At 43.0% G+C, this 54,783-nt stretch overlaps 1 protein-coding gene across 1 annotated transcript; it reads left to right on the forward strand.

Moving 5' to 3' along the window:
* The first annotated feature begins 5,161 nt into the window (after positions 1–5,161).
* SRD5A1 (steroid 5 alpha-reductase 1) lies at positions 5,162–50,828 on the forward strand. Its single transcript, XM_084850675.1, has 5 exons — positions 5,162–6,309; positions 28,604–28,770; positions 33,070–33,171; positions 34,684–34,834; positions 39,675–50,828. Exons 1-5 carry the CDS (start codon positions 5,960–5,962, stop codon positions 39,739–39,741), a joined length of 837 nt encoding a protein of 278 aa, XP_084706801.1. The 5' UTR covers positions 5,162–5,959; the 3' UTR covers positions 39,742–50,828.
* Positions 50,829–54,783: the final 3,955 nt, after the last annotated feature.

The raw sequence follows: 54,783 nt of genomic DNA on the forward strand, positions 1-54,783 counted from the left end.
TTAAAACCACAAAAATACAACAGAAGATACAATATAAAATATAATAGATTAAAACTACAGAATAAAAATACAACCAGAGTAAAACCTAGCAGCAGTGCAGATATGTAAAATGCAACAGCAGATTTAAGATAGCAGAGCTAAAACACTGGAATGCTAAAAATGCCTGGGAAAATGAAAAGATCCTCACCTGTCACGTCAGGTGAACCTCTCTAGGGAGTTTGTTCCACAACTGGGGTGCCACCGCAGAAAATGTGTTTTTCCTGGTAGCCACCTGCCTTACCTCTTTGGGCAGGGGCTCCTGGAGAAGGACCCCTGAAGATGATTTTAGGGTCCGGGCAGGTACATATGGGAGGAGGTGATCCTTCAGATAACTTGGCCCCAAGCCGTTTAGGGTTTTGTATGTTAATACCAGCACTTTGAATCAGGGCTGGAAAGGGACTGGCAGCCAGTGCAGCTGAGACAGTACTGGCATAATATGATCAGGTTGGCCAGTCCCTGTTAACAATCTTGTTGCCCTGTTTTGGACCAGCTGAAGTTTCCGGACTGTTTTTAAAGGCAGCCCCACATATAATGCATTGCAGTAATCCAGATGAGAGGTCTGCAGTATTACACCTCCAGCAATTAGCTGTTTTAGACAACCCTTATTAAAGAGACTTTGTGGGGTACAGTAGTCACAGAACAAGAGTTTTTGCTGAATAAGACGTAAGTTGAGATCCATAGACACTTCAGATACAGATGCTAAAGTGGCGATTAGGCAAAATGGGACAATCCAGTTCCCTATTCCATTCCTGCTTAAGACCCTGTGTATCATATTTATGAACAATAAATACTTATAAATATAGATTGTGGGTTGATATATCTTATCATCAATAAGTGTTTCCAATAGCAAAGGAGACCCTGAAGTGCTAAAAGCAGCAGGCCCAAACCTAGATTCTAACAAATGTTGTAATTGCAAGTACTGTCATTCAGCCTTAGCAGGCAAATCATATTTGGAATGCAAAGCCAAAAATGACACAAAAAAAAAACCTCATCAGCACCTACTAATTGATCCAAGGTAAAAATCAACTTATCTGTCCAAGTCCACCACAAAAACTTTTTCTTACTTATTTTTAAAATTAGATTTCCCCATAGAGTCAATTTAGCATGAGAAAATGGATCAAGACGGAGTTGATGTGACATTATACGCCACATGTCTCTAACAGCCATAACTGTGGGAAGAACCCTATCCATTTTAATAGGCTGAGAACCTATTGCCATCCATCTGGGGAGAGGATCCAAACAGGAAGGTTCCAAAACTGACCAAGGCAGAAAACTATCTAAGTGGAAAAGACCAAAACTTAGTACAGGTCAATAAATAGGCCCAATAATATAAAACAAGATCCAGAAAGCCAAACCCATCTTCTTTAATTGGAAGTTGCATCCTTTTCAAGGATATTCATGGTGGGGAGGACCCCTCCCCATTTATGAAACAAAGCATTTGGTTTTTGGAAACATTTGCCAGGTATAAATAAAGGAGTCCCACATAAAACATAAAGAATCTGAGGCATAATATTCATCTTAAGTGTATTTATCTTACCCCACAAACTCAACTATAAAGATGCCCATCTATCCATATCCCATGATATCTCATTCATCAACCTGTTCAAATTTAGCTTGATCATTTGAGAGATGTCTCTGGGAATAAGTATTCCCAAATAAGTAATAAGATCAGTGCACCATCGAAATTGCCAGTTAGCTAATGCACTATGATATATATTATCTCTACCTGTCATCAGTTCAGACTTTGACCAGTTGACTGAATAGCCAGAAAAATCACCAAAAGTATTGATCAACTGCATCAAAGCTGGAAACAATGACTTGAGTTTTGAAATAAATAGTAAAAGATCATCAGCATAAAGAATAATTTCAAATTCTAAACCACCATGCACAAAACTGTGAATGTACTATTCTGTCTAATAGCACATGCCAGGAGTTCCAAATATAAAACCCCTGGCTGGTACCTCTCTGTCTGGTACCTCTCCTGAGTAAAAAGAAAGCTGAGAAAAGACCATTGGTCATAACTCTAGCTCTTGGGGTGGAACATAAAATTTTTACCCATTTCAAACATCATATTGGAAAGCCAAAATTACTAAATGTAGCAAAAATAAATGTCCAATGAATTTTGTCAAAGGCCTTTTCAGTGTCCAAAGAAATAGCAGCCTGGTCTGTTCTATCAGTATTTAAAGCTATCAAATAGACAACTAATCTATGATTCTCAGCCCCCTGTCAGTGTTTAATAAATCTCACCTGGTCTGGTCGAACCAATGTTGTAATAACTTGTTGCAATCTATAGGCCAGAATTGCAGTTAATATTTTAATAACTACATAAATTAACAAAACAGGTCGATAGTTGGCATAATTGGTGTGATTCTTGCCAGGCATAGGAATCACTGTAATATAAGCATCAATTAACGATGGGGAAAGTGAACCCGATTCAAAAATATAATTATAAAGGCGATGAAGTTTTGGAGCTAAGAGGCTGGAAAGTGTTTTATACACTCAACTGGAAACCCATCCAGACCAGGTGATTTCCTAGTATTCATAACTGCATTCATAATTTCTTCCATATGCAAGGGAGCCAGGAGAAACTGTTGTTGTGAAGAATCTAGGGATGTAGTGGGAGCTTGAGGGGTGTGTGGAATCAGGTGGACTCCCCCCTGCTCAACCTTCTGGACTCCAGTCCACGGACTGCGCCATTTACCCACCCCCGCTTGGTTCCCTGGACGAGCCACCACAAGGTCCGTGGGTGCCTGGCAAGTGGCCACCCGACCCCTCAGTGAGACACCATTTTGAATTAAAATGGCAGCTCTATCTTTTTTTTTTTTTTTTGTAAACACCTTTTATGTAAATGGTGGCCATAAAGCAGCCATTTACGTAAGATTACAGGTGTGAATGGTCCATTCATGCCTGTAATGTTGTGTAAATGGCTCCTTTACAGCTGGCATGTACGTAAAAGGCCTTATACGAAAAAAAAACCCAAGCTGCCATTTTTATGCAAAATGGGAGCTCACTGAGGGGTCAGGTGGCTACTCGCACGCACACTGCCTGCGGACCACACGGTGACTCATCCTGGGAGCAAACAGTGGCAGCCAGCAGGCAGGGGTTCGGCAAGGAGCGCACAGCACGGATGGAGGTGAGTCCGTCCATCCCTAAAAGAATCTAAACATGGATGATTAACATGAGGGAAAAAAGCATCCATATCCTGTTCCTATGTTTCACTGCCTGTTCTATACAAATCAGAATAAAACTTTTAAAAATGTGAGTTTGTATCTGTGGGAGACGCATATATTGTATGACTCTCATCTTTAATAACTGAAATAACATTTCAATGTTCCTGCTGTTTCAAACAGTGTGCCAGGATCTTACTGGGATGTTCACCATTTTCCCAATATGCCTGTCATAAACAAGGTAAATTCTGACTGCTGTGAAAGAATGTAATTCAACTCATGTTTCACATCCTGCAGTTCTTGATAAAGTTGTGCAGTTGGGGAAATGGTAAACTGGGTTATAAAAGACCTTAACTCTTTACTTAGAGACATTTGTTGCATTAAAAAAAATTATAGGAAGCATAGGTGAAGATTCGGTCCTGTATAAAAGCTTTACTGGCTTCCCACTCAATGGCGCAAGAATCAACAATACCCTCATTAATTTTAAAATGTTTGAGTAACTTGGCAGAGATCTGATTTTTAAACATCTCATTGTTAAGAACAGGAACATTAAACCACCAGAGACCAGGGTGTCTTCGCAAATCTGAAAACTGCAACTCCAGGCATACTGGGGCATGGTCTGAGACTACCAGTGTATCAGTCTTACAAACAGTTATTTGATGCAGCAAAGATATAGAAACCAAAAAATAATCTAACTGAAAGCAATTATGATGGACAGGTGAAATAAAGCTAGTAGTCTCTCTCACCAAGATGCAAAATTCTCCAAGCATCAATCAAACCAAGTTCAGCCATGTAAGCCTGAAGTGCTAATCTTACCAGTTCGCGTCTTAGGAGCAGGCGTACTCCTATTCGGAAAAGGATCTAAAATCTCATTAAAATTCCTGCCAACAATCAAATAGTCATAAGCAATATTAACCAATGTGCTAAAATATAACCAGAGAATCACTGTAAGACCCACACCCTGGGAGGATGTTCAGTGTTCACTAGGACTCACAGAATGTGAAGTGTCAGTTGAAAAAGGATGGTGGAGGGAAGGCAGAAGCAGTATTGGCTTGCTCGAACTCCTAACGGCTTATAGCAGGGGTCCCCAACCCGGGCACATTTGGGAATTTGAGAAACTGCTTTGGGCACCACCACAAAACATCTAATCAGTGGATGGCAGCTTGGGCATCTGCCTGTTGCATCTGTGGACCTTAGGCCACGTCTTATTCACCAAAAACTTTTGTTTTGTGTCTATTGGACACCACAACATCTCCTTAATAAGGGATTGTCTAATTCAGGTAATTGCTGGTGGTGCAGTGCAGCTAAAGTTTCTTTTAAAATATGTTTTGGCAGTGTCCAGTAGTTGCTTCTTTTAGGGGGGAGGTTATTACACAGATAAATTTCATGCTGGAACAGTCTTTAATATTCACTGATGTACACGCCCTTTTAAATTATTTACTTGCTTCATAGAAATTAAGAAACAGTCAGCATAAATGGATTCTCTGCACCCTTTTGACAGCTAAAAGACTGATGTTATTACACTGGAAGGATAAACCATAGATTGAGGACCTTACAATGCTGTCAGTATTTGGATGCAGGGAAGGTTGGTGGCTCCAATTTCAGTAGGGCGTAGATTCTATTCTGAGTTTTACCAACCAGAAGTCTAAAGGAGCTTTTGGTGGAACCACCCCATGGATATTTGTTTAAACACAGTGTTAAGGGTTTATTGCTTCACCATACCTTGGAGGTTGCCTGGTGGGTGGGTGAGAATGTGTGGAATGGTGTGAGTGGCTGCGTGCCTGGGGCCATGAGATTGGTTAATGAGAATGCTGGAGTGAGTTACAGTGGGTAAAAAAAGGCAGTTTGAGGACAGATGAGAAAGGGAGGGGTTTGCTCTCAGATAAAACGTCTCCAGGGGACAGGGAGTGGGGGTTAGTGCTTTTAGGTCAGGTTAAGAGGTTAACATATAAAGTAACTAAGAAAAAGAACATCACATTCAAGAAATCTTTTGTAGTTCAATCTTTATAGTAATCTAAATCAATTATTTCGATTCTTTTACACTGAGTGTCCTTAAGTCCGCATCACGCTATTTTTACTTAACCTAGGTAGAAGCTTAAAAAGGCACAACTCTCAGACACAATTATACTCGGGGGAGGGGGGAGCATAACAAAGGCGGTAAAAGCGAAGCCTGAGGTGGGTGGGAACACCCTGCCTAGGCTGAAGCGAAGGCGAACCGTCCCTGCCCGAGGGGCCCTCGGCTGGCTGAAGAGAGGAGGAGGAGTTTCGTTACAGAGCTATCCAAGGTGCTGAGCCCGATCGCCAAAACAGGGTATTTTCACTGCCACGGAAGAAGGAAGACGCAGGCGGGAAGAAGGAAGATGCCTCAAGAACTGGGCTGGCCTAGGCCACGTGACTTGAGCTGAAGGCGCCATTTGCACAGGGTCATGCCCGCCGGGCCGCCCCCCGGCGCCGGAAGTGTGCCTTCGCTCGCTCTTCTTTCGTCTCCATTGCATAATATTCGATCCCGCGCGGGCGCCGGTTTCCACAAGGCCCCGCTGCCTTCGTGGCGCCGTGCGCCCGAGGCGCGCCGTAGCTAGGTGACCAGGACACGCCCGGCACAGCTCATAATCTCCTTCGCGGACTGTTGGCGCCTAACCGGGCTGCGTGGAGCGACGGGAGGGCCGGCCCTTCCTTTATATGTCCCCGCCTAGCTCGAGTCGGGGAGACGCAGCGGCAGCGAGCGAGCCGCGAGGGGCGGGCAGGGCGCAGGGATGGAGTTGGCGGCGGCGGCGGCGGCGCTGAACGGCTCGTTCTTCTCTGGAAGTTTCTGGCGGCGGGTTTCGGGCCCGCAGGAGGAGCGGCTGATGGAGCGGATGAGCTACTGGCTGGTGGGCTCCATGGTCGTGGCAGTGGTGCCCTCCTGTTACTTCAGGATACCTTACGGGCGCTACTCCTCCCCTTCTTTCGGCTGCTCTGTTCCCGTCACCCTGGCCTGGACAGTGCAAGAAGCGCCTGCCGTCCTCGTCCCTTTGCTGCTCGTCCTCTGCAGCGACGGAGCCCGCCTCAGTTTCTGGCCCAACCGGATCCTTCTGGGCATGTTCCTCGCTCACTACTTATACAGGTTCGCGGGGATGGGGGGGGGGGAGACACCCAGGACGCCTTTCTCGGAGCCTGACGGCCTTTGAGAGGCTGCCTAGGCGCCAAGCAGTCCGTGCGTCTTTTACGCGTACTGCCCTCAGGCCGTTTTCCCTGGGAAAGAATGAGCTCCACTGAACTGAAAGTCGCCAAGCTTTGGAGTGTCACAGAATTTTCCCTAAGGTTGGATGTTAACCAAGCCAAAAGGGACAGGGAGGAAAGAAGAGCAAAGGTTATTTCTGGTAAAATGTCATCCCCTTTGCCCATCACTTGCAGTCGCCCACTAAACAAATACTACTTGATTATTATCATGAGTTTTAGTCAGTCATTAAGGACACAGTCCTATGAATGTTTAAACAGAAGTCCTACAACTCCAAGGGTTCCCCAGCCAATGCTGGGAGCTGTTGGACATGTTTTGTCTAAATGTGCATAGACTTGCGACTTAATTCACAAAGCAATAAAAAATAGTCTGGTGGCAAGAAGTGTATTTGGTTTTTAGAGGATGTAGGTGTGTCATAGTGGCATCATATTAGAAGAGACGCTCCATTCTCTTTGAGAGAGAAGGAATTTGTGAGAGCAGTTGCTATTTGCAGTTTGTATGTTTAAATAATCTCCCATCTGACTACTTGGAGGTACTATTGTAAGTCAGTTTAACAATTTTAATTGATCCATCTATCACTGAATAAATGTTTCAGCCATACCTAATACCAGTAACACGTTTTTCTCTTCTTTCCCCCTTGTTTAACATCAAACCTGACGAAGAGTTCTGTGAAACTCAAAAGCTTGCTCACTACTTAGTAACTTTCAGTTGGTCCTAACAAAAGGAATCACGCTATTGCTGCTGTTTGGATATCTTCTAATGGATCACCAATGGCTGCTTGTATTTTTTTTTGGCCTACACTGAACACAGTAGGGCTTATCTCTCAGTAAGTTTAATCAGGGACAGGATTGGGCAGTAAAAGTACCAGTGGAGCTTACTCACACATAAAATCAGTAGGGATCAGGTGTATGGCTACAGCCTTAAGCACCCTGACTAGTAAGTCTCATTGAATTCAATAGGACTCACTTCTGAGTAGATATACATAGAGCTCAAGCTTTATGTAGAAGATGGAATCTCAGTACGGGCAGTTTTTCTTACCCTAGCATGGCAAGCTGCACCAACTGATACCTACCAGGAGAGGCACTGGATTTGGACGCTGCTAAGGTAGGCAGATGGGCAGATCTGACCTATGAGCATTGGTGCTGTTAGGGAGCAGCCCACCTGGACACGGGCCCCGGATCTTTAGAGCTGCCCTGGATCTTCACATCCATCCAAATTGCCATCATCTGCCTTAATACAAATCTGCTTTTTACCTCCGAGATCAGTAGCCTTGCAGTTACTAAGAGACCTTAGGACTTACTCCCTTAGCAGACCAACAGGGAGTGTAGCATGTGTGCACTAGCCTTTTAAACTAGAGGGGAGACTGCCACCTTTCCTTCCACGGTCTGCTCATTGTCTTTTCTTTCTCCCCCTACCTTTCTGCTCTGACATGCCAACTGCTGGGAGCTTGCTTGCAATGACATTTTGGAGAGGGAGAGGGAAGGGCAGGAAGAGCTGCATGTGAAAGTGTCGTATTTCTGATGTTACTGTCCCAGACTGGAACCTTTGGCTTCTAAAGAGGTTCAGTACCTTCAGCATAGCAAATGATTCAATCAACCTTGGTTGATTGGTCATGGGGTACCCAGGAAACAGGCCACACCTGGCCATGCAGCTGCTTGTCAGCCATTCGTTCCATTACTTATGTGCCACCAACGATGGGTGTGTGTGTATGCCACTGGCTGTACTTCCTGAATGGTTAGTGCCCCACTTTTGTCACACCCCTTGAATTACAGCTGAAAGTCCTGACTTCGCTCCCATCTGGGTGTATTTCCTTTCAACTTCAGTGTGGTGGTGTACAGAGGCCAACTGCCAAACCAGTTTTCCTTGTTCCAATATTTCTGGCCCTGACTGTATATGGGGCTGTTCTGTTTGTCAGTTGCCATTATCCAGCAATAGGAAGGGCTGTAGCTCAGTGGTTGAATACATGCTTGGCATGCAGAAGGTCCTAGGTTCAATCCCCACCCTCTCCAGGTAGGGCTAGAAAGGAATCCTGTCTGAATCCTGGAGAGCCATTGCTGCCAGTCAGTGTCGACAATACTGGGCTAGATGGAACCACGGTCAGTATAAGGCAGCTTCCTATGTTCCTATGAACAGAAAGCTTTAATAAAAATAGGAGTTTATTATTTTTGAAGTGGAGGGGAGATAAATACTGCTCACTTTTACAATCCTATGTATGCCTACTTAGAAGTAAGTCCCAGGAACTTACTCCCAGGGAAGTGTACATAGGATTCCAGCACAAGTTACTTTTGCAGGGAGGTTTGCAGCCTGGTCATCTGCATATTTACTCAGAAGAAGTCCTGAGTTGTGAGCATGGTACTGCAGGCTTAATACACTGCCCACCGGATTGCAATCCAGTGAATTGAGTACTCTTTCAGCCCAGTCCTATGCATGTTTTGTAATTTGTGTTTCTTCATTTTGCATGGTCTCTAGCTTCAATGGTGAGGGAAAGGCACTTAGTACAAGCTCAGAATTTCTCCATAACTTAGTCCTAGTCTTGAAAACAGATTCCTTGGCTGAATCCGGTGAAGTCTTGGCACAAATGAAGTTATGGGGAGGAAGATACAATGAGAGCTTGTGCGTAACAGGCGGTAGAGGAGAGTTGCACAAAACAAAACATCTGTTTTTCTGAAAAGTTGCTGGAGGATGGAAGAATGAGGAGGGATTATTGCATGAACAGAATGGGTAGGGGGAGACTGTAATGCTCAGTGATGAAAGAAAAGCATTCTGCATATGCTCAGAGGCACTCTGTATTTAAGAACATAAGAAGAGCTGTGCTGCATCAGACCAAGGTCCATCTAGTCCAGCATTCTGTTCACACAGTGGCAACCAGCTGCCCATGGGAAACCCACAAGCAGGACTTGAGTGCAAAAGTACCCTCCCACCCATGTTCCCCTGCTGCTAACATTGGTGTAATGTAAATAAATTCCATTAATTCTAAATTTGCATGCATGTACATTGAATTCAGACCAAGTCTGAAGCCCAAGCAGAATCGGGCAGTCATTATGTCTCAAAATAACATATTTGGATTTAGTTTCACTAAATGCTGCAGGAAGAGGGAGGAAGTGTGGTTCGATGACTTACAGGTTCACCTAATCCTAGGGCACATTTTTACCATGGTCTCCCATCACAGTGCTTTGTGGGAGGGCAAGGATGGTTCCAAAAGATGGCCATTCTTCCAGTGCCAACACACTTCATTATGAAAAAGCCTTAAACTGGATTTCATAATAATTCCCTTGCCTCTCCTCTTATCCTTCTGAAACTTTGCAGTTTCCTTGCCTGGGGACACCTCTATGATCTGTGCATTTTCACACAAGTTTACCCCAAAACCATGGGTGGGGGGGTGAAGCAATTCCCTCCCTCCCCCAAATTGGAGAGTTCTTTTTCTACATGAACTGTTGCACTGATCCTTCTGAAACTTTGCTGGTTTCTTACTCAGGGACACCTCTAGGCTGTCTGTAATTTTCAGAACAGTCATCCACAAGGATCATAGGGATACAAGTTTATCCTCTTTTGAAGACCCTCAAAATGTCAAGGCTTCCTGTGCACAAAAACTCCTGTGGCTATCATTCTGCAATTTGGTAGACATGATGCCCTCGGATGAGGCAACGAATTGTGAAATTTTCATCCAGTTCTTCCGAGGAATACAAAACTGATTGGCAGTTCCCTTTAAAAAAAATAATAAAATCAAAATATACAGGCACATCCTGCAGAAAACCCTGCACCTATTTTTCTGACATTGGGCAGGTGTAATCCCCTCTTAAGGGGCAAAACTATGCCTGCAATTGTCATCCAATTCTGACCAAGAGAAAAAGGTTACAGCGTTTCTTTAATTTCCCATGATAGCCAACATGAAGCACAAAGCCTTGGTTTTCTGAACCTGGACTCAAGTTTGGTACTGAGTTGAAGTGGACCAGCTCCAAATTTGCCCAAGCAGAAGCAGGATGTTTTCCAAACCACTGAATCAGGGTCTGAGTTGAAGGGGGGGGGGGGGTTTCTGTGCACGTCTCTAATGTAGATACATACATGCATGTATCTGTGTATGTACACATACATACATACATACACACACACACACATTTGCATATATTAGAGGTGTGCGCTGACCCCCGCTTCAACTTAGACATACACACACACACATATATCTATATCTCCACATCCTATTTGTGTTATGGGCCTGTGCCCCAGATCTTTTAAGCAATGCCCCTACCTATGAGACACAATCCACTAGAACCTTGTTTTGTTAATTAACGAAATCAACAGGAGTGTGTGCAGAAGAACTTCTCAATGATGAATTGTTCTCCATATTTATTTAGGGGAACGAAGTTGCTTTTCTGTTTTCTGCCTCAGGTATCAAATGTCCTAGTTGGAAAGTATCTATGCAACTGTTCCCTTTTGAACCTGGTCACCCTACTATCCATGAAGTATGTCATGCCTTATTTTAAGAAAAGCCTTTTTATCACCACCATCACAATGAGCTATATTTGAACCAATACTTCCTTCCTCCTTTTTCACAAAGTTGTTATGTCGTTCCCTGCTCTTTTATTATACTGAACAACATAATTCTGGGGTGAGGAAGTTTCAAGCTTACAGGATCTACTTTGTTTTTTCCTAGAACCCTGAGATCCATCAACTGGAGCCACGTGAAAAATAGTGGCTCAAAAAGAGGGGTGGACAGAGACTTGGAATTAAGGAACAGGGCACCTCTGAGTGCATCTTAGCCCAGGAATTTGTTTAATACCAGAAACGAGTACACAGTTTTTTCACACAAAGAATTATTCCTGCGCCCCCCGCCAGGCTCTTTTCATTTCAGCAGGGGTGTGTGTGTGTGTGGGGGGGGGGGGAGTTCTTGCTGTTGTTAAGCAATTGGGAGTCAGGAATCCTGGTGATGTGCTGCAAATCATCTGCCAATAGATCCTGATCTACTTTCTGCCCATCCTTGAGTCATAATTGATGAAATTCATCTTGTGAGGGCAGAAAGTTACAATAAGAAATTGCAATGCAATTTCCTCTCTTACTCAACTGGGTGTTATTCTCACCTGGAGAGTGCTGCTTACAAAATAAGTTACAATGAGAAGTTGCAATGCATTTTCCTCTCTAACTCAACTGGGTGTTATTGTCGCCTAGAAATTGCTGCTTACAACATAACTAATGCAAGTATAAATCTGGTCTTACCTAATATTTGGTTTGCCTGCTTGTCTGCCTGTCTTGTTCAAAGTTATTCAAGGCCAGCAGACCGCAATCCTAAGAATACTTACTTAGAAATACATTATGGAAAATAAAAGGAATTTACTTCTGAATATATATAGTATTGGGCTGAGGATTGTATGACCTTCCCTACTCCCAATGAGAATGGATAAAGGATATGAAAAAATGTAGTCCCCCCCTCGGCCCCCCTGCCTGCCGCATTCTTTCAATGCAAACTTGAGAGTAAAGTGTGCATTCTAATCTGTGTTGGCAATTGTGAGTATAGAACAAAGCATAGTATTTATTCTGGATGAATTAATGTCCAAGAAGAGAGCATGTTTTGAGTAGCACTGTCTGACTGGGTCTGGATGACGCCAACGCACAACCACACTCATCAGGTTCACATGACAGGACAACCCCCGAGTGGGGTTTGCATATGAAATGTGGTGTCTGCAGGCACCGCAGCTCATCATTAAACAACCTTTGCATAACCTTAAAACAGATCATGCGTTATGCAAGGGTTATTTAACCCTTGCATAACCCACGTTCGCCAGGTTCATATAACAACTCCCAAGCAGGGTTGCATATTCAAAATGGTGGACTCAGACACCACACGCACAACAGTGGGCTGTCCTGTCATGCGAACAGCTTCTCTGTCTATCTCTCCTGCTTGCTAGCTCTTTCTGACATGCTACTATAGCCCTTTTGTTCCTTTCATAACATTTTAAAGGGGTCCACTTTCAGGAAGCAGGCTGGCAAACCTTATTTAGGGCAGGTCCACAGACATCTTAAGTTTGGAGATCAGATCTTACATTTCAGTGCTTCTAGACCTTGAATCCTAGAATTCTGGGGTGCTTCAGTCTGTGCTGGTTCCCCTGAGCCTGTCTCACCTACATGCTGAAGCTGGTTTCTAGTTCTCAGTTCCTTATTCAGCACAGAGCATTCTTATACAGGTCCATTACTGGGAGACTGCCCCCTTCAAGATGCTGCAGCATTGTCTCTGACTCAACACATTGTTTTTGTACAATGTGCTTTATCACGTGATGTCTATGGAGGAAGGATAATTAACAACGCAGTTTTGTGTCACAAAATAAGCTGTTATCCCACCACCGCTACCAAGACACTGGGATGAAGAGGTGTTTAAACTTCATTTCCTCGTACAGGTTGCTCATGCAACTCTGTGTTGAATAAGGAACTGGGAAATAATAGGAAGTAACTTCATCCTACAGTCTATATGGTTGATTGGACCAGTTGAAGCTGTATGATCTAGCAGGCTTCCTGTAGTTAACTGTGAGGGGTCCTAGAAAAACGGGCTACCTATCTCTTGGGAAGCTGCTGCATACCACTGTAAATCAACATGTTGCATTGCCTGCAGTTACCTCCAAGAAACCACTTCTTTCAGGAGCACAGTTACTAACAAAATGTATTGCATTAGACAGTCGTTAACATGCACTTCTACTTAATGTGGTTTATTTAGTTGAATGTAAAAAAAAAGGATGTCATATCCAGTATGTAGGGAAAACTACAATGACCCTAAGAACAACATTCCTTAACCACAAATCTGTGATTCTTACCAAAAACCTGGAGCAGGCTGTTGCAAGACATTTCCACTCAGCTTCACATAGTCTCTGAGATTTACAGTTGTGGCACAGAGTGGTAGGTGGCAGTATTGCAACTGAAACTCTCCCCACGACCTGAGTTCGATCTCAGCGGAAGCCGGGTCTCGGGTAGCCAGCTCAGGTCGACTCAGCCTTCCATCCTTCCGAGGTCGGTAAAATGAGTACCCAGCTTGCTGGGGGAAAGGTAGCCACGACTGGGGAAGGCAATGGCAAACCACCCCGCTATAGTCTGCCATGAAAACACCAGCGTAAGCGGCATCCCTCTAGGGGTCAGTAGTGACCCAGTGCTTGCACAAGAGGAACCTTTCCTTTTCCAATAGAACAAACAAAAGACACTGACGTGTTTGACAAAAGGGAAAATGTCTGGATCTATAGACTGAGAACCCTTCTTCCAAATGTTCTTAATCTGGAGACAATTCATAAGCATTATACCACTCACACCTCTGTTTTTTCTCCTAAGGATCTTTCCTCTACAAGCATTCCTAACTGCCACTCCTTAGATCCGTTTAATAGCACAGCTACTGACAAGGGCGGAAGCTGAAATTTTTAGCTTAAAATATATATTTTTGAATACTCTGTTGTTAGCCTTTCTATCTTTCTTATCATTTTACCTTAAGACTGACTGCCTCCACAGTAGATCCAGAGCCTCCTTGTTGCTTTGCTGTTGTGTCGCTTTACAACAACTTCACTGTCTGTATATAAAATACAGTATAAAACCAATATAAAAACAGTGAAAGAACAATACAAGCAAGAAATACTAAACAAAAATTACACTGACACAGTTATAAAGAAGCAGTGTCATAATCCACCACAAGTCAGGAAAAGCCTGTGTAAAAAAATATGGCTTCAAGAAGCATTTAAAGATCACTGTACTTTTTGCCTCTCGAACAACGCATGGGAGGGTGTTCCAGAAGGTGGATGCCACTACCAAGAAGGCCAGCTTACAGTAGACTGGGTGTATAAAGGGGAAGGGTATCCACTAGTATCCTGGTCCTGAGTTATTTAGGACTTTGTAGACACACAACAGTAGCTTGAACATGGCTTGAAAGCTAATAGGCAGCCAGTGCAGTTATTTCAATATGATAGATAGATAGATAGATAGATAGATAGATAGATAGATAAATAGATAGCTTGGTGCTCCATTAAGCATTCTAACTGCTGTATTCTGCACTAGTTGCAACTTCCAAACAAGAAAGGCAGCCCCACATAGAATGCATTATAGTAGTCTAATTGTGAGGTTACTAGTGCACTGATCACAGTGGCTAAACTATCCCTATCCAGGAATGGGCATAGTTGGCACACTAATGGAAATTTAGCTGGAATCCTGTGCACACTTAGGATAGTATCCAGTAGAGCTGGTGTGGGGGGTGGGGGCAGCCCTGCCTGGCCTGATCTGCACACACCCAGCCCCACCAGCCCAGGTCTGCACACAGCCACAGTATAGCACTTCTGGGGGCAAGCCCTGACGTGTGTGAAGACGTTGGTTTCTGGAAGGGGTGCAACCTGCCTCTTCCAGAAACCAGTGTTTTCGCACCCATTGGGGCTTCCCATGGAAGTGCTATATCATGGATCTGGACTGACGAGGCTAGGTGCACACAGACTAGGGTTTGACAGGGTGCCCCGATTGGATACTACCCTTACCTATGAGCAAGTCCCACTGAATTTCTGAGCTAGCTGAAAGTACATTAAGGGCAATTGATCATGAGTCTGCTTCACCCATTGATAAAGTGTAACACCTTGCCTGCTAGGATTAGCACAGGATGGGAAAAACTACTTTCCAAGAGATATGTAATGTTCCATGCACGAATGCTTTGTAAAATAATGCATTTGAAATATAGACGGTGAATGCATAATATAATATGTGCATCCTTTGCATATGCATGTATATTAAATCTGTATTTAATGACTGGTGGTTGTAATCATTAAATTTAAGTTGTAAAATAATTGTTGATTACTGTCAGTTTCAGGAATCAACACCTATTTCTCCATTGTGAAATTGATGATTTTGTCTTTCAGCATAAGCATTTTTCTTTATCTGTCTGAAGAAAATTGATATCCATTTATATAGTGAGCAAGTCATGGTACTCGAGTTCTGATTTCTTAGCATCATTCTGGGTGTGTTGCTGGAAGGTCCATTGGATTCCACCGCCTCTCTGTGCCACATGTACATTGAAATGCGTTGGTCATGGAGAACGGAATGAACCTGGAGAACCAGTCAAGTGTTACAATGACCTAGTTCATATGACCAGTTTCGTCCATGGTGGCTTAAATAAGTCACCATGGTTTGCAGCATGCGCCGGGCACCCATTGGCACCCATTCATAACCCAACGCCCGGTCGTAGGTGGTTGTGTTGTCTGTAGCCATTGAGGGTGGGTTGTTGGCGTAGTTAACAAATCACCCACAACCCTAAACAGCCCATGGGTTCTGGGTGATTTGTTAACCATGCCAACAACCCACCCTTGCTGGTGTCAGGGTGGACACTGAGCCCATAGAATCCCAGAGTAGTTCTGATTCTGAGGAAGAGCGGTCGCTCCTGGGAGAGGAGCACGCTCCTTTTTCCCAGGGGCAACAGCTGATGGAGATTCCTCCCACCAGCATTCCTAGCTTAGATAGCAGTCCTGGGAGTGACAGAGCGCGGGAAGCAGACTTGATGGATGCGCGACGCTGACGCAGAGAGCGACGCCAAATGGAGGGTGCAGAAAGGAGGCGTAGTGCCCAGTTGGCGCGCAAACAACGGCTGCGCCCAGAGGATCCAAGGGAAAAGGGGAGGGACTCTCCCTAGTCCTTAAGTTCAGGGGTCTGCCAGTAATTCCCTTTCAAACGGGGACCAACTGTTCCAACTTAGGGCATAGGTACTCTGCTGCTCATATCTAGTTGCTAACGGTAGAGTTGTTAAGTTGTAAAAGAGGAATAAAGCTTTGAAAAGAATCCCTTTGTCTGTGTCTGGACTTGGCTACTGGATTAGACTGAGAGAGGCCTCCAAGGAGCCCTTGACAGCTGGGTTCAGATGACACAACAACCTGTGAGCGGGGCTTAGGTTACAGAACAGGCACCCGCAGGCACCTGGCATGTGCCACAAACCACAGTGGCTTATTTAAGCCCCCATGGCGGAAAATGATCATGCATACCCAATCCAAGTGTGAATGGCCTTCTTCTAAGACTTTCCCAAATTGCGGGATTGGTTCAATTGGTGTGGCATGAAGGATTGCCAACTTGGTCATTAGTGGTTGAACAGTTACAGTTTTCCTTAACTGAATGATGGGGGGGAAATACCACCCTTTCCAGCTGGGTTGTATCAGAGAGAGGACAAAATGCCACTACTATGCTGACAGCTTTCTCTTTCTGCTACCTCCTCCACTCTGTGGGTTCTTTTCCTCTGCTCCCTAGTGCTAACATACCTTGTGAGTAGCAACACATTGGGGACCCATTTGGAGACAGCAACTTTCCAGAGCAGCTTCTGTGGGGCCTGAGGGGTTGCAGAGTGAAAAGAGGTCCTTGGGAGCCTCAATGCGTTTGGGGAGCCTCAGCACATGTGAGGAGCTCTGTGTGCATCCCTTTGAATCCCGTGCTAAATTGGGGGCCAAGAAAGTAGCAGAGCCCAAGTTCAAAAGATCTGAAAATGATTCAGAAATGATGTTCTTCAGTTCATTGCTTATTAACCAATCAGGCCATGCACATACAAAAACATAATAAAATGCCCCTCCTAGACAGAAAGTGACATCAAAATAAGAAATATTAAGGAGGACGATTATGAAAAAGCTAATTAAAACATTTCCTAGGAGGCTATTAAAACATTTCACAAAGTCTAGACAATATTTATTGACTTATTATAATATGTTAGCAGACTTAATCTTCAGTGCCAGGCAATAATTTTCGTTTCTCCCAAGCCCATTGGACAAACTTGGCAGTCCTGTAGGACGTATAGTAATAAGGTAATATTTAGAGAAGATTTGTTACTGGACCCAGCTATTAAGGGCTCAAGATATTGCCTCCTTGGCTCTGCATACAGAGGACATTCTGTTAAAAAAGTGTACCATGTCCTCTATCTTGGGACAGCCAACTGGGCAGTATCCTTTCACACCATGGTGAACCCTATAGCGTGCCTTCACCTCCATCACCTGCAGAGAGTTAATCTGCATTTAGTCAGAAGCCATCTCAACTCATATGAGCCAATAGAGGACAAATAAGGGAGCACCTTACCTGAGGAAATAATACTTTTATAGAGCATATTGGAACGGCTCCCAGCAGCAGTGGCCATTACAGTCTGATTATCGATGTCATGTAATCTTCTAGAGACTTCCTCCTGGGCACCATCATACCCCCTTGCAAGCAAATAAGTTTGTGAGAAGCCCAGCTTGGAAATAAGTACACTTATCTGCCCTAGAGTCTCTCCCCATATCTTCGTAAGCTAACAATACCAAGGGTGGAGCCAACTGAAAAACTATCTTTAACCAAAAGGAGATGGCCGCTGTTCAGAGAGGCATTCCCACTGAGTGGCAGGCTGCCTCTAATCGGACAAGAACATTAGAGGTGGATCTGGGTACTTCAAGTACTCTAGATAGAAATTTATGCTGTGTTGATTCCAATAGATTGATGCCTGCATGAGCCCACACGGGTGCTCCATATAGAATCTGGGGGAGTAATTTGCCCTTATATAACTCTGTTAAAGGAACTATCATCTTTCCACCTGGTCCAGCTGCAAAATGAAGGATAGCGTTACGAGTTACATTTGCTGTCAAAACTGATGCTTTCAAGTGTTCGGACCAAGATTCTGAGCTTTTGAATGTCATTCTCAGGTATTTATACTTATTAACTTGATCAAGCAGCTGGTTATCCAGCTGCCATCAATATTTCTTCCTCCTTTCGCCAAAAACTAGGATTTTGGTTTTATCATAATTGACTTGTAGGGCTTCCCTAGTACAGTATGAACTTAAAGCCCTTAGGAACCTATGTATGTGACTAGGGATGTACGAAAGGCACTTACCTTTCGCGGATTATGTTTATGGTTGGGGGGGGAGGCGTTCCGTCCCTCCCCCTGGAATCCTTGCCGGGGAGGGAGGCGCTCCGTTCCTCCCCCCGGAATCCTGGCTGGCCGGCTGTGCTCCGCAGGGATTCTGCGGAGCCGCCGGCCGGCTCTGCCAGCAGCCGGACATCCGGCTGCTGGCTAGCAGGGATGCAAACGGCGGCGGCTGTAGCTGCCGCCGTTTGCGTCCCTGCAGTCAGCCGTGATAGGCTACGTAAATGTTTACGTAGCCTATCACGGCTGACTTTAAAAAAAACAACAATGCGCGTACACAAATGGCGGCGGCCACGGCCGCCGCCATTTCCGTTCCTTATTTTGGCACGTCTTAGTCTACGTAAACATTTACGTAGACTAAGATGGCGAAAATAAGGGGAACGCAAATAGTGTAGCGGACGCTACGCTATTTGCATTCCCCTTATTTTTGCCGTCTTAGTCTACGTAAATGTTTACGTAGACTAAGACGTGCCACAATAAGGAACGCAAATGGTGGTGGCCGTGGCCGCCGCCATTTGCGTACGCGTGTTGTTGTTGTTGTTGTTGTTTTAAAGTCAGACATGATAGGCTACGTAAACATTTACGGAGCCTATCACGTTTTTTTTTTAAAACCTAGCTGTGATAGGCTACGTAAATCTTTACATAGCCTATCTTGTTTTGTTTTGTTTTAAACTGGAAATGGCGGCGGCCGGTCAGAAGACCGGCCGCCGCCCCTGAACCGCCGCTGCAGCCGCCGCCGGAGCTGCTGCCGCCGCCAGGAAAATCCACCCAAGGCAAGTCTCGTCACGGGGGGGGCAGGCCGTTCCGCCACCGATTTCGGGGGGCCGAATGTGCTAGCATTTGGCCTCCACGAGATCCGTGGAGGAATTTTCGTACATCCCTATATGTGACAAAAGAACAACGTCATCCACATACAGTAACACCAAGATGCTCCTGTCCTTTAAATGAGGTGGGAAGAAATCTGAACTGGCTAAAAAAGAGACTATGCAATTGAAGTATAAATTAAATAAAAGATAATAAGCTAATAAGCATCCCTGATGTACTCCTTTATTTGCAATAATAGGATCTGAGAGTTCTCCACCTGAAGTGACTCTCACACGCAAACTAGAATTGTCATACAACCCCTGTATTCTCCTGAGCAATTTGTGATCCACATTTAACAGTGCCAATTTGTAGAAAGGTGGGGTCTGGATATGGAATCAAAAGCTGCTCGAAGATCTACAAATGCAGCAAAAAAAGAGTGATGAGGGGGAGATGTATATTTCCCCACCAAGTATTGTAATAAAAAAACAGTGGTCAGCTGTGGATCTGCCACATCGAAAGCCTGCTTGTTCCTAAGCTAGGATATTCTCCTCTAACACCCAGTTTTCTAACTTACCTAACTTATCTAAAAGAAGTCTTGCATATAATTTGCTGATAACATCCAAAAGACTTATAGGGCGGTAGTTCTTAGGATCTGACTGACTGCCCTTCTTATAGATGGGCACTACAACGGCCACTATTCCCACTCTGGAGGGAATTTCACAGTTCTATCAATAGATGTAAATAAAGCAGCTAACATCAGAATCCACCAGTGGGGATAATCGATTAGAAAGTCCGGTGGGATGCCATTCCTTCCAGAAGCCTTACCCCTCTTCAGCTTTCGTATCAGCATTGCTATTTCCTCACAAGAGACTGGGGCCCAACTCTAGATTATCCTCCTGCAGCGATGGCAAATAGACCATCTTATCATAAAAGAAGGAATGAAAGTGTAGTTCCCACATGTGTGGGAACAAAATTATCAATAGATGGATCACTAGAGTGTCTTAAAGCTGAGATAAGGTGCCAAAATCTAGGTCTATCGTTACTTTCAAGTGGTGATGCCAACTCAGACCATTGCAGCCTGACATACTCTAACTTCTTTTCTTTGATTAATTTTTTATAAGTTTTATGCAGTGCCAGATACGAATGTGGTAGAGGGACTATAACCCTGTCCCTTAAAAATTTATGTTGTCTTTTAAGTTCCTTTTTAAGTTCCCTGCACTCCTCATCAAACCACATATTACCCTCTTTTGCCCTCTGATTTTTTGGGCAGCCTTCCCCAAATAAGAAAAGTTTCACTGCTGATATGATCTGGGCATAGCAATTTAGTACCACTTCCATCTCTTTCGAAGTGGACAAGATGTTGCTCAAGGTATAGGTTCTCCGAATGCCATAAGCATTCCAGAGCACTTAAATTCACATTTGCCCACTTGCAATGATATGTTGTCCCACATAAATCTGAGGTTAGGATTCCACTGTCTTGACTTGCCTGAACTTTTTTAAAGCATTCTAACTGGAAAATCCATGGTTGATGATCGCTGCAAGGATATGAGTCCACTCTAAAGAGCATAATCAACCCTAACACGGCTGGAGAGACTGCAATATAATTGACTATGCTGGCAGCAAGGTGGTTAATAAAGGTAAATTCTCCTGTTAAATCCTCAGACAGGGAGCCATTCAAAATGGGAAATCCAAACTGAAAAATCATTTGAATAAACAGCTTCCCTTGGGTGTTTATTATATAACCTTTAGATTGTCTTTCCTGTAACAGTGGAAAGTCATCCAGAGAGAAATGTGAATTCCTCTACTGCATTCCAGTTGGGACCAATCCAGGCATTAAAACTGCCAGCTAATGTCAAACAAGCTCCAGGGAACTGAGTCTGCAGGGCAAACAAATGATCTATAAGATTCTCCCAAACATTCTCACAGTAATGGACTGATTTCCAAGGACGAATATATACATTTACCATAATATATGATATTAAATTCACTTTTAAGCCAAAGCTCAGGATTGTAAATTACTAATTAAATAACTTTCCCCTTTCAACGCGGTCAATATACAACAGGTTAAACCACTCCAAGGACGCCCCATACCTCTAGGAGAATTTGCGGGGGCTGCATAGGTTTTATAGTCACTCAAAAGAACGTCAGTACACCACATTTCCTGGAGAAATATAGTATTGTAAGATTAAAGGTACTTTCTAAATGAGCCATCTTGTCTTTTTGTTGGACCAACCTGAGATATTTCAGGGGACACACTTAAGTGAACTCTCTGAGGCCTTGTTTTGTCAAGAGGAACAATCTGACACCATTTGTTCTATTGAGGGATCGGAGTACATGCACCATTTAGGCATGAAGTGGTTTTCTTGATCAGATCAGACTTGGGAGTCGCTAGATGCTGGAACCATTATAGTATTTCTTTCAGCCATCACTGTTTTCTTATCCTTTTGTGATTTAAGCTGAACATTGTCAATATTGTAATTAATCATAGTATTGATTAAAGAAATTTCAGGGCCTGAAGGGAGATCTTGTTTGGGCAGAGAGCTAAACAAAGCTGGTACGCTAGGATTTATTCTCTGTGGGGCCTGGTCACTAATCTCCATATCTGTAGTCCTAATATCTGCCACCTGAGATATAAAATCAATAAGCATTTCAGTGTTAGACCATTCTAAAACATTCTGTGACCTATTCAGTGTTAAAGAATACTGGTCTATAGATTTCCTTCTGGGTGCCTCGTTGAGTAATGGTGTTAACAGCGATGTTCTAAAAATCCTTCTAACTCTAACTCCATATTTACCCAATTGGTACGTAGCAGCAAAAAATTATTTAGCCAGAGCAGATGAATCAAAAGTTATTATATATTTAAATACAAAGACTTCAAGAGTCTATGTACAATTTTAAGGTTTGTTGGGTAAATCCTGAAGTTCAACAGTTCATCCAGATTATACACAATTTTGTTATTCCCCCACCAATTTGGCAACACTGCATTTGGTAAAGGGGATATTTCAAAAGCTACCCGGTCTGGGATTAAAATTAAACTCCCCTTATAGTCCAAATCCTTTGGTTCTACTGTTTCTCTGCGACCAGCAGTGTTCAGAGATTTTGAGAGATGAGGTACAATAGGAGGGGCCTGAGCAGTGATAAATTGCAGACACGGATGTATCTTGTCCTCCTGATTTGCTTCTTGATTTACTCCAGCCCTCAAATCCTGAAGGAGCTGTAAGATCTCATCATTTTGTACATCTAACAATAAGGGTTAGTTTATCATCTATAGCACCAAGAGTCCCAAAAATATTAGTTAAAGTTTAACAATTAACAAGCACTGGTCTGCCATAGCATCAATAATTGCTGTATTCACATAATCAGCTGCAGTCCGATGTCCTCCTGTCTCTCTTCATGCTTTCTCTCCTGGTACTCCTCCTTTTCCATCAGGGGAGAGATCAAGATTGAATAACGGTTCGAAATAGGGACAGAAAATGCCAAGGTACCAGCAGTACCAGAGCTACTGAGCGTAAAGCTGTCAATTTTAGATTGTTTGGAATTTGGGAGGGTTGGAGATTCTGACTGGTCTCTCGATCTCTTTTTCTTGCTATGCATTCATAAGTCGTGATAAAATGCTAAACAGCACCAGTCTGTGGCCTCTTCCGCATTAAATTTTTCACTGTCCATGTCATCATTAGCATCTGTCCTGAGAGACAGATTTTAATATGAGAAACTTTCATGGTAACTTTAGTTTGTGGGAAAGAAATTCACAGTGTTTTTGTAAAGTTATTTCTTTCCTAAGAATAATGTTAGTCCTTATACACAGTCGTTGGCAAATTCTGAGAGTGAGCAAACCCCTTTTACCAACATGTCAAATCATCACTTTCTTGCGAATACAGAAAAAAGGAAAGGTAAAATCCTCAGATCACTTATAGATTGTGAGAAACTTATAGTGAATCATGAAGACAAATATTTTTGAAATTATATTATATTGTGTTGAATATGGAATATCAAAATATTAAGCCTTATATGCAGAAATGGCAGAAAGCTTTGAAATGTGAAATCTCTCCAGCTTTGGGAGTTCTTTAGCTGCAATCCTATGCACAATAATCTTATTATTTATTTAATCCATTTATAGACTGCATACCATATCTAAAATATACGTTGTAGCAGTTTACAATATAAGATTAAAATACAAAACAGATAAAATCTTAAAACTAACAATTAAACTGGGGAGCAGAATCAGTCAGGAAAAGCCTGGGTGAAGAGATAAGCCTTTAACTGGCACCTAAAGCATGCCATAGTTAGCACCTTATGAATCCTAGGGGGTAGGGCATTCCACAGAATAGGTGCCACCACAGAGAAGGCAGCTTCTGGGTTGATGCCAGTACTTTTCCAGCTGCACTGGCTGCCAGTCCATTTCCGGGCTCGATTCAAAGTGCTGGTGTTAACATTCAAAGCCCTTAACAGCTTGGGGCCAGGTTACCTGAAGGATCGCCTCCTCCCATATGTGCCTGCCCGGACCTTAAGATCATCATCAGCGGCCCTTCTCCGTGAGCCCCTGCCAAAGGAAGTGAGGCGGGTCGCAGGTGGCTACTAGGAGGAGGGCTTTTTCTGCTGTGGCACCCCGGCTCTGGAATGAGCTCCCTAGTGAGGTTCGCCTGGCGCCTACATTGTATTCCTTTCGGCGCCAGGTGAAGACCTTTTTATTTTCCCAGGCATTTTAGTATTTTAGCTTTCTAAATTTTTATCTTTGCTGTTTTAAATCTGTATTTTAAACTCCTGCACTGCTGCTAGGTTTTATTGTGGTTGTATTGTTATATTGTGGTTTTAATGTTCTATATATTTTAAATTGTTTTATTGTGTGTTGTTTGGTTTTAATTTTTGTGAACCGCCCAGAGAGCTTCGGCTATTGGGCGGTATAGAAATAAATAAATAAATAAATAAATAAATAAATAAATAAATGCGTGCATGCATGCATGCATGTCAGATGGGAATCTGGAGGTCTCAGTACAACCAGCAAAACCTCCTCTGATGATCTTAGCAATCCTTTGGGGCTATATCAGGTAAGGTGTAACCTGATCTTAATTTATTCAGGACTTTATATGCCAGTAACAAGATCTTAAACTTTGCTCAACAGTGAATAGTCAGCCAGTACAACTGCTTCAACACTGGTGTAATATGTGTGTGGCTAGGCGCACCACTCAGGATCCAATCAATCAGTTTGCAAATACCACATCAAGCTTCAAAAAAGAAATTAAGAAAGAGTTAACAGAGTTAAGGGGGAAGTGGGAGGGAAGAGGAGAGAGACACTAAGATAAAAGTAACAGCTGGCTGAAGACTAGAGGAACACAACAAAGGCACAACAGTTAGCAAAGAAAAAACAAATGACATCCAAATTTGGCCCCAGCCTCTCAAGTTGCGGCACCAGAAACAGACCTGCTTGGTTTTGAGTCCAATAAGGAAAGATTCTGCTGTCTGAAGAACTTGAAATTTTAAAAATTCCCCCTCAGAGATAATGCAGAAGATCACTGGATAACAGATGTGATATTGCAAAGTAAGTTCACATGCCAACATTCTTGCCTTAGTAAATTGCCTTCTCAGATCTGCCACTTCTTTGGTATAATCTGTGTAGATCATAATTTTATCATTAGCTGACCCCCACCAAAGCTCCCCTCTCTGTCTAGCTGTGTGGTGCAAACATTCTTTAGTGGAAGCCCGTAAAAACTGATGATAACTGGCCCTGCTCTAGATCCCCATGTAGAACCAAGCATATGATAAGCATGTTCAATATCAAGCTGAAAATCTCCAAGCAATGCCCATAACTCACGAAGGAGTTAATCCATAAATACTACAAGGCGAATCTGTTTAGGCTGTGGAGCAGTATACAAATGTTGTAAATAAATAAACTGCCTCGATCCTTCTTGGCTAGGAGAAAGAGGAAAGCATTTCCAACACATCAGTGAGAGGGTGGGAACAGGCCACCCCAAGCAAAGCTGTCTGTCTCCACTTACTTGACATTCGGGAATGGATAACACATTACCCAGACATTGAACCACTTGCCTCCGTGGAGAGAGGCTCAAGAATCCACCGCTCTAAGCTTAGCCCAAAGGGAATGGAGGTGGTGGCAAGCAGGAAGAGGTTGGTTTCTAGGGGAGAAGCACAAGGGTGGATCACTTGAAGAAATAGTTACTATATTATTCTCAATGGGGGCATGACCCAGAGGAAATGGCATGACTGAGGGGCCCTGGAGAAGTCTAGGAGGAATTCCTTACCTTAAGCAGAACCATTAAGGTAAGTGGAGGCTGCTTATCACTCCCACACTAAGACTATGAAGTAATAAAATGTCGAGTGCTGTAACTGAAAAAGGACTAATCAAGTATATTTCATAGACTTACCTGGTGCCGAGTCTTATATGGAACCTGTGGATCAAGGCATTTGAAAGAAACAGTTATTGTGCATGGATCTTCCGTTAGGAGTATGTCAGAGATCTGTGCATAAAAGTGTTTCTTTGCCAATGTTAGAAGCCTCTCAGTCAAAATGGGGGGGTTGGAATGCTTGATTTTAAAGAACACTGATAGAGTGAGCATAACGGAAACCTGCTAGAATGGAGAGTACTAGTGGGGTAACATTATCTATGCATACAAACTCTATAGGAAGACATACAGGAGGCACTGTTGCTCTGTACATCAAAGAGGGCATAAGGTCGAACAAACTAGAAACTTCAAAAGGCATAGCAGACTCCTGTGACTGTCAGTACTAGGCTCCAAAAGTCATTTAGTACTGGGGACATGCTATCACCCCCTGACCAAAATCCTCAGGGTGAACTTGAGATGGAGAAAAGCTTATAGTAATGGGTGACTTCAGCTATCCTCACACAGACTGGATAAATGCATGTTCCAGTCACAATGAAGAGGTCAAACGTCTAGATACCCGAAAAGACTGTGCCCTAGAAAAGCTGGTTATGGAACCAGCCAGAGTGGAGGTACCCTTAGATGTAATCCTAAGTAGCAGTCAGGACCTAGTGCAAGATGTAAATGTCATTGAACCGATTGGAACTGTAACCACATCAAATTTAATTTAGAAGATTAACTGGAAAATTGCCAAGGAAGTCCAACACAGTCAAATTTGACGTAAAAAGACAGAACTTCTAAAAATGAGGGGATTGGGGAAAAGAGAGGTGAAAGAAGATGACAAGAGTTTCACATCTGTCCAGGTTGCTTCAGGGTTACTCAAGACTATAATAGAAGTTCAGCTAAAATGTATACTGAAAGACAGGAAAGGGAACACTAAGTCAAAGAAATCACCAGCATGATTAACGAGCAGTGTCAAGGAAGCTATTAGAGAAAAGAAAGCTTCCATTAGAAATTAGAAGCCTTGCCCAAGTGAGAACAAAAAGGAACACAGACTTTGCACAAAAGAAATGCAAATAGCCAACAAGGATTTTGAGGAGTATATTGCTAATAGCACTAAGGCCAACAGTAAGAAATTACTTAAATACATCAGAAGCAGGGAACTGGCTAAGGAGGCAGTTGGACCACTAGATGATAAGAGTTAAATGATTACTAAAGGAGGATAAGGAAACTGCAGAGAAGCTGAATGAATTCTTTGTGTCTGTCTTCACTGTAGAAGATGTAAGGCAGATACCCGTGCCAAAACTGATATTTTCAGTGTGAGAGTCTGAGGAACTGAGGCAAACAGTGGTGACAAGAGATTAAGTTCTAGATTAGGGCTGGGAAACCTTCGACCAGTGGGCCTAATCTGACCCGCCAGGATTCAAAATCTAGCCTGCCGAGCTTCACAGGATGGACAGGCCCCCTTCTCGATGTCGCACCCACTCCCCTTACTTTTGAACGTTGATCTCCAGTTGCTTCCATAAAGCACTGAATGGTATGTAATTTCTTTTCGTTAAAATTAATTTTTAACCTTAAAAAAGTTCTTGGAATATGATCATGACCTTCCGCCATTCTGGGAGCGTAGGTGGGTGTCTTCCTATGCCTAAGTAAATAATGTGAGAGTCGGGAGAATACTTACTTGTGACTTGGGTTCACTAGAAATGGGTGGTGGCAGAGAAGAGAGCATGAGAGGTGGATGGCACGTTGCCAGTGAGCTATCCTGCAGGGCTGGTGCTGGAATGGCTGCCCACCATCTTGACAGACATCACATTCAATCCTACCCTTGCAAATAGTGAGAAACAACTTGCCCATTTTCTATATTGGATCCCAGGACACCCTTTTGTTGCTTTCAAGGAATCATCTGATATTAGAGTCCCCAATGTGATGTCTGTGGGGACATCTCCCGTGGCGCTCTCCAGGCTCCCTGCCCCTCATGATTTTGTTTTATTTTTAAATATATTTTTTAAATATTTTTTTCTTTAAAGAATCCCCAGAGGCATTCTTTAGAAAATAAAAATGGTGGGTGGCTCAAGCCCAGCACTTTATTTTGAAATGTGCCCAGCCACCCAGAAAAAAGAAAAAGGTTGGCTGAAGGTGATGGGGAGCATCCTGGAGGGCTAGAGGCAGAGGGCAGCATCTTTGGGCACTAGAGGGGATGGCAAGGAGCTTGGGAGCTATTTTGCCTGTGCTCTGTGCGTTTTGCTTGCTTTGATGGTGTGTGTGTGTGTGTGTGTTTCTCTGAATGTCGCTTGTTGCCTTCTGTGAAATGGATCCTCTTTTGTGCTTTGTAGGGGCAAATATGTGATTTGGCATTTATGGCTCAGACTCCACTTCTGCCTTGTACTCAGTTTGTTGGCTAAGTTCAGATTGTTGACTGAATCAGTTGTCTCTGAACCTCATCAGTTTGCCTGCTGTGAAATGGGTGTTGCAGCAGAAAACTGGAGTTGGGTTCAGAAGAGTGGTTTTGTGTTTTGGAGCTCACACCATGCCTCTGTCTTGTACTTAGATTCTTTCTCATTTTACTTTTCTTTCAGCCTCATCAGTTTGCCTTTGGGAAATGGGTGTTTTGTGAGTGGTCACACCTACCATGGCAGCCATTTTGTGAATAGGCAAGCTCCCTCATGGCAGCCATTTTGTGAGAGCATCCACCACATTCTCAAAATTCCAAATGTGCCCACTGACACAAAAAGGTTGGGGATACCTGTTATATGAAATGGACCATTGACACAAAGTGAGTTATAATCCTCAGTCCTCAGAAAACAGATGCACTCCTCACCTCTGCCACAAAGTTGCTAGTTGGCCTTAGGCAAACCACTGTTGTCTCCACCCGCTTCCCCCTCCCTCCAGCAATATGTGGATAATAATGCTAGCCTACCTTACAAGGCGATAGTGAGGATTATTGAAATAATGTGCATGAAGAGCTTTGAGCACTTAAAACGTACTGTATATTATCTACTATTATTTACATCTTGCTTCTAAGTGAGCTTAGAATGAAATCTATCGATTGAAAATCATTTTTTTTTACTTTTTATGTGAAAATATATGGTTTAAAGGTTGTGTGTGTGTATTTTACATTATAGTATATTTCTGTAATGTTAAAAACTGTAACTAAATGAAACCTTACATTTCATATTTATTCTAGGTCATTCATCTTTCCTTTCTTAATTCGTGGAGGAAAGCCAACACCATTCATTACTTTTTTGTTAGCTTTTGCATTCTGTTTGTATAATGGGTATTTGCAAGGCCGGAGTTTGAGTAACTATGCAGAATACCCCTCAAACTGGCTAACAGATCCACGTTTCATTCTAGGTGAGTTATATTAAGTACCAATATGTAACAGGTATTCAAATATCCATGACAACTGGTTTTGTTCAACATTTGCTACTCTGGGTGCTTCGTATGGGTTAGAATGATTTTATTGTGCTGCAGTGGAAGCTGTTAGACAATTTGCTCTCTCATTCAGTTTGCTCTCAACCTCTCATTCAGGTTGAGATGCCCACCTTCTGGAGTACTGGAGCAGATTGCATTCTACTCCCTAATGGAAAGATAGTCATACAGAAGAAAAACTGATGTAATTTCTAGACATTTTTGAACTCTAGTGTTGGTTATTCCAGACAGATATCAGCAACATGCTTCTTCTTAATGGGAAGAAGGCCCAGTCATGGATTAGGCCAGGGATGGCCAGCTTCCATATTCTTGGGGGCCATTCTGTTTTCCAAGCAGTGGTCTGGGCACCAACAATGTATTTTGCTGCCCAAACTGACCCCTTCATGAGATCTCAGGCTTCATAATAAACTTGGTGACATCAAGCATTTAGAGCTTCCCAGTATCATAGCATGCCTATTCATGCATACCATCACTTACATATTAGAACTTTTTAAAAATTTTGTATGTAATATCTCCTCCCTTGTGTTTTGAGGGGCATTTTGTTTGAAAATGACATACATTGCAAAAGTGTCCCTAGGATATGGGCAGGGGCTAGAGAGTTATGACAAAACACTTTGAGGCTTTTTGTTTTATCTTCTGCTCAGTTGACATCAACTGATAAGTTCCTTCTACATCCCTCCCAAAAGCACTGTGATTGGTAGTAAAAAGAAGTCCTGGCAAAGCTGTTCCTTGATTAGAAGCTAGAACGGTCAGTCACAAAACTACACCCCTTCCTCTCCCTCCCCTCACCTGGTGTTTTCTTTTTATGGAGAACTTGTGGGGGTGGAGACTATCATGTAGCTACCATTATGAACATTTTCAGGTTTCTCACCTAGGAGCACCTCTATGATGTATGTCACTTTCATACAAGTTACAAAAAATAGAAACAACAACAAAAAAAAACCCACAGGGGTGGGAGAAAGTGGAAGTGAGCCCCCTTTCCCCAGACTTTAACACACACATACACACCCCGCACAAAAATACTTGGACCTATCTGTCCGAAATTTGGCAGGCTTCATCCCCAGAGAAGGAGCAACTATGGTTGCAAGCTGTCCTATCCAACTTGGTTCAAGGCACCTAGAGGTGCTGAAACAAGCAAGGCACATACAATCAAGGACTTGGCAAGTCAGGTCATGTCCAATCAAGTCAGGTCAAGTATGGTCAAATCCCATGGCTTCAGGTCAAGTTTGGTGTGCTGAATAGCAAGGCAAGGTTAAACCAGGCAGGATCTTTCAAGACCTAAGCCAGCTCCAAGTTAGCTGAGACTCAATCAAGGTAACCTATTGACGCAGCTACAGTCATAAGCTTTCTGAAGCCTTATAACGGGCAGCAGCTCAAGACCTGCAGTTAACTCCACCCCCCACCCCCCCACCCCCGGAGAAGCAGTTTGTTTCTTAAACGGCTACTGCCTGATTTGTACCTGCTGGCTCCTACCGGGTGGGCGTGGTGATGGCTGTAATGGGGAAGTGTCCTCTGCATCTGAGGAGCCAGGTAGAGGCACATCTTCTGGCCTGGAAGGCCCTGGCATAGCAGGAGTTGGGTTAATGGAGAGAGTCTCCTCTGCCTCTGAGTCCTCTTCGGAGTCAGAGGACGGGTCAAGGCTGGGGGAATGACACAAGCTACATTCAAGGCTGCCAAGAAATGAAAATGTTGTAGGCTTTAAAAAGTAAATGAATAAAATAAAATAAAAAGCTTAAAGGCTACTTGCACAAAAGCCCCTGCAGCTATTTTTCTAAACTTCAGCAGGCTTCATCCACTCAGAAGCAGTGAATATCCCAGCACATCTGATGCAGTTCTGTCAAAAATGTAATATCCATTTGTTGATTTCCCCATGTAAGTCAATGGGGAGACATACAAAGATGCAAGTTTTCCATAGCAAGGGTCTATTGTGGACCCAAGTCAAAGTGGCTTGACTCAGCAACATTCTGAGTCGAAACAAGGTCCTTTCCAAAGTGCTAAATCAGGGTCCACTCAAATCTTGTCTGTGGTGCACATCTCTAGTAGAGATGCCTCAGGGAAGGGACTGTCATGCTCTTTGTAAGCTGCTCTGACGGCCTTTTTGGCTAAAGGGCAGGGAATAAAAACTGAAAATAAATAAATACTGCAAGATGAATTTTGGTCCAGCATAGAATATTGTTCTGAATGTATGTATGCGCAGTCCTGTCAATTTTCGTTCATAACATTTCATGATAATTACAGTTTCATGTGTTTATAAGGTATCATGTAAGTCTTCTAGTAGCTATACTGACAAATGACCAGTTCTATTCAAAGTTAGTGCTGGCTCCATGTCTGAGATTATTTATGATGTTGTCAAGTATACTTCCACCAAGTTTCATATTTGTATCACAAAAGGAACTGACTGTGGTATAAATTGGTATATATCATCTCAACTATATCCAATGGCCAAGCTATAGGAGAACCTTTTAACTGTTAAAGCCATATTTTCTCAGGAGCCTTTGGCATTTTGAAAATCCAAATATTAACATTCATCACATTGCCCTATCTCAGTGATACCCAAAGAGTATGCCAGGGATTGATATGTGCCATGGAAAATCAAATCACCATACACCATTAGTCAATGCCCTTTGGAGGACTGATTCCTCTTTCTGCTGATATAGGCACAGTGAGGCCATCCCATGACTGAAATCAGGAGTCTCTGACGTAGCTCATACTACAGTAGACAGGCATGGGGAACCCCAGAAATATCCTCATTGCCTAGAAAGCATGGTCCCATCCCAGAGCCATAAGGTAAAGGTAGCAGGCTGGGAGGCAATATTAGCTGGCCTGTATTAGTTGTAAAGAGGATTCCTGCCCATTGTTCCAGGAACTGACAGATGAAAATATATACGTTTTTATTGTAAGCATGAAATTAACCACTAACGTTATAATACATGGGTGAGGGGGATCTCCCCAAATATCAAAAATTTGGGAAATACTACTTGTTGACTCCCTCGAAAAATGCTAACACTTTGGTGAGGTGTGACTTCCTTTTTTAAAAGCTAGGGTGATTTTCTTCTTAGTAAATTTTCTGTGAGTTTCTGAATACTGCCCTCGTATGTTTTTCACCAATTTACCTAGCTTAGAAGTTAGGCCTGCTCTTCATACCATTCTGTTTTCAGACTGGAATTGAACTGATTAGCTTCCTGTCTTCTGATAATATGGCTGATTTTGGTGAGACATGTCGTAGTTCAGCAGTTTCATATTTGAGTTCTTTAAGGCTCTTAAATGAAGGCCATCACCAGCTCTATTGCCTCATTACTTTCTAATTTTTAATTTTTTGTTATTTTGTCACCTTTGTGATGTAGCTTAAAACTGTTTAAGACAAGGAAGAGGGTCAGCTCCTTCTCTACAAGCAAAGTGGCACATTAGCAGAAGGGAGTTATGGCACCAGGGAAGCTGTCCTAGCCCCTGAAATGGTGCAAATTTGGGGTGATAGCAAGATTTGCACCTAATGCAATATGCAGAAACTCAGTTGTGGCAACTGCAGACTTTCTAGCAATGGAAATATTTGAGGAACGGACACTTGACTAAAGATTGTTGTGAAGAGAACATGAGGCTAGGTGAATGAGATAAAGGTGGCTGTTGGGGCCAAATCCTTCCAATTTTGTCCTTGACACTGGTAATTTAGTAAGCAAAAGAAGAAGGGGGAGAGGGGAATCAGATAGCTGCCTTAGTCCATTGGGGAGGGAATCGAAACAGCAACTGTAGCATAACACTTCTTGTTAAGACCAACTGAAAGTCACAATGTAGTGAGCTCGTTTTCATGTTTCACAGAATTCATCCTGGGAAAAGTGTGGGTGGGGGAAGGGGGAGAAAAAAAAGAAAAGAAAAAGATGTTGCTGGTAAGGCTGACTGCAAAATGGGGCACTTAAAGTTTGTGATTCAGGAAGCTCTTTACAGATTAATTACACTAGTACAAAGGATCTCAAATTGCACCAAATCATACGGGATAAAGTAATGGTAATTCTCCTTTTGAAAATGTAATATAAAGTTATTAAGTACTGTCTTTAGCACTGATCAGAACATAGAGGTAGGTTAATAGTCACATGGGTAACCTTGGACAGAGTAATAAAGCAAACAACTTTCTACAGCACAGACTGATAATATCTGATGTGTGCTTATAAATCTCTTTTTTAAAAAAGATTTTCTTTTCAAACCAGCATTTTAATATTATTACCTTAGGTCTTACAGAGTGGCTAGGTGGTCTGCTGATTAATATGCATTCCGATCATATTTTGCGAAATCTCAGAAAACCAGGGGAGACAGGCTATAAAATACCAAGAGGTAAGTAAAGTGCCATATAAACTTAATACTGCAAAAGTTTCATTGAAACCCAATCCTATGACCTTGACAAGATGGTTACTGCTTCTACGGCTGCTTGCACTAGTGCAAGCCAAGTCAGCTCTTTTTTTTCCTATGCTCACTTAACATATCAACTGCATTCAAATAAAAATAAATGCAGATACCTCAACAACTAGCTTAGCAACTGTGTAGTTACCTACCAATTGTGACATCATCCATTCACAACTATTCACAGGAAGCACCAATCAACTGGCAGCAATGTCCCAGCTATTCCCCCCCCCCCCGACAATGGCCATAGAATGTTATAAGGAAAGGAAACAGCAGTCCTCCCTCTCTTGCTCCTGCAGTCCTTATCCTGTAGTGCAATAGGCTTCATGAAAAACATGGAGAGGCATACAAGTAAGACTATCCCTAGAAGCACTTGTATGTCTGCTCCTCCCCTATACCTCCCACATCCTGCCCACTTCTCTGTCCCGTTTCAGCTGTTCCACCAGCACAGCTGTGCTGGCATAGCAGATATGCTGATGGAATGTTATGCTAGCATATCTTGAGCTGTTGCACCAACGTATTTTTCCTGGTGGTAGCATATCTCATATTGTTCAACGTATTCTGTAGCCACTTAACAGACATATGTTAAGTTACCATTCCCCAACCTTGTGCCCTCCACGTGTGTTCGTAAGAACATATAAGAACATAAGAAGAGCCATGCTGGATGAGACCAGGGGTCTCCTTAGTCCAGTGTTCTGTTCACACAGTGACCAAACAGCTGCTCACAGGGAACCCACAAGCAGGACATGAGTGCAACATCATGCTCCCGCCCATGCTCCCCAGCAACTGGTTTACATAGGCAAACACATCTTATATAGCTTCCCTACTTTCTTTGCTATAGTCTTCCATTGCCCTTCAGAGTTGGAAGTATATTTCTGCTATATGCCCCATCATCATTTTCCCTTCTTTAACACATATGCTCTTGTGTACTGAATTAAGCTGAAGAATCACCAGCTGAAGAATCACCAATGACAGCTGTCCTCCCAGGGAAAATAGACATGGGGGGTGAGATTGGAACAACAGTGGAGGCAAAGTGCAATCCCATAGTTCTCCACCAATGCTACTATCCTGAACCAGATCTTCATTGCCACAGCTGCTATTTATTAACCAAAAGCAAAGTATGCAAGGGCCAAACATATGCTTAATGTCACATTGGCCCTGAGCTACTGACATAAATATCAGCCTGTGATGTTTCTCTTAAACCCTTGTTTTGAGAAAATGGTTTCTCTCTGTCAAAATCCTAATTTGCTTCAGTTGCCAAGGGATGTGGTCACATATGGCTGGAAACACCATGGTTTAATGTAATGTTAAAATTGTTAGATATAGCCAAAATTAATAGTTCCAAGAACTGGATTTCAAGTAACTCCAAATACTTTCAAGTTTACAATAACTTAAAACTATTGAACTAATTCCTAAGTAATCATACAACTATGTTTTGTTCTTAAGGAGGACTGTTTGAATATGTGACTGGAGCTAACTTCTTTGGGGAGATCCTTGAATGGTGTGGATTTGCTCTTGCCTGCAGTACCATAGAAAGTGCTGCTTTTGCCATCAGTACATTCCTGATATTAGGAAACAGGGCATATCAGCATCATAAGTAAGTTTTCTGAAATTCTAATTTCTCTTGAATTTTCATTTGCATTGATTTTATGGTAGTTTTTAATACATAACTATTGGCTTCTATATGATCTTCCATTCTTAAAGCATTTTTTTCTTGTAGGGATTACTTAGAATGTATTTCTGTTATCTAGATTTTTCAAGGGAGGAAATAATTACTCAAAGTAATTCTCATTAAAGGACTTCAATGGATTTAGCATGTTTTTAATATAGACTGTATATTTGCAAGAAAGTTTTCAAATTTTTCATATTAGAATTGTTTCTTAGAGAGGGATGCTCAAGGAATTCATTCATCTGAATACCCAAGTGAACTCATTTCATCTACACTTCCTGGCCTACTGTACAGATCAGAATGTAGTTCTCCTTTGGAATCTGTACTTGACTAATTTTACAAGGTGGTCTAAGGGATGCTGTTTTAAAAAGTGTCTTCTTTTTTACAGGCAATAGCCACTCCAGGTAGAAAGCCTGGCTGCTGCTACAGCACATTGAAAATGGGCCCACAAATCTACCTGAACGCAATGAGAGGTGGAAGCAATGTCATGCTGCCCCTTCCAGGGACTTCCTTTGGAAAAAATGTGGTTGCCCTTGTGGGGTCAGCCAGGTTTTCTAGTCATCTGGAGTGGCTATTGTCTATAAAAAATAAGTAGAATTCATTAAAAGGCAGCCTTTGGACACCTTGTAAGTACTTTTTACAGTAATAATTTTGTGTGGATTTTTTTTAACAAAAAAACTCAAAACATTTAATGTGGAAATGGGATGGAATGGACCTTATTTTGAATACATGCAAAAGGGACATGAACCAAATTTTGAATGATAATCCATTCCTATTCCAGAGTAATATCTGGGATTCGAACATTGCAGGAAAACATGTAATCTTAAAGCAGTTTAGAGTTCCCCAACCTTTCTGGGTCAGTGAGCACATTTGGAAGTCTGATAGTGCTGTGGGTGCTCTCACAAAATTCATAAAATGGCTGCCATGGTGGGCATTGCAGAACATTAATTTCCCAGAAGTCAAACTGGTTAGACTAAAAGAAAAGTAACTTGCCGAAGAACCTAAGTACAAGGCAGAGGAAGGGGGCGAAAGACAAAGCCACTCTTTAGAACTGAAATAAAGATGGTGCTCATGGGTAGCACTTCACTTTGCAGCAAGCCAGTTTCTCCATTCAAAAAAAAGTTTCAAATTTTTAAAAAAATCTGAAGAAATAAAATAAAAATCAGGAGGGCAGGGAGCCTGGCAGGTGCCAAGGGAAGCACCTACACACACCTTAAGAACATAATCCTCCTGTTTCAACCCCTACCCCACAATGAAGTCCCTCCATAGTTCTTTCCCAATTGACCTCAAAAAACACCTGCAGTTGCTATCGTTCAAGGTGGCATTTTTAACTTGCAGTAACCCCCACCTGGAGGCGAGCAAGGTCACTTACCTGTAACTATGGTTCTTTGAGTGATCATCTGTGCAGTCACACAACCTGTTATCCTCTCCACTGTAGGCACAACTCTTCTTGCTCCTTTTCTTACCACTGGGTGGCCTTGGGAACTGAGGAGAAAGTCAGAGCATGTGCAACAGAGCAGAAGGGTGGTACTTCTGCCAAAATTTCAGCTCTACAACGTTCTGAATGATGTGCTGCACAGGTGCAGAACCCATATGTGTGAGTGCACGGATGACTGCTTGAAAAACACAGTTACAGATAAATAATCTGTTATTATGCAGGATAGACGCTTTATTTATTTATCTTTTATTTATTTCATTTAATTTTTATTTGCCTACTGGTATCTGAGCTATTTGGATCCATTTTAGAGTAACTTTTCGGGGGTTTGTTTGCTACAATGCAAGAGATGTTTGAAATGACACTGGATGTTAGTGCTTATTTACATATAATAGTCCTTGCTTCAGGTTGATAGCCTAAGCACATTTTGAACCATAGAGTTAAAGGGAGCTTTATAAGCCATCTAATACACACACACACACCCATGCAGGAATCCAGAGCTAGAGCATCCCCAACAGATGGCTGTCTAGCCTCTGTTTGCTGAAGAACTCCAGCGAGGGAAAATCCCAACACCTCTCTGGGTAATTGATTCCATTATCAAACTGCTCTTACCTTTAAGAAGTTCCTCCTAATGTTCAACCAAAATTTGTCTTCCTATAACTTTAGCCCATTAGATCCAGTCCTACCCTCTGGGGTAGCAACAAGTCCTTCCCCTCTTCTAAGTGATAGCCTTTCAGGTATTTGAAGAGTGCTATTTTGTCCCTCCCTGCCCCGCCCCCCCATCTTCTCTTCTCCAAGTTAAACATACCCATTCCCTTCAACCTTTCCTTGTAGGATTCATTTTCCATACTCCTGACCATACTTTGTTGCCCTCCTTTGAAACCATTCCAGTTTCTCTAGATGCTTCTTACGCTATGGCATCGAAAATTGGACACATTACTCCAGATGGGGTTTGAGTAATGTGGAGTAAAGTAGAATTGTTACTCCTTGTGACTTGTGGTTGTTAATATAGCCTAAAATGTTATTAGCTTTTTTTGCAGTCATGTAACATTGCTGCTTCATATTCAGCTTGAGTTTGTTTAGATGGCTAAGATCCATTTCCCATGTCCTACTGTCAGACCAGGTACCCCTTCTTATACCTGTGATATATTTGTTTTGGCAGAAGTTTGCATTTGTTTCTGCTGAATTTCATTTTGCCAGTTTCAGCCCAGTTTTCAGTTTTATTGAGGCCATTTTGAATGTAATCCTCTCTTTTTGAGATGTTAGGTATTCCTCCCAGTTTTGTGTCATCTGAAATTTAATTATGATTTTCTCCACGCCTTCATCTAAGTCACTGATCAACATGTTGAAGCATACTGAGCCTAGAACAGGACCCTACAGCACCCACTTGAACCCTCCTTGCAGTTTGAGGAACCATTGACAAGCAGTCTTTGACTACAGTTTTCCAGCTAATTTGGAATTCACCTAACTGTATCATCTAGCCTGTGTTTAGCTAATTTGCTAACCAAATATCCTGGGGAACTTTGTCAAATGCTTGGCTGAAATTACAGCCTCAGCATTTGCACAATCTACTAAGGTAGGAACACGGCTGAAAAAGAAATAAGAGTAGTCTGGCAGGATTTCTTCTTGACAAATTTATTTACTGCATTTTTTTCCCGCCTTTCAGACAATTATTGTCTCCCAAAGCGGCTTACATCAATTAAAAAGAGAGAGAGGCCCTGCCATCAAGCTTACAAACTAAAATGACAAGACACACAAGGGAAGGGAATTGGAGGGAAAAGGAAGATGAGGGAGATCGGTTTTTCAAGACCAGACCCAGCTACAAGTGGGCACTGGAATGCACTTCGGGCCAGGCTGATCTACCCTTGCTGGTGTTCTTGATTGAATGAGGCTCTCGTTCCTTAGGCTGATGGATAGGGCCAGACCTTTCTTTCCCATTCTGCAGCCCCTGTCAGTTGGAGCTCAGAGTTCTTCCTGGCAGGGAGGGGGAAGCAAGCTCCCTGAAATTGCTCCTTCTCTGGCCAGTGGATGGTCCACGTTGGTCACCCCCTTGGCTTGATGTTATTCCTGGGAAGCAGGGGGTGCACCCTCCCAGTGGCCCCAGGCCCCCTGGCTGATGGCAGAAGCTGGTGTGCTTCTCGTCTGCTTTTACTGATCACTTGGTGTGGTGCCCCAGGTGTGGACATTTACTCAGTGCAACTGTGTTCTGTTTTAGGCACTGGGCAAAGACTTGTTTATTCATCCACACATTTTAACCTTTTTTTTATTTTCAACTTTTAACTCTCTTTTTATCTGCCACTTTTATGTTTGTATGTTCTATGATTACATTCTTTTTTTACTTTGATATTTTAAATTTTGTAAATCACCTAGAAATCTACACATATGTCGTGGTATAGAAATGTAATAAACAAAGAAACACTACATTGTTATAAAAATGCTTACACATTGACCCAGTTCGCATGATCAGACAGCTCCTAGTTAACAAGCCATGGGTTGTTGTGAGTGCATAGGAGCGAGAAAGCCTGCAGTTTCCTGCTGTTTCGCTCGCTTCTGCTTTCCAAAACAACCCAGGAATGTCCTGCTCCTGGGTTATTGTTGCGACATCTGAACCCAGCACTCTGGGTTGTTTAGGGTTAAACAACCCAGACTTTAAACCTGGGTTAAACATGTTGGGTTAAAACTCTGGATTGTTTAATCCTAAACCAGCCAGAGTGCCAGGTTTGGGCATCACAACAACAACCCAGGAATTGGGCATTCCTGGGGTGTTTCAAAAAGTGGAAGTGACAGGTGCCTAGGAGGCAACACGCTTGTTCACTGCTGCATGGCTATGGCTAACTATGGGTTAAAGTCCCCACAGATAGCCCTTGCATGGGAACTGAGTCATTGACTCCGTGATTATCTGTTCTACATGAACTCTGGTTTTCACATAACTTAGGCCCTTTTCACTCCTACTTGAAGCAGTTAAGAAGTTTAAATTGTGGAATGTTGATGTTTGTCTTAGTAAGTTAATAAGAACAAATGTTCCACTATACTCATAGCCACTTGACTTGTGAAAAGGTACACTTAACTACCATTCATTTGTATTTCTGAAGATTTAGGGCAGCATTCTCCAATTTGGTGCCCTCCAGATGTTTTAAACTACAAATCCCAGCACTTTGGACCATTTCCCATGTTGGCTGCTGCTGATGGGAGTTGGTCCAAAACATCTGGAGGGCAACAGGTTGGGGAAGGCTAATTTAAGGACATGGCTAGACCTTGCTTCAAATATATAAAAGACTTAATTTGTTCATTTGAGCCAAATGATATTGCTCACTTTTTTTTTTTCTTCCTCAGATGGTACCTCAACAAATTTGAAGATTACCCACGCTCCAGGAAAATTCTAATTCCATTTGTGTTCTGAACGCTTCCTCACATTCTCTGCTGATTCTGAATAATAACTGCTGCTACTGTTAAAAAAGAGACATTGGCAAAATGGGTTCCTCTAAATCAGGAGTGTTGAACCTCAGGCCTGCAGGCCAAATCTAGCCCACCTGGGTTTCCTGTCTAGGTGTCCAGCCTGGCCCTCCAAAGTTGGAAGTACCTCCCCTGAGGCTGAGTTCCTGGCAGGAAGAGCTTTACACTAACAGAGGCTTGTATTTGGGGGTACTTTGTCCCTGTTCCCTTTTTAGTGGTCCTGTCCACCACTAAAATGTGGTCCCTGAGAGTTTCTCTGAAATTGAATTCAGCTGCCACAGGCTGAAAGAGGTTTGACACTCCTGCTCCAAATATGGATTAGGGCTCTTCTATCAATGCAAATATTGTGCTGAGTGATGTGACATTAAGACATTCTGTTATCTGCTGCCTATTTCAAGTTTTGAATTGAAAAACTCTTAGGGCCCGAACCTAACAAGTGTGCTAGAAAGCACACTCCATGCAAACAACAGAGCTGTTTTCAAGTGACTTCATTTTCACCATCATATATATATATATACACACACACACACACACACACACACATAGTTTAGACTGCAAGCTCCTTGGGGCAGGGGCCTGACTTATTTTTGCTTGTGTTGTAAACCAGCACATATATTAATGGCACTGAATAATTAACTGGTTAAGAATATCCATTATATAAATTATATTCTTAATTTATAGCTGCTTTATAGTTTACAGGGTTAATTTCTTCTCCTGTAAATCTACTCAAAGGAAAGGGGCCTACAATGTTTCCAAATGGTGGTCAAGCATGGTTTTAGTTTGTTATTATATATTTCTATCCAGCAAAGAAAGCAATCTGTATAAGGATAGGGGGGGTGGGGGGTGGCGAGAGCCTTCTGAATCAGATTGGTGGAGAGAAGACTGGCCAGCAGCGAGGAAAGAGTGATCTGTATCAGGATTGCTAGTGTGTTATGTGTGTGCATTTATCTGTGTGTGTGTGCATGCGTGCCCATGTATGTGTGTGCATGTGCACATGGCACCTGAACTAACTTCATGTGCAGCCCTCAGGATCAAAAGGCTTGTGCACCCCTAGTCTAGGAGGAGACAGTTCTTCAGACAGCAGATCTCACAGGAACTACTGTACTTATTTGGGTGCTGGCCACTGAGCGCCAAATATGATGTGGGAAATCCATGATTAGGATCTCCCGAGTTTGCTTTTTTTAAACCATTGCTTTGAAAATCAGGGTTCTTCAAAGATCTAAATCTTTGAATCTAAATCTCCCCATCTCCATCCTGAACCTACTGTTAATGCTCATCGGGGGGAGGGGAGCAAAAAGACAGGTGTAGATGCTCTCTTTATCTTTTTTTCCCCTATGAATGCTAATATCAACCTGGGAGGGTTATCAAAGGCCAGTATAAGAAATAACTTTAGAAAAAGGACAAAGGTTTAAGCACCCTCTCCCCAGAGTGCTACTTCTCAGATCTGCAAAGCAGTTGCGCGGAGCTATTTATTAATAACCTACTAATTATTAGCGTGTGGGGGAGGGATCCTAACAGTGTCTAGTTTGGCTCTCAGATTATATTTCTCTGCATTTGTTGTTCAAAGTTACTATACAGATGATAATCTCAAGTGAGAACTCTTAGCTGGTCTTGGATAATGCAGAGGGATGTCGGGAGAAAAGCAGTTCTGTAGTTATACCTGGGTGCCAGCTGTTAAAGAAATATAGACAGCACTCCTATATGCACTTCCTGGGGAAAAGTCCCATTGAAAATAATGGGATGTACTTCTGAGTAGACATGTATAGGATTGCACTGTAAGGCTACAATTTTATGTACGCTTTCTAAGGACTATGTCTCCTTCAAATCAGTAGACATACATTTACTTCTAAGTAAAATGTTTGTGCTACTAACTTACTACTTAGGGAGAACTTACCATAATCAAGAGCTGAGTGTGTTCTGTCTACTAAGTCTCACCACCTTGTTTAGGAGCTTCAAAAAGTTTTGTTGCTGCCTAGAAGGTGACAGCCTTCAGATGTCAGCTGGAGATAAATGCCTGGAGCATTGACCGTTAGGTCAATATTTGGGAAGATCGAAGCTAAGCACATAAGACTTTACCTAGGCAGACAAAGTGAGGACTACATAGTTTGGAAAGTAGCCAATCCATATGTGCCACATGAAAGTTGCCTGTGAACCAATAGAAGCTATTTGCCAGAGGCCACAGAAGAGCACATGAGAAACTGTTAAAATATAGAAAGCCAGTCAACAAGCATGGAGAAGTGGGGCTTATCCACTGCCCTTGTAGGGTGGCCAGATGCAAAAGACGACAGGGCTCACATACCTTCAGTAATTGTATAGAAGAGGAAATTTCAGCTGATGCAGTTTGTAATGCAAGCTAAAAGTGCAGGTGTCCTGGCCTCTTTGGCATCTGACTACCTTACCTGACTGCCATGAAGTCCTTTACAACGGATAGAACCAGTCTCTCTAAGACTACATTCCACCCACCCCCAGCATTAGTATGTCTTAAATTTCTTGGCTGCTCAGAGAGGAAGATAAAGCTAAGTGGAGGGGGGGAAATAGGGGTGTGTTGCCTTTTCAGTTGCAATTATTATTGGTGTCCTTGGGGAGATTTGCTTCCCTCCTTGGATTGGGAGGTGAGATTGGAATTAATAGGGAGTTCACTCTATTTGTGAATATTATTTTTTAATGGCACTGACATGTGATTCAGGCTGCAGTTGTATACCCATTTAACTGGAAGTAATCCTCATTTAACTGCATAAGCCTTACTTCTGAGTAGATATGTATAAGAGTGTGCTGTTAATTTGCAAGAAGTCCAGTGCTAAGCATTTCTTCTTTCTTTTGAACTGATCTGTTCAAATAAGTGGGGGACAATAGAAAAGGTATTTTGCTTGAATTTATTTTAATGGAGCTCCCGCCTCCCATGGGTCCAATTGCAGTAATGGGATTTTAAGTAGGCCTGTGCACTGCTTCAGATTCAGAAGTCCAAAGCATGGCAGCCATTTTGTGCACCATCCACCATTTTGTGTCACAGGCCTAAGCAACAGTGCTCCCCCTAGTGGTGATGAATGGAACTTGCCTACAGTGCCCCTAGTGGTCATGGGAGACATTGCAGGCTGAGCTCTGCATTCCTTTGCATGGGACTAAGCCTTGGCATATCATTATTTATTGATTTAAAAAACTCTGGCATTGCTATAAATAGCAACACAATGCATTTTAATGGGATTCAGCTGACACACTCATACTTTAATAGGCCACACATCAACACCTCCCACATGTAATGCAAATGAGCAAAGAGGCAGGGAGGATGTGGGGCTGGTGCTAGGGACAGCAGGGCTAGGGTAAGAGAATGGGTTTAAGCCATTATCTAAATATTATACGGTGATTGACCTTCCAGTGTTATATTATTGATAATGTTCAGAAACCGTTCTAGGATATGAACATGCTTAGGATTGAGTTGTTATAATTTGATGAAGGTGCAGTACTGCTAGTGAGCATAGAAAAGCAACACCACTAGAAGTATTGACAGGCTGCTTGAACGCATGCTATTGATCACAGTATTCACATTGATGCAGAGCTGTTCTCTAGGAAGGTTATAGCTATGCTACAGTATTTATTCCTGAAAAGCAATACTCTCAAAATCTTATGCTGGCTTAAAAGGACACTAACTATATGTGCATTTTTATTGCTGCTTTATGTGTTTGGAAAATGTTTTGAGGATTTGGGGGTTTGCTATTTCTCTGTTAGAAAACTAAATAGCAACACTAGCCCCCCAGCTTTATACCCACCCACCCTACCCAGCCCTTCCATTGCTTTCTGAAATACCCCTGAGCCTTAAAAGGAGCAGAAGAGGAGGATGCAAAGAATGCTGCATTCTTGTCCACTTTTAGCTGATCAACGAACACTAGCCTCATCTAAGAGTTGGTTTAATATGTTTGTAATCCCACTCTGTGTATTACAACAGAAGTCAAGGACACAGTGCTTTTGCTTTCCCTGCTTCTCTGTAAAGTGTAGACTGGCTCTGAGACTGAAGCGCTGCACGGTTTCACTGGGAGAATTCTGCTTCCTCAGTCTTCCCTTTAAAAAATCTTCAAATGCATTTGGATATACTGAATCTTCCTTTATTGTATGAAAAAGATTGAATAGGATCCAGACATTAATAGCATTCTTTAAAATTACTTCTTGCTATAATATTGTGGGCCGCGGTGGCTTAGTGGTTAAGATGCTGAACTGCAGACTGGAAGGTCGGCAGGTTAGCAGTTCGAGACCTGAGTGCTGCGTGACGGAGTGAGCTCCAGTCTTCAGTCCCAGCTTCTGCCAACCTAGCAGTTTGAAAGCAAGAAATTGCAAGTAGATAAATAGGTACCGCTTGGCGGGAAAGGTAACAGCGTTCCGTGCGCCTCGGTGTTCAGTCATGCCGGCCACGTGACCACGGAAGCGTCTTCGGACAGCGCTGGCTCTTCGGCTTAGAAACGGGGATGAGCACCACACCCTAGAGTCGGACACGACTGGTTGGGGACACCTTTACCTTTATCACCTTTATAATATTTAGGGAAATTACAGGCCTGCTGCTAGGGTAGTGGGTTTTTAAGATAGGACATAGAGCATCATGGAGAACTTTAGGTTCTGACTATGAAACACTCTCCTCCTGCTTCTCCATGGTTCCCCAATCTTCATGTTGCTATATAGACTCAAGCCTCGTTGATTTAAAGAATGTTTGGCATTTGGAACACACAGAGGATGGATAGGAAAGAAAACTAGACCCTAGAGTGGTGTTCATTGACCTTACTGCGGCATACAATACAGTCAGTGATAGAAAATTGCTGCGCAAGATAGACAAGTTTACTGGAGATCATAAGCTCACCAGGGTTATAGGGAATTTCCTTCAAAATAGAAGGTTTGATGTGACTCTGAATGGTAAGAACAGTAGATGGAGGAAGCAAAATAATGGATTACCACAAGGCAGCGTACTCTCCCCTAATTTATACAATCTATATACTAACGATCAACCCGCCCCAGCCAATACGCGAATGTTTCTATATGCGGATGATACAGCGATGGCCGTACAAGAACCGAGTTTTGATGAGTGTGCTGTAAAATTATCATGGGCTTTAGAAGAACTGGAGCGATATTATGATAATAATCACTTAAAACCAAATCCAAGTAAAACTCAAGTATGTGCCTTTCATCTTCGTAATCGAGATGCTGGAGTTGAACTGGATATTACATGGAGAGGGAATAGATTACAACATTGCCCAACACCTAAATATTTGGGTGTTACGTTGGATAGAACGCTTTCTTTTAAGCAACATTGCCTGAATACTAAGGCTAAACTATGTGCTAGGAATAACATTATCCGACGATTGACAAACTATACATGGGGAGCCCAGCCAGCTACATTACGAGCATCAGCTATGGCTTTGAGTATCTCTACTGCTGAATATGCGGCACCAGTATGGAACGCATCAGCACATGTGAAGCAAGTAGATATTGCTGTGAATGAGGCAATACACATAGTGATGGGATGCCTCAAACCAACGCCTGTTAATAAACTATATTCTCTTGTTGGCATTGCTCCACCTAAGATTAGAAGGGAAGTAGAAACAGATGCCGAAAGAACTAAGCGAGAGACTGACTCTCGTCACCTTTTGAGTGGATATATTCCCCCAATTAGTTGACTTAGATCTAGAAAGAGCTTTATGTCAAGAACTAATATCCTAGAGGGGACCAAAGAACAAAATCGGGTAAGTAAATGGAAGAATGAGCGTACCAACTTGAGTATTTTAACGAAGGAAGACATGGTCGCTGGAAATACTCTCCCTTATATAGTTTGGAGGACACTGAGTAGAATGAGGGTGGGGGTACCAAGATGTAAGACGAATTTATTTAAGTGGGGGTTGTTGGTTGACGACAATACATTATGTGGATGTGGAGAAATCCAAGACCCAGCATATCTGATGGTATGTCGATTACTGCCAGAGTCTTGTACTGTTGACGATCTACAGCAAGCTAATGACAAAGCTGTGGTGGTGGCTACATTTTGGCAGAGCAAAGTTTGATCTGGACACGAAATAAATAAATAAACTTGGAATATTTGGCACTGGACTAAAAACAGAACAAATTGTGGCAAGTTCTTGGTGGTATGGGGATACCAAGTCATCTTGTCTGCCTCTTGAGGAATCTGTATAACGACCAAGTAGCAACAGTAAGAACAGACCATGGATCAACGGACTGGTTTAAGATTGGGAAAGGAGCACAGCAGGGTTGTATACTCTCACCGTACCTATACAACCTGTACGCAGAACACATCATGCGACGTGCTGGGCTTGATGAAGCCAAGGCTGGAGTTAAAATCGCTGGAAGAAACATTAACAATCTCCGATATGCAGGTGATACCACTTTGATGGCTGAAAGCGAGGAGGAGCTGAGGAACCTCATGATGAAGGTGAAAGAAGAAAATGCAAAACCTGGGTTGCAGTTAAACCTCAAAAAAAACAAGATTATGGCAACCAGCTTGATTGATAACTGGTAAATAGAGGGAGAAAACGTGGAGGCAGTGACAGACTTTGTCTTTCTAGGCGCAAAGATTACTGCAGATGCTGACTGCAGCCAGGAAATCCGAAGATGTTTACTTATTGGGAGGAGAGCAATGACAAATCTTGATAAATTAGTTAAGAGCAGAGACATCACACTGACAACAAAGGTCCGCATAGTTAAAGCAATGGTATTCCCCGTAGTAACCTATGGCTGCGAGAGCTGGACCATAAGGAAGGCTGAGCGAGGGGCGATAGATGCTTTTGAACTGTGGTAATGGAGGAAAATTCTGAGAGTGCCTTGGACTGCAAGAAGATCAAACCAGTCCATACTCCAGGAAATAAAGCCAGACTGCTCACTTGAGGGAATGATATTCAAGGCAAAACTGAAGTACTTTGGCCACATAATGAGAAGACAGCATACCCTGGAGAAGATGCTGATGCTAGGGAAAGTGGAAGGCAAAAGGAAGAGGGGCCGACCAAGGGCAAGATGGATGGATGATATTCTGGAGGTGACGGACTCGACTTTGGGGGAGCTGGGGGTGGCGACGGCCAACAGGAAGCTCTGGCGTGGGCTGGTCCATGAAGTCACGAAGAGTTGGAAGCGACTGAACGAATAAACAACAACAACAACTAAAAACAGACTGACATTAGAACATACGAAGAGCCATGCTGTGTCAGAGAAAGGGTCCATCTTGTCCACCATTCTGTTCTCACAGAGTTCAACAACTGGTGTACATAGGAATGCTGACTGATACTGGAGGTATCCTCCATGAATTTGTCTAACTCCCTTTTAAAGCCATCCAAATTGGTGGCCATCACTATACCTTGTGGAAGTGAATTCCATAGTTTAACTATGCGCTGAAAGACTTCCTTTTATCTATCCTGAATCTTCCACCAATCAGCTTCCATAAGTTCTAGTATGTTGGACAGTATTCATTTGTGTCATTCTGTTAGCGCAATTGCACTAGCAGAAACTAGGTTCTGAATTATGTGCAAGAGAGGAATCCAACTAAAGTTATGTTTGCACAAGTGTTAAAACTTGTTAAAGTTATGTTTGCACATAACTAAAGTTATGTTTGCACAACCAGTTGCACAATGGAAAGATTCAGCAGAGCCCTGCTAGGGCTATTTGAGTTTGCAGAATGATACCATTGGATACTGCCCATTGAGAAAGGGAGAAAAATGTGTCCCTGTCCACTTTCTCCACACCATGCATAATTTTGTACACCTCTATCATGTCTCATTCACTTTTTCTCTAAGCTAAACAGTCCCAGAGGTTGTAAGGTTTCCTCATAGGGGAGTTGCTCCAGCCTCTTGATCATTTTAGTTGCCCTTTTCCCAACTCTACAATATCCCTTTTAGGTGCTGTGACCATAACTGTACACAGTATTCCAAGCATGGGCATACCATACATTTGTATAATGGCAGTTTTAGTTTTGATTCCGAATTATGCCTAACATGGGATTTGCCTTTTTCACAGCAACTGCACACAAGGTCAACATTTTCATTGAGGTGTCCTCCACAACCCAAAGATCTCTTTTTTGGTCAGTATCTGCTAGTTCAGATCCCATCAGTGCATCTGTGAAGTTGGGATTTTTTGCCCCAACGTACATCACTTTACACTGTTCATGTTGAACCGCATTTGCCATTTTGATCCCCATTCTCCCAGTGCGGAGAGATCCTTCTGGAGCTCTTTGCAATCCCTTTTGATTTAACATTTGTTTTAATACTGTTGTTGGATACGATAGAGAAAGGACTTAAAATAATTTTGCCACTGCTAGCTGGCAGATAGCCTGCCAAAATAAAATGTGGCAAGTGCTGGACTACAGTAAGCTTGAATAACAGCTTTGATTGCTCAGTTGCACTTCTGTTGCTTAATTAATTTTCTTAGGAAAAGTACAGCCCAATCCTATATATGTTTATTTGAAAAGAGTCCCACTGTGTTCAATTGTACTTACTCCCAAATAAATATGCATAGGATTGCAGCCATTGTGCACAATTATTTTCAGCCCCTTTCGCGGAATTCACTTCAATGATTAGATAATGCTTTCTCACATTCCAGCTCTCACCCTGGTTCGGTTCAGTTCAGAAGAAAACATTCACTGTGATTTGAAATTTGAAGATTAAATCATCTGGAAATAGGCTAAAATAGGAAAATCTATTTGCCAAGTGTAGTGATAAGCAACTAGTTGATACCAGTTCTTCAAATCTTGCTCATGTGGAAGAACACATGGGGAGAAATTACTAGTGCTTTTGTACTATAAAAGAGACGTTTATATTCACTATATTTTTTGTTTTGCTTGATTGCTTGAGAAATAAAATTAATTTTCCCTAACCATGATGCCTGGATTTTATTATTTTATTATTACCATCATCACAATCAAAACTTCTATAGTGCCTTTCACAAATGGTTTTCAAAAGCGCAATCCTACTGGGATATGCGGCTGCCTCTGAACTTGGAGGTGACTGCCTATGCAATGCAGGGCAGGAGAAGCCCAGAGAGGATCGTGCCTTCCGTGCTTCAGCCGACCTGCATTTGCGGCTAGACAGCCGATTTCAGCTGTCTAGCCACAGGAAGGCAGAGCGGGGGAAGTGGCTGCCAGATGACATATAGGATGTGTCGTACTGGCATTTCCACCTTCCCCACCCCGGAACGCCCCCAGGAACACCCCGTTTTCGCCACTCCGTGCTCCTCTTCTGAGCACGGGGCTGTTCTAAGCTGCCTGCGAGGCAGCGCGGGAGAGCCAGAAGGTGGGTTCTCGGGGAACTGACCTCGGAGCACAAGCTCCAAGGTTGGTTCCCGGAAACCAACATATCCTATGGCTGTCTAGCTGCTGACTAGCAGCTGTAGGATTGCTCCCTAAGTGGTTAATAGTATAATGAACCAAAACAAACTATGAAACAGGTTAATATAATCCAATAAAACAAAACGACGCCTCGGGGCACCTTTCTAGCCCCATCTCCCAGTCCAAAAGGTGGCAAGAGCGTTTTCTCTAGTCCATCTCCTAAACCCAGAAAGATGAGAAGAAAGTATTCTAGGCTACCTGCCCGTCATTGGCTAAACTTGTTTACCTGGGATGCTTAGCCCCCAGTCTAACCACTTTAAAAAACAAACTGATCCGTATATTCCTTTATTGCTCTGGTCACCTCCAACCATCCGGAGATGCTGTGTGTGCTGAAATTCCCTAGGTGACCCCTGTGTTGCGAATATTTTTACCTCCAAAAGTTTAGCATAGGTTAGTAAGCTTTTTAACATTTATTTTGATTTTCAGGTACTCACCTGTTTTCCCTTTTTGTTACTGAATAAACATCTTTCAATTTGAACCTGACATTTGAACATGAGTTTGACAAACCCAAGAGAGGCTTCTCTTCCCACCCATCTAGACCACTGGAGTCACATTACTGGCCTTTAAGCCACAAGGAAATAAAAAGGAGCAGTCAGGCTGAGGCTTGACAGGCTAGAGACTGAGAGTTTCACTGGCAATCCCTCTTACTTCTGAGGAAAGGCACCTTACATCAAAAGTAGTACAGTCACTCCTGACACAGGCTGATTAAGTGTGCTGGTGGCAGCTGTAAAAATGATAAAGACACTGCCACCAGGTCTGCCTTAAAGAGCTGGTGCTGGACAAGGTGTTGCTTGATCATTACAATGATCTTAACTCAAACCGTCTCTGTGTTGTATGGAAGGGTTGGCTAGAGAGATCTGGCAAACTAGGTTAAATACACTTGATGTTTCCTGCCAAAATCCTTTTGAAATGGACAAGAGAGTGGCTCTACCCACTCTATTCAGTGGTGTGGGACCTCCTGAAATCATTAATACTTAATCTTCATTTCCTAATACAGTCAAAACAACGCTATATCACACTGTCGACGGTATATTCACAAAGAGAAAAAAGAAAAGTTTTTCCCACTAGTCCAATTGCATATAAAGTGAGGTACGTGCATATAAAATTAGTTGTGAGGAAAACATTTTATTTATTTATTACATTTCTATACTGCCCAATAGCCATCTGGGCAGTTCACAAAAATTAAAACCACACGTACAGCATAAAAACAATATAAAATATGAAAGCTCAAAACTACAGTATAAAAGTACAACCAGGATAAAACCTAGCAGCAACGCAGAGATTTAAAATACAGTAACAAATTTAAAATAGTGGAGCTAAAAGACTAGAATGCTAAAATTCCTGGGTAAATAAAAAGGTCTTCACCTGGTGCCGGAAAGAGCACAATGTAGGCACCTGGCGAACCTCTCTAGGGAGCTCATTCCACAACTGGGGTGCCACAGCAGAAAAGGCCTTCTCCCACCTCACTTCTTTTGTCAGATGCTCCCAGAGAAGGATTGCTGAAGATGATCTTCGATTCCGGGCTGGTACATATGGGAGGATGCAATCCTTCAGATAACCTGACCCCAAGCTGTTCAGGGCTTTGAATGTTAATACCAACACTTTGAATTGGGTCCAGACATGGACTGGCAGCCAGCGCAGCTGGAAAAGTACTGGCATATCATCACATTGGTCAGTCCCCATTAACAATCTCGCTGCCCTGTTTTGGACCAGCTGAAGTTTCTGGACTGTTTTCAAAGGCAGCCCCACGTATGACACATTGCAGTAATTCAGACAAGAAGTTTCCAGAGCGTGGATAACTGTGGCTAAACTATCTCTGTCCACATAAGGGCACAGTCGGTATAACTGGCCTAAGTTGATAATGGGTGCTCCATGCCACCGAGTCCACCTGTGCCTCAAGTGACAGTTCTAGGTCCAGCAGCACCCCCAAACTACAAACCTGATCCTTTAGGAGTGCAACCCCCTCCAGAACAGTTCTACATGTTTTCCATTTCTACATTTATGTTCTAGGTGGAGAGGAGTATTCCACGCTCCCAGCCATGAGATCTGTGTTCTTTATTATGTCCCCCACTCCAGCAATGAGTAGTGGGTATATTTAGCCATTAAGAGAGCAATCCTGTGGCCACTAGACACTGTCTAGCGGGCCATAGGATATGCTCATTTCTGGGAACTGACCTCGGAGCCCGCACTCTGAGGTCAGTTCCCAGAAAACCGACCGCCCCTGTTGTCCGCACTGCTTCGGAGGCAGCGTGGAGAAGTCCCATCCTCTGCGCTCACAAGAGAAGCGCAGAGCGACGAAAAGGGGCAGGGCTGGGAAAGCGGAACTGCGCATTCCGGGGCAGGGAGAGCGGAGCAGCGTGTACAACACATCCAATGTGTCGTATGGCAGCTTCCTCTCCAAGTCGGCCCCCCTGCTGCTAGACAGCTGAAAATGGCTGTCTAGTGAAAAATAGCAAGGCAGGAGAGGCGTGGGGGGGAACTATCCCCCCTGTGCCTCTCCTGCCTTGCTTTGGATAGGCGGTCACCTCCGAGGTTGGAGGCAGCCACTTATCTAGTTAGGATTGCGCCCTTAGTTAAATAATGAAAACTTGTTAAGCAGTATTTTATTTTATTTTAAGTTTGCAAATAACAACAGAAGGGAGGAAGGGAAAAATTAACCACATTACATACACTAAATTCAATACATTAGAAATATAAAATAACAATATAATCTGAACTAAAACACCAAACCTTAAAAATATCCATAAATAATATATTTATACAAATCTAGAAATATGCGCTCAAAAAGCAAACAACCTACTGAAACTAGATGAAATTGCTTGAAAGTCCTCTCCTTTACCACTCTTGCTGGGGAGGAAACAATTGTTGTTGTTCAGTCGTTCAGTCGTGTCCGACTCTTCGTGACCCCATGGACCATAGCACGCCAGGCCTTCCTGTCCTGCGCTCTCTCCCGGAGCGTGCTCAAGTTCATATTCATTGCATCCGTGATGCTATCTAGCCATCTCATCCTCTGCCGTCCCCTTCTCCTTTGGCCTTCAGTCTTTCCCAGCATCAGGGTCTTTTCCAGGGAGTTTTCTCTTCGCATTAGGTGGCCAAAATATTGGAGCTTCAGCTTCATTATCTGTCCTTCCAATGAGCACTCAGAGTTGATTTCCTTTAGGATGGACTGATTTGACCTCCTTGCAGTCCAGGGGACTCGTAAGAGTCTTCTCCAGCACCACAGTTCGAAAGCATCAATTCTTCGGCGCTCAGCCTTCCTTATAGTCCAGCTCTCACAGCCATACATTACTACTGGGAAAACCATAGCTTTGATTAGACGGACCTTTGTCGGCAAGGTGATGTCTCTGCTTCTTACTATGCTGTCTAGGTTGGCCATAGCTTTCCTCCCAAGGAGCAAGCGTCTTTTAATTTCATGGCTACAGTCACCGTCTGCGGTGATCTTGGAGCCCAAGAAAGTAAAATCTGTCACTGCTTCCATTTCTTCCCCTTCTATATGCCAGGAAGTGATGGGGCCAGATGCCATGATCTTAGTTTTTTTAATGTTGAGTTTCAAACCAGCTTTTGCACTCTCCTCTTTCACCCTCAACAAGAGGCTCTTTAGATCCTCTTAGTTTTCTGCCATTAGGGTGGTATCATCTGCATATCGGAGGTTGTTGATAATTCTCCCAGCAATCTTAATTCCGACCTCTGATTCATCCAACCCGGCATTTCTCATGATGTACTCTGCATATAAGTTAAATAAGCAGGGTGACAATATGCAGCCTTGTCGTACTCCTTTCCCAATTTGGAACCAATCGGTTGTTCCATGTCTGGTTCTTACTGTTGCTTCTTGACCCTCGTACAGGTTTCTCAGGAGACAGGTAAGGTGGTCTGGTACTCCCATCACTTTAAGAATTTGCCACAGTTTGTTGTGATCCACACAATCAAAGGCTTTAGCGTAGTCAATGAAGCAGAAATAGACGTTTTTCTGGAATTCTCTTGCTTTCTCCATGATGCAGCGAATGTTGGCGATTTGATCTCTAGTTCCTCTGCCTCTTCTAAACCCAGCTTGTACTTCCGGTAGTTCTCGGTTCGCATACTGCTGAAGCCTAGCTTGTAGGATTTTGAGCATCACCTTGCTGGCATGTGAAATGAGCGCAATTGTGCGGTAGTTTGAACACTCTTTGGCGTTGCCCTTCTTTGGAATTGGAATGTAAACTGACCTTTTCCAGTCTTGTGGCCACTGTTGAGTGTTCCAGATTTGTTGGCATATTGAATGCAGCACTTTAACAGCATCATCTTTTAGGATTTTAAATAGCTCGGCTGGAATACTGTCATCTCCGCTAGCTTTGTTGTTACTAATGCTAACAATTATTAGTTAGAGGAAACAATACACCAGTCCAAATGTTGGCAAAACACATCACCTACCCTCAATTGCAAAGAAGGAGTCGATTTCTCCTTCCAGAATTGTATATGTGGCAACTCCCCATGCCTGAAGAATCTATAACTCTTGCTATAAGGATAAATTCCATACACTAGGGATACAGCCTAGGAGAACATAAGCATCTTTAAAAACAATGATTGTCGAAAAGTTATATTAACAATCCTATGAATTTCAGACCAAAATAAAACAGTAGCAGGCCATGTCCAAGCCATATGAGTACGTTCCAACACCTGAATTATATCTCCAACAAGAGACATTAATAATTCACTTAAAATGAGCACGGCATGAATGGGCCTGACAACAGCACCAAGCAAGCAGACCTTCTGCCAGTGGTCTGGGCTGCCCCCACTGCCATGGCCTTACCTGGCAACGCCACTGCACTCCCTATAGGAGGACTGCAGAACTCTATTTGGGTGGAGGGCCAAATTGCCCCCCACCAGGCCCTCCATAGACCAGATGATATCACTCCGCTCCCCACCCATTTTAGCCATTCTCCATGCTGAAAGAGGTGCGGAGTTCTGAGCCTCTCTCACAATGGAAAAAAGGACTTAGCTGGCACTGGGCCGAGCAGCACTGGCTGAGTCTCTGGCTTCACACACAACCCACTGTCCCCATCCCATAATGCTTCACTCTGAGGAAGGACTCTGCATTGTGATATAGCATCCTTCCTCAGTGAGGCACTGTGGTGCAAGCAGGTAAGGTGGCCCCGGAGCATAGGTGGTGTTAGGGAGGGCCCACCTATCTTTTGAACAGTGCTCCGCATCTTTAGAGCTACTCCAATTGCCACCATATGCCTAATACAAGCCTGCTTCTTCCCTCTGAACTCAGTAGCCTTGCAGTTACTAGGAGACCTTAGAACTCACTCCCTTAGCAGACTAATAAGGAGTGTGGCATGAAGGCACCTGCCTTTTAAACTAGAGGGGAGAAACTAGAGGGGATTTTCCTACCCAGAAAATCACTGCTGGCCAATTGCTCTTGTGCCCTGGGCCATTGTAGGGAGCAAGGCCTTGGCACAAGGAACAGCAGTCACATGGGCTGCAGACATACCAAATGGAGTGCCAGAGGCCTTCCTCGTCTCTTGCTTCCTGCAAAGTGGCCCAGGCCCCTTCCTTACCTTGGGGGAAAACAGAAGTTGGTTTGCTTGCAAAAAGGGTTTGAATGAGCAGCAATGTCTGAATTTGGAGCAAGGTAATGGACGAGTGTGCAGC

The sequence above is a fragment of the Heloderma suspectum genome, chromosome 4, assembly GCF_057233095.1.
Source record: "Heloderma suspectum isolate Gila_16-S chromosome 4, 16-S_ref, whole genome shotgun sequence".
NCBI classification, from domain to species: domain Eukaryota; kingdom Metazoa; phylum Chordata; class Lepidosauria; order Squamata; family Helodermatidae; genus Heloderma; species Heloderma suspectum.

What these genes read in the sequence shown, in the direction of transcription:
- SRD5A1 (XM_084850675.1), top strand. Translation starts at nt 5,960, where the DNA reads ATGGAGTTGGCGGCGGCGGCGGCGGCGCTGAACGGCTCGTTCTTCTCT. An exon ending in AGATCCACGTTTCATTCTAG is followed by an intron (nt 28,771 to 33,069) that starts GTGAGTTATATT and finishes TTATTACCTTAG; the next exon opens with GTCTTACAGAGTGGCTAGGT. An exon ending in AGGGCATATCAGCATCATAA is followed by an intron (nt 34,835 to 39,674) that starts GTAAGTTTTCTG and finishes TTTCTTCCTCAG; the next exon opens with ATGGTACCTCAACAAATTTG.